Here is a 65,200-nt window from a genome sequence, read left to right as displayed (position 1 = left end):
CTACGATGTATACTTACGTGTGGCCGTAGGCAATCACCCTATCTAATCCAATCTCGTGGAGATTGGGAGATTCGAGCTTTAGCATCTCATAAATACCTTCGCGGTTGATCTTGTTATGAGTTAGCGACAGTAATTTTCATGACTGAGATCGAGGAACGGCATACGATATCCGCAGCCATGCGAACGTCTCTCGGAGATCCTTCTATACGTCCGAAATGAGTGCCAATCAACTGCTCACAGAATTTATCGAGCAGGTCAAAGACTTCTAAATGCGCGCACGACGAGATCTTGATCAGCTCTGCGAAACCATTGCGAACCTGGGAAACAGGGAGTGTCTGCAAGAAGCCGAAGTCGAGGAAGGTGTGTAAGGGAGCGTGATAAGCTCCTAAGCGATTCTTGTAGCGACCGTAGTTCACGGCCACCTTGATGCTCACGCTCGCGTCAATGAGACCTATCACCGTCGTAGGCACCCTGATGAAGTTCGTGTTACGGCGGTATGCGGCGCATGCGAATCTAGGAGTTGTGGTTAGCTCGGATGACAAACTCGAAAAGCCGCAATGATTACCCAGCAACATCGGTGACGAGACCCCCTCCGACGACCAAAACTGGTTCCTATTATTGATGTAAGCACGTAGATATGCTAGATGAGGCTATGAATAAATCACATGCCTTTCGAATGATGCCGAAATCCGTCATCGAATCGCAAATACTAAGGAACGTGTCAATAGTCTTCGCTTTCTCCCCAATGGAAGTCTGATGGACTTTAAAATCTAGATTGAAGTGTTTAAAGTATTCTTCCATCTTTTGGCCGTAGAGGGCGTAGACATTCTTGTCTGTCACGGCAAGAACTCTGCCCCATTTGCGATAGCAGTTGGCCAGCTGAGGATTGGCGATGTCAAAAACGCCATCAACGAAGGTGAAATCATACTCGATCTTCTCATAGCCCTCGACATGGAAGCCGGCGTCGGTTTCACGAACGGTTGCTTTGAGGTCTGACATGATTATGGCGTGAGGGTCTATACGAAGCACAAGTCAACCAAAAGAGCAGCCTGAGAGCATTAAATAAAGTACTTTAGGAGTGGTCAAGACATATTGAAAATGACTTTGAACTTCCGAAGCCGGCCCAGAGGCATGTCGTCTTGGTCGGCGATCATAGGAAGAAACAAATCTACGGGATGCATGATGCCGTCATGACTACCGGTAGTTCATTAACATCACATAGGCTTTTGGGATGGGATAAGTGAAAAGTCCATCGGGAAGACGATGGTGGCTTGTCTCAAACTCAATTCTCATGCATGGGATCGGGTAGGCATCTGATCGGAAGCTGTTCCGGGCCAATTGACATGAAGTTCAAGCGCGATCTCTAACATTTTCAGACGCGATCTGGAGATAAAGACCTTTCTGATACGGGCCTAGCCGCGCCAATGAAGTGATCATAGACCTTTCTAGCACGTGAAGGTGCCCGACCCGTAGGGCTTCGCTGAGACCTGATGGCTAACGAGTTCTCCATTTCCTGCATCGCACTAACAAAGAACATCGATGCTAGTAAGCAATTTAAGGCGATCGATGACACTGGTAATGACAGTGTGATTCTTCCTCACAGATCACATTCGCGATATAGAGAGCACCAAGACCTGAACGACATAAACGCCACCCAAGCACACTGCAACAGGCGATCACTCTTGTTTCTTCGATCCACAAAGGCAATCTTCGCTGGTCGACCAAGTAACCCAAGCTCAAACGCCTAGCCCCATTGTATTGACTTCTTTACTATGGAGGGTGGACAGACACAGTCGTTTCAGGGCGTGGCGTACCAGCCGCAAGAAGATGTGTATGTCAGTATAACCAGACCTACCACCAATACTCATTGTATCATTGACAACGAAGCCTCATAGTTTGATGATGGGCGAGAGCATGAGCTCCTACAGTTCGTACTCAACCATCCCAAAGTGGAACAACTCAAGAGAAACCCACAAAAGGTCTTAGATGTGATTGACGAGTTCGGTCGTACTAAAAAGTACTTGATGAATATTGGAGAGTATAAGTCCAAGACTGTAGTTGAGCTCATCAAAGATCGAAAGCCCCAAGTGATGGTCGAGCTTGGTGGGTATGTTGGCTACTCTGCTATCGCCTTTGCTGCAGCACTGCGGGAATGCGGAGGCAGTGTGTATTACAGCTTGGAAAAGAGCCCAGAATTCGGAAAAGTTATCATGAACCTCGCCGATCTCGCAGGATTAGGCGAAGTGATCAGGGTCGTCGTTGGCCCAAGTTCCGACTCGCTAAGACGCTTGCATGCAGATGGGTCTTTGACACAAATTGATCTTCTGTTCCTTGATCATTACAAGCCACTCTACACACAAGACTTGAAGATATGCGAAGAGCTTGGCTTGGTAAAGGTCGGCACTGTGCTCGCGGCAGATAATGGTGAGTCGTGTACAGTCCTTCTTGCTTCATCCGCTCACCGCACCCCTGTAGTCATCAAGCCAGGAAACCCTCCCTATCTCGAATACGTTAGGAGTTCCGTAGAGAAAAAGAACGAAGACCTCACAAAAATAACAGAGTCGGACTTGAAAGGTAACCCGAATCTGATATACGAAAGTCGGCTTGTGGAGGGTTGGGAGCCGAGTGGCGTACCTGTAAGTGACATCTCTTTGATTCTCAACTTTTGACTAACCACGAGCAGGATGCTGTTGAGGTGACAAAATGCGTGGGTGTTCACTCGTAAATTAGAAGATGTTCAAAGAAAGATTCACAATTATCTAAAACCTCGCTTAGAACAAGGTTGGAAACGAGATGGGCCCAGATCATTGATGTACGCTCGACGTGGCGGGACATTGCAACGAGTTTAATGGAGGACAGGCGCACAGCCGTGCTAGCTGAATTGATGACAATAGTTGACCGATTTTTCACCGTAATGTTCTCCGGGGGGTACCTATAATGGCGAATTAGACTGAAATTGGATTGTAACGCGTTGCCGACTTCTCTAACTAAGGCATCCCTATCTTTCCCGTATGATTGTCCAATCTGGAGAGCCGAAAATTACCTACCTAGCAGTGACGATAGACTTCGCAATGCAGCCACCATTCTGCCAAGACGTGTCACCCCGTAACAAGTCGTGACGACGTGTCAGATTTAGTTGAGAAGGAGTCGGTACCGCTGTGCCGACGCGAAGTGTTCTGCGGCCTTGATTGGCCAATCATGGACAGAGCTCTTGTCCTTAGCTGAGTGGCTAGGCATGTTCAATGCAAGAGGAATGTGAACTTCCCATGTTCCATGACGCCTAGATTTATGCACTAAGACGTAGCAACCTACCTATGATAGATTACAGAGGCAGCACGCCGGGCGTAACAAGAAGATATGAGCCGAGGGGCGAACTGCGACGATTCTGACGAGCATAGCAGTGGTCGTGGATAGGAGACACATTAGATTTCTCCGATCTTCGTGGAATCAAAGGCGTCAAGTCAATAGTTGCACATAGAACACAATCAGTATTTCCATAGACTGGCTTCCTGACTTCTGGGCACACTCGGTGATATCCACCATGACCGTGGGAAAGAATTCATCCCCCATTTGCTCGTCAAATTCTTCAGCTCGTCTTTCTTTCCAGGTACAACGTTGACGAATATTCGATCACCACCGTTCATACAAGGCTCCGAGTGAACGGCACCATTTTCTTGTCCAATGCGAAAAAATGCTGCAGTACTTCATATTTAGTCATCATGATTTGTAGGTGTTACTGGGGCTCGAGCGCCCTTTCAGTGCTTACCGCATTCGCCTGATGCAGCCTGCATGACACCCATATTCCTGAGGTCGATAGAAAGCTGCTCTCTGACGGCATCAGATGTAGCAGCGCAAGCTATACAGCGGATTGAAGCACAATCATGATCTGTCGCTAAGGCTTTCCTCGTAGATCGCTGCGTCTTACGCGCCTTAGCTTGGTGTTCAGCTGGAATAAACATCGTCGAAGGTCCCAGCAAAGTGGTACAAAGCTTCCAGTCTGTCTGCAAGTCCAAGGTCTTCTTGCCGTCATCCTCGCGTGGTACCGCTCTAAGGCCTCCTCCACGAGCGCTAAAGAACATATCGTCTGTGTGCCATCGCGGCTGGTCGAATTCACTTGTCGCTTTTGTGGCGCGAATCGTCAGCCAGTAATGGTCAAGTTTATGGTCCCTCAAGACTTCGTTGACAAACCGCAAAAACGGCATCAGTCGCGGAAGCAAGGAGCCTGACAGCGCTGCACGTGTCCATTCCTGGAAATTTGGCGGCAAATCTGTGCTCTCCTTCAGTATTGGGCCACAGTAGCTCCAGAAAGCATTGTGTGTGACTTGCAGGTCACAATCTGTCGAAGGTGAAGTATTCTTCTGAGATCGGTATTCGAGGAACTCGAAACAGGAGTTTATTGGAACTCGTTCTTCCTTCATGGCTTTATAAATTGGCCACGTCGCCGGTCCGTGACACTGACGGTAGCACTGGCAACCACTAAGAAGTTCCGGCTGTTGGGTGTATCAAGTCCACTCTTCACTCTGTAAAGGCGCGAGTTTGTAGCCCAGGTTCACGAGAGGGGTCACTGCTGCCTGATAACATATCGATGAGGGCAAGTTTCGTCACCTGATGATCTTCAAGAATGGGTAGAGTATCGGTCATGTTTCTCTAGGCCCTTGGCATGTGACCCCGTATTTTTGTAGACCATGGATTTAGTGTAAGTAGTGACAATGTCGAGGCCAGCGCGCTCCGGTTTCCAACGATCCCTGGTCGATGAGTTCAATAGTGAGCTGGAGTGCCGCGACTAAACACCAATAGGCCTAAGCCAATGCTAAAAATAGATACCAATGGAGAAACCAAGTACAAAAAAGTACTGAATCCTTAACTCCAACTTCCGATAATAAACTTGGGACGGAGGAGCTGAGTCGTGAATTTTGCTCGTTAAATCTATGGAACGCCTCATTCCAACTCTGAACTATATTCGATTGTAGGGAAAATAAGAAGATGTCTCGGTCACCAAAAACCTATTAAACAGACCAACACCCGCAACGTTCTGTGCAGCATCGAGGTTGGGGTAGTGGCAGGATTCAACTGTGAAGATCTGCACATTTTGCTGCTTTTTGTTCTAGGAGGGAAGGGGTGGTGAGGAATAAATGAATCGGTCGTGGTTTTAATGTAAGAATGTCTAAGAGGAGGGCCGTATTCTCAAGATTTCCGAGCATCTTGATCCTGTGTAGACCACCATAAAACACTTAGAAAGACCAAATGACATCAGGCAGATGAGGTGTAAGATCCCACTTACAAACTTAACTGAGCGTGTTTCGGCTTCGAAGCTACAGAGTGCAATAGAACAGACCTGGTCGCTGAATGGGACTTATATCAGAGTATAGTAAAAGGACTAACTTGACGTCCCAAAAGTCTCATTGTTTCATGTACGTGAAGTGCAATCTCTAGGCTCGTAGCAGATGCTATACTACTCCAATGTACCAGGTCGGAGTATTGTACGAGAAATTTCTCCTCAGATGCAGATGAACAATAGGTTGATTTCAAGCTATGGAAGCATAACGAGTACTCCATGGGGAAAATGTGAGTGATCAGAAAAAGGCTTACTCTGGCGAATTAGTGATGCTGTTCCAGAAACAACTTGCATCCAACGTAGGGTAAAACGAATGCTCGAAGTCCTTGATCTAAAGAGCGACTTATTAACGATCTGCTTATAGACCTGTGTAAACTGAAAGATAAGGGCTTTAATTATTTCATTGTGGCTGAGATTGATGATAGAATGATACTATTTCCAGGGTAATTACCGTTGTAGCGACCGCTACTACCGGAGAAAAATACACCAAATCGACGACCTCAATGCACTCCATCACGACAGCGACATTCTTACTACTAGAGCAATTACTACGCGGTTATAATCATTATGCAGAAAATGTTGTACTTGTGGTATGAACGGTGGATCTCCTAGTAGTCTCACTCAAATCAAACCCAGTACATTGGAATGTGTTCACCTCTTATCGTGTGTTTGTAAATGTCGATTTTACACCCGCTAGCCGAAACGGGGCCTCGGGTTGTGATACCCAAAAAGCAAATAGGCGAAAACAGAGGAAATGAGCAGAATTTAGCAAACAGGCCGAATGCTGGAAGAGCTGTTCTAATTCACCACAGCCGCGGGTAGCTGCTGAAGTGTCTTAAAAGCTAGCATTGGTTGCTCTGGCTTTTGACTGCACTATTGAGTCCTAATTCTACCCTGGATTCCCGTTGCTCATTTCCGGATGCGTTGGTTCATGACATAGGTGCTCTTCAGTCTCGTCTCTGGGCCGGTCGTCACTAAAGTCCTCGCGTGTGCATCACTCTAATGAGTCTTCTTGACTTCCACACGTATGGAGTGACCCATCTTCGCCTAGATAATCTTGCCGCCGCACGTCGCCTATACTTCCGATTTACGGAGAAGTCGAAGGAATTGCATGCAAGGAAATGTATCCAGCAGGGGCGCACGAAGTGCCCAGATGGGCAAACAAGAGAACCAATACAGACAACTCATGTCACAATGCACTACTCGATGGCGAATCTCGTCCAATAATCGCCCCAAGGAACCGAAAGCTACCACAATCCACCGATACAGGAGCCACTGCATATGATTCTCGGCTCAAACAAGAGACGCGGCCTATGTATACAGCGAAGCCTCGCAGTAAAAGAAAAACGATGGTGGTATTCCTGTCTAGAGCGATAAAGAATCTGCGAGGGGCTTTCTTGAACTATCTATCACCCGCGCGCGAAGGGACAACATTCCTTGAGAACGAACAACAGCGTAGGGAAATTGCGGATATATTGTACGACGAACCGGGTCCGTGGCATGAGTACGGGAAGTTGGACTCTGATATCGAAGACGACAAGCATAACTCACATTTTTCCAAAAAGAAGAGTCTGAGGAAGTGGTTCAAGACTCGTAGTGAGCGCATCAACACCGAGCACGAGATGCCCTGTGCTGTAGAGAGATGATGTAATGGTCACTCCATCACAGGCGGGTATGACACGGGAAACGGAAACCAAGGCTTTACGTATCCCTCGCAAGGGCAAGCTCGAGAAGATATCTAGTGAGTCAAATTTCATTGTCCATATGAGAGATCAGCTTGGTACACGCCTGGCTAACCATCACATTAGCTTGACATGAGGTTTGCAACGTCGATGAAACAAGGAGGGTGCCCCTTATTTCACACATACACTCTCTCTCTGTATATACCATTCTGCTTTCACACCTTCTCAGTCGATACATTGCTGTCAGGAAGGGATAATATCAAGCGTGTCAATGTTAGCAAGCGAGACCCAATCTCGGTCTTCATAGTAATGTAATAGAACAAAGTCCCATCAAGGTTCAAAAATGTTCAATCCTCGGGTGTTCCAAATGGAAGGTAGCCTCAGTTTTGCGTCGTCGTAGTTAAAAGTTACTGCGATAGAATAGAAAAGCCCCCAAATGGAGTCGTGGGCAGATCGCTAGCACAGGACAATACAGCAGTAATCGAAGAGTACTCGCAAATAGACTTAGTCCATGCCTGACTAAGGCTGAACAAAAAACCTGGTGTTACTTGTTACTTCACAGCTACATACAAGAACTGCAGCGTGTTACGATCTAGATTGAACGCGCTACATATATGGCCTAGATACGAAACTAGGTTAATTTTAGGCGAGAAGAAAGACTGGAATGGGAGAAGGTTTTAGATTCTCTGCCGTTTGTGGTCCACAAACTTGATTTTCCTGTAATACGGGGATCTCGCCTAAGTTTCCCTACTATCTCGCATAAGTATACCGTAGACTAACAATGAGCCATGGTTATCTGACTAGTATTCAAATGCACTGATTGATAAGCTGCTGGACACATGATTATACTCAATTACGCGAAATATATCGCAATGGTGAGAACTCTGCGACGTTAAGATATATTCTCTTTACTGATGATGGCTAAATCATATCGCATATCATATCAAAACATGTATGAAGGAGCTAATGTAGTGCCCAATAGAATATCTCGCGATAGCCTCGAACCGATCTTCTCTCAAAGCAACTAATACCTATAACTGTTCACCCATCCCACTGATATTATGTCACATTGCCTTTAGACAAAGTGCCCCATCGTAATCCTCCCTTGTCTGAGCCTTCACGCCTTAGAACCGGACGAAGACTCCGTGTTCTCATAGACAAGATGCCACTGAGGAAGCATCTCGATATCACCCTCGCCCCCATGCCCCTCCGCTACCACAGGCGGGCTCTTGACTTTCCGTACCGGAATGGGTGGTAGTGGCCGATTAGGTGGCGGCGATGCAGGTGGAGGGAAAGGCGCCGGTCGAGGACGGGTGAAGGTAGAGCTGCTCCCTGAGCCCTGTCGTGACAGGATTCCCATCGCCGTAGTTGTTGTAGTTGTCCTAGTTGTCGGCGCTGATTTCGTGTCATCTTGGATATCGTGGAGTGGCCTGAGAGCACCCATCTCCATTGATGATATCTGATTGTTTCCTCGCTGCTGCTGTTGTTGCTGGTACTTCTTCTGTTGTCGGATTTTCCTTCTGGCGAAGAAGATGAAAAATACCCCTATCAGGAAGGTGACGACTAGAACTGGCACGATGATCTCTGCGTAGAGACTTTTGGGTGGATGGTGCAAGGGCTTCTTTTTATGCTTGTGTGGATGAGTTGTGTTTCGTTTGGACAGATCATTATATTTATGATCAACCGTTGAGTTTGCTCCTAAGAATGAGGATATCTCAGTAGATGCTCCCCCATTCAGATGATTGTCCAACGGCACTCCGGTTGCGATATCCTTTCTCGGATATCCCTTAGATGTAGTGTACGGGTTGATTCCGCAATAGCCGAGAGCATATGAGTGGCTAAGGCCACACTGCACAATCACATTGTCGCTGTCACACTGCTGCAGTGTGACAAGCTCCTCGTCCCCAGTTCTGTACGAAGCCGCCTCTAATGACATGACATTGTATTTTTCATCTCCATCTGCGCAAGGACAGGAGGCATAACCAGCATCTCCCTCTACGGAGACACACTACAATATTTGGGGTCAGTAGTCGTAAAAGGACCAAGTATTCATTTAAGGTAGGAGGTAATAAAGGTCCGTATCCCATACATCTCCTCATTTTGAGCATAGCTTTCATCTTTGACATGACTTTAGAAGGAATATTATTTCAATAAACACTTACCAACGGCAGCTCCGAAGCTGGAGCCATTGTATCTCATAGAGGTCGTGACCTAGGCTTACACCTTCTCTCAAAGAGATGCACATAGAAAAGATCACAGAGAAAGAGTTTGGTTTGTCTTGTATGTCAGGAAGTATGTTCTGATAGAGTTTTCTACAATTATTCTTCCGGGTACTAAGGACTAGATCTCAACTTATGGAATGCCATTCACTGAACGACCCAAACCTTATCAACACAGGGTCAATTTTCCACATTACTTATTTCTTGGTATGTCCAACGTTTCTATGTGGCTGGTCCACTCTTGTTCTTGTTCGGACATGTGGTAATCGCAATTAATGCCTAGCATTTGCAGCGATTATTCGGTCAGTGAACATAACTCCGAATAAACAAGAAGACAGTGACCTTCTCTATCAACTAGCTCTTTCTGGAGCTGTGAATTATGGCACGATAAAAGGCCAATCCATTCTCTTACAGTGCCATCTACTGCTTGAAACCATTAGCTTTTCATAAAACCAATGTAAAATGGATCGTGCTGTGTAGCTAGCAGAACAGTGTCAGTCATTGTCCTATAACATAACAGCATACAAATGAAGCATCGAGATATCACAAGTGAATCTAACTAAAGCCATACACACATCTATACTTATGATGGTCTCTTGATATGCACTTTACCTGTCTTGATCTGATGGTACACGCGCCATAATGTGGGGAGACTGTTGAAAGAGATGAAGGTGAGGAAGAAGAAGAAGAAGGATGTTGGTCAATGCGCAGAGGCTCACATAAAACGTCATTGAATGCCTATAATAAGACCCTGCACCCATGAAAGAAGGAATCTTGCTACTTATCATAACATACCATTGAAGCTAACAGCAACGAGGCAGAATTTCAGGCAGTCAGTCACAAGCGCCCCAAGACCAGGGCACGGGATCGATGATAATAAGCCGTAGCCTACAGGAGAGAATATCCAATCAGCATCACAGGAAGCCCAGGAGCTAAGCATCCACTTACGCCGCCCTGTTCACCACTGAAAACATGCAATCCAACAACTTTCCAGCGCCCGCGTAATCCTGGTATCTCTACTTCCGCCTTTGACTTTTCATCCGAGGCCTCAGACAGGTAATTCGACAGCGTAACGCAGCACGAAAGGATCAAGACAACAATGACGCAAGCACAAACCAACTATTCCTCCCAACTGTACCAACACGCCGTAGGATACCTATGTACATACCTACTTCTTGTAGATGGCTTACTAGTAGGGATCTTTAATGCATGCCATCTGCTGACGTACCTAGAGGTCGCCGTGATCATCCGCAGGCCGTCAGATGTCGCAGCAGCCAATGGCCTACTTAAGTCCCGTCTCTTTCCGAAGCGCCCGCTGGCGCATGCATGCGAGTTCACTACGAGGCTGCTAGAGCCTGCTTGTAAGCAATGCGGCGACGCGCAACATGTTCGCCCCAGTTGGCCGCCACTTTGTAGGGGGAGGAAGATGTGTGAGATATGGGGGCCGGGGTACCGGCATGCTGTAAATAGGTAGGATCTTACCTATGCGACGCTGACTCTACTGGGAAAGGAGCCGCCGTTGCGACCTCTTCGCCTGGGGACGAATCGGGGCTCTTCCTGGGCTGAGAGGTAGCACACAAGGCTTGCGAGACAATGGGCGTCCTCATGTGTGAGGGTGAGGGTGAGGGCGAGAGTTGATTGAGGAGGGTTCATATAAGATCGGGGCCGAGTCTTGCCTCTTCTGCGAGACATTACTTTTCCCCCTCCACCTACATCCTCTTGTGTGATACTGGTACTACATCCCCGGAATTTAGTCTGCGTATGCATACATACATACATACATACCTATCAATTCCCATCAGACATCTATTTTTTTTCTTACTGTGCACGTGCACGTCTACTGCGACATTGATAAATCGTCATTATGGCACAGCTGAAACCACAGCGCAGGCCTTCGGCAGAGGTCTCATCACCAAGCAGATGTCATATTCCATCGCAAAAACATTCACAATCCACGGCACTCATCTCATCACCATCACCATCACATTTCGGGGCATCATCGGCGCATGATGTCAAGAGACAAAGTGGTCGTGGCTACGGTGCCCGAAATGATTCCCAGCTGCACAAGATGAGCTCCCAAGAGAAGTCCAACCCGCCAAAGAGGGAGCGCATCGCCCGGACATCGTTGACAGACACACACGCACCATCTCACTCTCAGAGACCAGTGCCGGGCAACCAGAAACGAGCCTTCCCGGCACTGAGAACAAGAGACATTCTCAGAAGTCCCCGACTACAGCAAGTTACAGGAATACTGCCGAGGAAGGCCGATCTCTGGGCCGACAGAGAGCTACCTCCTGACGAGCTTTACCGACTCGCATGGGCCATGAGATTACCTGAGCCGTTCCCCGCAAAGCGGCCACGAGGCGAAACCCAAACCCCAATTACATCTCAACTCAGGAAGATGTAATAGCCATAAGCAAGAAACCGAAAATGCAAAAGAAAAGTCTCAACTCAGAGACCTATTGGCTATAACAAGATGGTCAAAGAAAGAAAAAAAATCCCCTCCAGGAAGGAATTTTGAATCCAATTATTCTATCTCATGACACAAAACGTCGTTTCTCTCATCAACTATAATCCCCCGTACGCCAGAATAACGATGCTACATGATATCATACGCCTAACCGAATGAGACGAGGTGGTAATGGGAAAAGGCAGAAAGGGTCGCTATATACAAGAAAACGGGACTGGTTTTCCCCCAAGGATGAAAATGACTTTTTAGGATGATACGGCCATAGGGATGAGAGAGGCTAGTGAACCATCGATTTGCCGATCTCGCTCGCCCAGTCTTTCGCTCGCTCAAACCCGTTCGTCTGGAACTGATAGTCGAACAGGGCTTGGCGCACCTCCTCCGGTGTGTTCAGTACGAATGGACCGTACTGCACAACCTTTTGGTCAAGGATCTGTCCGGCGATAAGCACGAAACGTGCGTTCTCAGTTGCGTTTTCGGGCACTTCGATATTCACGACGTCTCCCTCAGCCTCAAATACGCAGTTGTGGTACTGCTGGACTGTGTGCTTGGCATCGCCAGAGCCGAAGATGGCGGACCCCTCAAGCTGATAGGAGAACGCATTCCAGCCCACAGGCACGGGCTGGGCGAGCTTTCCACCGGGCTTGATCTCGATGTCTAGAATCCAGACTGGCGTGTAAGCGAGGTCCTTGACGCTGTCGACGCCTCCCGACTGTCCCGAAATGACCTTGACGTGGACCTTGTCGTTGATGTCGACCTGCGGGATTTCTTTGGCCCGCAGATCTCGGTATCGCGGCTCGCACTTCTTGAGATCAGTGGGGAGATCGACCCACAACTGCAAACCCACATTGGCGCTGCCGTCAGGGTTCTGTCGCGGCATCTCAGCATGCATAATGCCTCGTCCAGCTGTCATGAATTGCAAATCGCCAGCCTCAATTGTGCCGGCATTTCCAGCGAAGTCTTCATGGTCAACAGCACCAGTTAGCAAGTAGGTGATGCTATTATTCGCCGAGTGTTAGTACACTGTGTGTTATATCCGAAACTGCGAATTTGTTACTGAAAACTTACGTCTCTTGTCCGCGGTGGGGGTGGTCAGGGAAGCCGGCACCCGGCTTGATGCTGAAGTGATCGAGCATCAAAAAGGGCGAGAAGTTGCGCAGCTGTGGTGTCCCGATAGACCGACGAACACGAGCGCCGGCGCCCTCGGATTGCTCGACGGCAAGGAAAACCTTGCGAATGGCACGTGGAACAGACATCTCTGTTGCGACGAGTTGTTCAGATGGGTTGTAGTATGGAGAGCTGGGTGTGGCCGTGGTAGTAGTAGAAGACGACGCTATATCACCAGTACCAAAGTTCAACGCGACGATGTCTTTCAGAGCGTTCAATTGCTTCGTGATTCTGTCAATGCTAGCTGTTGCTAAGTCGATTACTTGGTCTCGGTAGATGACAACTGACACGACAGCAACGAGAATGGAGATGAGGAGCGAAAGGAAGCGCATCGGGAAAACGAGGATGGGTGCGACGGGAGGTTTATATGCAAAGGGGGGATGGACGATGGATGGATGGTGGCCAGGCTTGCAGGAACAATGCAATAGCAGATCTACAGATAGGACAGGACAGGACAGGACAAGACAATGCAGGTAACCAGGCTATGAACGACGGGAGAGGAATAATGGTCTTCTTTGCTTAGGAATGTATGAATGTATGTAGGTAAGTAATTGTCAAAACCAGCTACCCGGATTCGCGAAGTGCACTAAGCCGGTGGATCGTCATGGCCGTTCCTAGCGCGGCGCATGTGTAATAGCCATGCATAGTGTAGAATGTAGCGGTTCGATGGTAATTCGATGGTAAGGACTGCATGAGTAGGTAACTCGCAACGCGAATGGCGGCGAAGATTCTCGAGGTGACTGTTGATTTGATTTGACCCCGACGAGATGATGCTTCGCTCGGCTGAAGTTTGACATGTCGGATTTGCGATCAAGGACAAATCAGCCGGCGCCTCTGTAATCGCCCCCACCACCCCACCTCTAGCGGCCCCCACCACCCGTTGGACTGCAGCTTTGGCGGGTACGTACCGAGCCTTACCAACCCCTTACATCAGCAGGCTACTCACGAAAAGCGACAAACGCGACTTACAGACTTACAGCATAGCAGAGCGTGCTGTAAGCCGAGGGCGCTGTAATAGGTTCAGATAGGTATCTCTCGGTATCTGTAATATCGCCTTTATTAGTGGCCAAATCGCCGTGCGGCTTTGGGCTTAGCGTCTTGCTGAAGTCAGTGCTGACTGATTACCTACTTATGTACCTATGTACTTACCTAGCTACATGTAGGTAGGTACCTGAAGAGGTATCTGAAGTGGTATTCCAGGGTAGTAGTACTTACCTAGGTAGGTATGCGGCACTTCGCCCGCACCAGGAGCTTTTTGCCTTGCTTTAGCCGGGCGAACATGTCTAAGGCCCCTCAACTTCAAAGTTGGTCGAAATGTTCGCCTCGAGTCATTCATTGATGAGGCAATACCTAACACCTACACATAAGTGCCGACTTCTATATTGCGAGACAGCCACTACACATACATGCACATACATGTATGGCTTTTCCCGTGATGAGGCTCTGCCGCCCATCATACCGAGGATCATTGATTTCCCTTTGTATGGATTGTATCCGGGCATCTCCAACGACCTCTATGCAGGCTGTCAACACACCTACCTACCATGTATGGCTACATCCCGAGGGCGGCGACAACGCAACGACGCCTCCTTCAAAGACAAACCGATCGGTACTTACCTGTAAGCAAGTTGGCCTTCGCCGATAACTTGATTCGCTAGCCTCTCCACCATCCCATCCCCAATTCTCAAGATTTAATCAACCATTCCATTTACAATAGCACCTATCAATCGACAATCGTACCTTCATTCCTCAATACCACGGAGAGGATGTAACCTGCAGGTACACTAGGTCTAGGCTATTCTCCCAGTCTGTCTACTACCTCATGGAAGAACAGCCCCAGATCTCGTGTGAGTACGCTGGCAGCTTCCCGACAGAGCCATGGTCGGGTTATAACAGCCAAGAGTATCCTCTTGATTCCGCCGCGTAGTCCAGTGTCGTATGAAGATAGAGATTCATTCCCAGGCTATCCACAACCTTTTGCTTCTAAAATAACTCCAGTACGGATTATATGGTTTCTTGGCCCTTGAGGCTTGATAACAGCATTCTGTAGACATTGATGCTATATTTTCGAGCATGTCTGCATTATGGACGGGTCGTGAAACGAATATCTGACAGGACTTTCTTGCGAGTAGAGATGGTGCATGCTGCAATAGGTCTCGATAGGCACTTCATCACGTACTACTAAACAAAACGGTGTTATGGCGGCTCCGGTAGCTTTGGTTCCTTCAAGTTCCGTTATCAAAGAAGCCGAATACTGCGTATCAGTAGTAAATTTGTGAGAATACTCAAGTGGCATAAGTGTTATGATGATGGTTATCACGCGTACCGACAAAGTAGAGTGCGAAGACACTGGCGGTGTCTGCACTCTAAATGAGCAGATGAGCTCAATGGCGAAGTTCGGCGCTGACGGAATACAACAAAAGAAAAGCTACACTGGACACCACAGTAGTTGCCGTGATAGTTGGGGCGTGCGCGCTGTTAACCGATATACAACCGAGGACCTTCTGTCTTCAACCGTTCTACAACATGCGGTATATACTAAATGAACTGCGATAAACGCCGAGTGTTAGGTTCTCACCTACGAGACGCTCACTATGTAGACATCTGTGTGACATTGGGTTTGAGAGTCTAGTACTAATACCGTATAGACAACGCTCAGTCTTAGATATCCACTACCTATTAAGAGAAAGCCATTCAGATCCTAGCGACTGTAGTTGAAAGGCTGATCTTCCGTCCTCATAGGTCCAGTTCATCAAAGCTATTTCAAGCCTTAGCTTAACTAAGGGTGAGTGAAGCTGTCCCACTGGGCCCGTTCGCGCCGTTGGTGTAGCCCTCCGTTGCTAAGATCACTATAGGTAAAAGTCAGTCCATAATGCTAATAATAAACTGCTCGAAAGAAAAGATAATGGCTGTTCTGGCTTACTGTAGTTGTGGTTGCCCATGTTCATGCCGAATGACCTCCAAGCGTTGAAGTGTTGTTGGGTGGAGATTGTTCCGCCCACTCTGGTCTCATTACGGACAGACTATATTAGAATGAAAATTAGAATCAACCCAGCAACGCTATACTAAAGTGCACTTCTCGTACCCAGTATTGCTGGAAAGTGGCTGTGCCGACGATCGATGGTTTGTTGACTCGAGTACTGGTGTACACTTGGTAAGTTCCTTCTCCTGCTATCGTAAAGTTGCCCTTGGCGGTCCATGGCTCGTTAGGTGCAAGGTCTCCATGAGAATCCATGATATAATACTCGATCAGAGGATTCGTAGTCCAGCCGTAAATAGCGAGATAGCCGGGCCCCTTTGGAACGTAAGTGCCACTGTACTTCACGGTCCTGTGCCACCACGTCAGCATCGATCCCAAAGCATAACTGAGTTATCCTATCGTCGAACTAACCGGGCACCACCTGGGCTCCATCCCTTGCCGCAGACGAACCCTCCGTTGTTGCCCGACCAGGTCGCTGTGTAAGAGCCCCCATTGCCGTTCCTGCAGTTCCAGTTGCCACTTCCTTCAGACCAGAATGACCAATAGTAGCCCTGTCTAGCCTCTAGAGTTGCGTTTGAGTCTTCCCCATGAAGGACATCCCCAAATTGTGGAAGAGACAAAGCTCCTGGGAGCAAGGCAACAGCTGCGAGGAGGAATGATGGTAGCATGATGAACAGGTTGTTGACGAATGAACCGCTATCCTTTCGCATCAGAGGGAAACCGGTACATTATTATAAACCCACCCCAAAGTATTGCAATACCATCAAAATATTTGACCACCACGGATCATCACACCTTTTAGGCTAAAAGCCTCGTGATGTTTTGAGGGCTAGTCTCACCAAGGAGTATATGAGCTTGATTAGATGCTACGACCCTCATCAGCAGTGGCCAATGATGTATGAATTATATATGCTTGCTATCTTGTTTAGGCACTTTCTTCAAATTGGGAGCGCCAAGCTTAATATGCATCACATGTAGCCGTCTGGGGTTAATTGCTGGCTCGCAACCGGACAGTGGGAAAGAATCCGGGGTGCATCTCTCCCAGTCAGCCGAAGCTTTCAATCCCAATGGTCTACATTAACGAACTCGTGAATAGTAGTCGGACAAGAATACTCGGGAGTGGGTTCGGGATATCCCAGCTGTGGTGAACACCAACTCAGGCTGATCGGCATTGGACACAAACAGGTTCATACTTATTTTTACGACGCTTGATACTACCATATGAGTCTTATGTAACCCATTGGGCTCTAATCGTCTGCAGACAGGTACTGTGACCATTGATTTAAGTTCCGTCATGGCGGGAGATTATGACCCGAAGGTTGTTTAGGGTCATTGCCACTCGCGAAGCACGCTGATTCGCCTGGCTATTCCAACAAGTTAAATAATGCAAGACGATATTCTGCGAAAAATAATACCTTATATGATAAATATATTATGAGTAAGGCTAACACTGATGAGGGCAAAGCACTTTGTAGTGGAGGCGTAGAACCAACACGATCACAATGAAATAGGGGTCGCTCAAAATGCACTGTAGCTTTTTGACTGGCTAATTAGCACGCGACGCCACGGTACAACGACATTGTAATGGCTTTTAGTGATAACTTATCCTGAGCAAAAGTGCACCGGGTTCAGTTCTATCTAGGCAATTACATATTTTTCAATACCCAACTAAACAATGTTCGCCCGTAACCTGGTAACACAATATATATACACTAGCCAATGGACTTGGCTTCTAGCCAGAACGTAACAAACTAACATGCGATCCCAAATGCAACGACAAGGTGTATATGAATCTTCTAGTTCGAACGAAAGACCAAACACTTGCGTATACTACTATACCTCTCCCAGGGTCTTCGATGGTAGCTCAGTACTTCCAATTCTGTACTGATCCTCGCATGTTGTCTTATATTGATCAAGCCTTTGATTTCGCTCAGTCCTTCTCCGTCTAAATGATCAGGATGCCTTGATTATGACACTTATCACACTGCAAGTGTATCCAATAACAGTTATGCTGAATTTTTGCACTTCGTATCAAACTGACGTCGAAGACCCAGGAACAAGTGTACACACCGTATGCTTAGATTCCGAGAACTCACCATCGAGGATATCGTAAGGATAGTATTGGGTATATAATCCGTGAAACCAAACTTCGGCCTAGATAATGAGGAAACATTCGATGTCTCGGCCTTGATTAGCCCTGGTCTTACAGTGACACATACTCAGCCTCGACGACTTCCGGGTGGCTGGTAATCGACCGGACGTATCACAGCATTTGAATTCCATTTCCGAAAGCTTCCAAGAGGCCGTAAACCAATAGGCAGCCTGAGAAATTCCCCTCTCCACTCCAGTCCCAGCCTTGGATCGTCAAGAATGGCGGGAACCAATAAGAACTGGTGTTACTTGTTTCGGTAAACATATCTGGTAGAAATAAGACCGGGCGACGACACGTTCTTGTGTAGCCGTATCTTGGAGAACTTCGGCGAATGATGTTCTATTCTCAGTGAGCATGACGCCGAGCCTCCTTACACATACGTGCTTAGGGCGAAAATACATGTTGAGAACTAGTCACCAGTCTCAGCTCAGCATGGAGCCGCACTAAAAAGCAGTTATGATTAGCACCCTCCTTAACACATGCAGTACCGATTTATCATATGTTCCACAATGGAACGAACTCATCAATAATAGTATCCCGTGGAATAGTCAGTGCTATACGTGACTGATGCGTAGGTAATGCGCATAGTAGCTCTTCGGTCCAAGTACCTACCGTTGTAGTACCTATTTACCGTTTTCCCGAGCCCTACGTAATCTCATAATATCATCATATGCGCTTTTCCGTTATGCTCCCATAAGCCGCCAATTTCTTACATACCCCCCCCTTCTTAATGCCCTATGTGACTCATTAATTCTTTAGGTGAGAAAGCCGCTAGGTTTAATGCAATATCACCTGCTCTCAGAGAAATTGGACTAAATCTAGCCAGGCCGCAGAACTACTTGCAGTTAACATGTTGGGACATAAAGAGCTTCACAGAAACGGAGGGCAAATAAACGATTCGAGAAAATTAAGGAGAGTTTTTATTTTTGAGCCTATATGTTCTATGCCATACCGTGTCCTGCCTAGAAGGAATGAATAGATGAAGTGATGCTGAGTTCAAGGAGTGTCCCGCTACACCAGTTCCCAAAACAATTTCCTAGATCCCCAATGTCGAACCATTAATCTAAAGCTGATGCAAATATATACCAGAAGAAGAATCTCTGACGTGATGCTGGATGGACGAGAGAAAGTCCTAGATTTACCACCAGCGAACGCTGAGTCCGTGAGGCACGTGGACGCCATCGTAAGCAAAGTCCTGTGGGACGTTGTTGATGTCGAAGTCGCCGACGGCGGCGGCCTCCCAGTGGAGGACCTTGCCGGCAGGGCAGGGGAAGGCTTCGACGGTGGGAGTTACGTCGCTGCGCACGAAGTCGTAGTTGCCGGTGGCAGGGTTGAACTTGTTGCGAGAGATACCCTGGTCGCGGCGGTTGCCCGAGGTCAACGAGTTCAGATCCGTGAAAAGATTCTTGAAGAAATCGATAGAACGAGTGCCCTGGAGATCATCCGCGGCCGTTGCGGTGAACACGAGCCCGCAGGTGCGCCCAGCAGCCGCGGCGGGAATGGGGATGTCGTAAAGAGTAGATGTCTCTTGGTTGCCATTGCGGACTGTGCTAGTGAAAGTGCTAGGCTTGTTCAAGTTGGTCTTGATATCATGGATCTTAAGGACACTGGGGACAGCGTAGCCAGAGGTAGCGGCCGGGGCAGCAACGGTGAGAGTTGCGGGGAGAAGGGCGAGAGCAGCAGTGGTGAACTTCATTTTGACTAAGGAGGTGGAAGAGGTTAAAGAAGTGATCGAGTGATAATGATCTGGAAGATAGGAATTGGTTTGTCTGTGGTGTTCGAGTTGGGTGAAGCTGTTGTTCTGTTGTTATCCGTGGTGATGCTGGAAAAGAATCACCTCCAGACCTCCAGGAGGCACCCCTTTATATACACATTCGAACTCATGCTGACTCTCATCATTTTGCCTCCATTTTGGTGACCTCCTAAGACGTAAGACAGATCAAATCTAATTTCGCCGTGACTTGGTCATCACGTTGTTAGCTTGTGAGATGCACTGCCGACCTGAGCTGCAAACATTGCCCGTGAATAATAGATTTCTGCTATTGGCTAAGTTTTGGTGGTGAGTGCTTACCCCGAATGTTCACCGGCATAGCGCCAACAGCTACATAGTAGAGCTGTGCCACCACGGCCAGCTGTCTTTCGATCTCGCTATAGTCGAACTACTTCGATATTAGGTAACAACGTGTTGTCAAGCGACGATGAGCTGACCCAGAAATCTTCTCTCTCTATCACGCCTTCGCCAATACCTCGTATATCGCGAAGCCGCCCAAGCCGCCTACCGCCATTCTTGGTCATCGAGTACGTAGTACGTGCGTGCTAGCCTTTAATCTACTCAGCTGCAGTGATACCTTTACACGATCCAAATCTCGGTGAGCACAGAACACAGCAGGTCCAGCCGGCCGCCGACAATATAGATGTGCAAGACATTGGCTGAGTAATGACCGCTTTTTACATAGACTCTAGGACTGTCCCGAAGGTTGCTGGTGTATCATGTGTATTAAGGGATTCATTGGTGACGTACATGGTATGAGTTAGACCGAAACCGCTCCATGAAGCCGGTATGCGTGTTTTCTGCGTATTTGGTAAGCACTCAGAACAATACGGTGAACAGTTACTCCGTATTGACCACTCAAAATGTCGATGGTGCGAACACCTATAATTCATGCCTTATCAAGCGTACCATACACGTAAGAATAAGAGTGGCTTATAATAGAAGCTTAGGACAAAGTGAAGCAAACAGCTAAGGCTCCCGCCGCTCCGGGTTTCCAGCTCTCACGTACCCGGCGCACCTTTGAATCCGGGTAGTAAGACAAGCGCGGACACGTGCTCAGCCGCCAAGACCCGTATTAACATACCTCCGTAACCAACAGGACAAACTTGGAGTCCTAGAATAGACTCTCGTAAGGCTGAGCATGGAATAAGCCGTCGCTCACTCTAGACTACAGTCTACCTATATCATCTTTGCCCCACGAAGGACTCGAGCCATCTTAGCGTGACCCAACCAAAGGCAGAAACGTTACATGCTCGCCGAGCACCAGAATCCTACCCTCAGCTCATGGCGCACGCAGCGAGCTAGCAGTATTATAATGTAAATGGATTTGCGGGGGAGAACTCTGCAAAGAGGCCCTTGTTTGCTAGTTAGATGCTTAAGCGTCTATTTTTGGCTGGAGTATGCTAGTGTACAAACTACGATAGCCAGCTCAGAAGCATGAACGCCTCGACAAACGCCTCCATCGACAATCTCGCGTTATTACGTCATCAGCAACATCTTCACCAATCACTTACGAGACCTGTGGCTTTCGAGCACACCCTTTGGATCGGAGCCGTCCGAATCAATCTAGTTGTGCATTGTGATAGCCTTCAGCTAGAACTATGCACTTGGGTAAAAGTAATGATTAAGGCTATGCTGTGTCAGCTCAGAATCAGGGCAGGCCAATGTAGTCTCATGACCTGTCAGCAACTGACGAGAGCTTCTTCCGAGCGGCCTCCTGCATTCTTTGCATACGGTAATGTCAGCCTGCTACTCAATGCCGGCAATCTACCAAGATGACGAATTCCTGTACAATACCCTGTATGAACGCCCAAAGCCTTATGTATTGAAACCGAGAAACTCCCGAACGCCTTGCTCTTATGTATATCACCGCCCTTTAAGAGATGTTGGTTGATGAATGACTTATGTCAGATGTACACTGGCACCAATGCCTTTCCCGTGATACCAAAATGACTCCTTCCAATTGCCTAGCCGAGCATCAACAGTAGCGCGGGCATCTAGTTGCAATTTACCACCGACTGCCTTACGGACGGCATCGTACCCGACTGAGTCTAGTGACCACACAACGGGTAGCCGAGGAGTCTGTGAAATTCCAGGAGGAGCTGCGAATGGGAGGTCGTAAAGAATACGGCCTATTGGTTCAGTATGGTTGTATAAGGCAGTAGCGTTAACAAAGTCTAGATATATTGTATCATATTTTAAAGGAGATACGAGTGTAAACGTAGCGGTTGACGATAAGAAGTGGAAAGTCGCATCTCTGATAAAATGAGAGCTTTCGCCGGGTGAGTCGCCGGGGAGCCTCAGCCGAGGAACGGCAAATGTCGCATTGAAATGTGAAAGTGCTTTGCAGAGAATGGGTTGGCCTGGTATGGTATTCAGGTGTGGTTTCACAGTGATGCTCGTGTTGAACCCTGAGAGATACTGAGAGACTAGGTCTCGCCCAACTCCCCGGCTATGTGGGCCGTCTTTCGCTGGGCTCCAAGTGGCAGTGACGACTATATTGGTGTTCATACCCGATTGAATATGGGCGTTCCTAATTGTGCCATCTCCTAATACTGTACCGTTGGCAACTAGATGGACATTGATAAATGGAATGTAAGCTGTATATACAGAAGGATTGGTCACGTTAACCAAAGCTTGCAGAGTAAGGGAATCTGCAGAACTGTCGACCACTTTCAATGAGCTGATCTTGGGGTTGACGTCGTCAATCGCTCCTTTGGGAAGGGCTGTTGGCCAGTCAGCACGCCTACACGTAAACGGGGTTTAGAGGGGCAGACAAAAAAGAGTGGCCTGCCGAGGTTGAATATCTCGGAAACGACCCATCAAGAGGAGACTAACTGGATCAAAGCAGCGAGGACGAACGTTTTACTGGCACTTTTCCCTCGGCAGGGACCTCCTTTAAAATGAGTTCTCCTAGTGAGGTGTCCACTTTAACATCAACAAGAGCTTGAATATCAAGCGAAATAGGCTTGTTTCCAAATAGGAGCGCTTGCACAACATCGGAGAAAACGTCGGCATCAGTTATGTTGAGAGGGGCTTCGATTATGCGAGATTCGATCTTCAGACTTGGCCCGTCTTTCCCTTTGCCATCAACCCTTGTCGAGTTAGCATGTTGCCACTTCCGCAGATTGAGCTCGCCCATTTTCTTGGATTTATATATAACATCAGCAGTAGCCCGTACATTGGTGACATTGATGGCAAGGTTCATGTCAGATGGAATGCTGGCAGTAACCAAGATATTTCCTGAAACCTTGGGGCTCGCGTCAGGATCATCTGGATCAGCGAAAGGGTCAGGCAAAGTAAAGTGGACATCAGTTAAAGAGAAATCCCTGATCATGCCGTCTAGTGTCCTTCCGGGGAAGGGAACTGGGACGGTTACGCTGGCTAAGATGTCGGCAATCCATTTGGGAGTGTCACCGTCCGGGCGACTACTGCCACGAACGAATAACGTGGCGGGCTCTCCGTGCATGTACTGTTTCAAGAACATATCCAAAGGTGACGAGGAGGAATCCGGACAGACGCGTGTTAAAGAATCTGGGAGCTCGTGGATCACCCCGTAAACACTCGCAAATACCTCTGACACTGGCTCTATATGGAGCTTTCCGGTAGAAGCCTCCGCTACAATAATAAAGGGGTCCGTGTCTGCACACCCAGGAACCATGATTTCAAATGCGAGCTCCGGAATGTCAAGCTCAATCGGGTACTCATTGAATGTTGAAAGAGACATATCAACAAGAATGGAACCCTCTATGGGACCATCTTCAACGTTGAAACGTGTTATGTTGTATTTTGGGATGACAGGAATTTTATTTGCTATTCGAACATTAGTCTATGTTTATTACAAACACATAGCCACGAAATGCTTCGTTTCAGGGCTAGAAGAACACCTTCTCTCCAAAATAAAGGGCGGAAAAGGAACGATAGAGTGATTGACCTTCAAAAATCAGAGTTTCGGAGACTGTGTGTGTTCCGAGAGGAATAAAGCCTGACTTAAGGCTTAGATCAGTCTTGCCGTTTAGACGCAGGTTGTCGAGTTTTCCATCCAGCCAATCATTTGCAATCGTACGCAACCCCTCGACATTCCCAGGGTGTATATCTGCAATGAAATCAAATTGCGTCATAATTCCATCTCTGAGACTGACGACTAGCGGTGGTATAGTAGCAGAACCAAGCAGGATATTGTCATAATCAGGCACATAGACATCGATCTTGGCCGCGTCGCTCCCAAGCTGATTAGCAACCCAAGTAGAAGCTTTGCCAATCCTGCGCACATTGTCGTTTTTAACCCTTGAGCCATCAAGCTGAAAATTCGCCTGTATACGGGCGCGAACTCCGTCGGTGGTAATAGAGTCGATCGACAAGCTCGTGGGCTCGATAACAGCAGCTTGCTGGGCGTATTCTTGCACCGCATCGGGTACGATGAAGGCAAGCACAATGATTGCGATAACAAAACAACCTAATATTCCCATAGCCACGAACGAAGGCCATCTTCGTAGCTTCTTCTTGGTACTATGGGTTGAGGACGGGTGGCTCTGGCGGGATCGTATCGAGGCATTATCATCCTCTCGCTCGGCGCTGTCGCCATCGTACCCCACTGTCGCAGAGCTGCTGGAGAGTAAAGGCGTCGACTCAGCCGACTCTTGGGGGCCGAGGTCAGTGTTTTTGCCTTTCTTTGCCGAGGACAGCAAAGGAGAGGCTTCGTCGTGTGACATGGTGGATGCTAGGTAATGCAAACAGCAGGACCAGTAAGTTATAGTCGCGCGACCATGATTTGGGACGGAGAATCTTATGGGCTGCTGTTCGTACGTAGCACAGCTCACGCCAACCTTGGGACAGCACCAAGGTAGTGTTAAGAGTTCAGAGTTAAAAGAGACGTTCGAATTGATGATGAGATGTCGATGATAGTATGGAAGAGGTTGAGTTAGATATAGGATCTGGGCTTTGATGGGAATCAGAATGTGTTGATCAATGGAAGGGGGATCTTAGCAACAGCTCCATGGAATGGCCACTTACTGTACCTAAGTGTACCTATCATTAGAGATGCACGTCGTCATCCAGTTTCAAGAGTAGGAAGTACTGATAAGTATCTTCTAGTAATTGATATCGCGACGAGATACCATATCGGTACTTAAACCTCAACCAGGCCTCGCCAGGCTGCTCGAGTCATAGCCAAGCTCGAGACCTTGCCGCATTTGAGCTAGCGTGACCCGGGGACGAGGCCCAGGCGGAGCCCCAGGTACACACAAATAAGCCCGACGATATGCAGCTGTGGGCGGTTGGCGATAAGTTGCTTCGCCGATGTTCGCAGCACCACCTGCAGTAGTATGTTGGTGTATCGTGAATTATCACTGACTGATGAAATAATACATATTTGCTTGAAACCCATGAGTCACTTACTCTGTAGTTACCAGAGATATCTGTCATGAGAGTCATATCGGATTCTTCTCATACAGTATAAAGCCAATTGATATTGTTCAAATCTATTCATGCAGTTTACACCATCCGCCGATTAACTTGCTTAGCATCCACAACACTCATTAGACCCTCATTCACCCGAGCTCTGCAGCTAATAATCTATCGCCATCGACACGGGTTTTCTGACAAACAATCGCTTCAATATGCGTTCTTCAATTCACCGACTCACTCGAAATGCAGCTAAGCATACTTCAGCAAGGAGCTATTCCACCGAAGTCTACAAACCTCGACATCTTATGACCATTGGCGACCTAAGCCCATCTGAGTTCTCCCAATTGGTTCTCAATGCCGCCTCTCATAAAAAAGCCGTCAAAGGCGGTCAAATTCCCGAGGCAATCAAAAACAAATTGCTTGGTCAGACTGTCGCTATGATGTTTAGCAAGCGAAGCACTCGTACTCGTGTGTCGACTGAGGCAGCCGTGGCCTTGATGGGAGGTCACCCCATGTTTCTAGGGAAGGATGACATTCAGTTGGGCGTAAGTTAATAAAATAATTAATATCTATCACCCAAGGCTAACCGCTTAGGTGAACGAATCTCTCTATGACACATCCAAGATCATCTCGTCAATGACATCTTGCATGGTAGCCCGCGTTGGTCCTCACAGCGATGTTGCGGGCTTAGCGGAACACTCCAGTGTCCCTGTTATCAACGCACTTTCAAACGACTTCCACCCTCTCCAGACTATTGCCGACTTTTTAACCATTCACGAAGTTTTCTCTCAGCAGGGTGTGAATTCCTCCGGCGTCGTACCTGACCGCTTGAAAGTAGCTTGGGTTGGAGATGCCAACAACGTTCTCTTCGACTTAGCAATCGGGTGCATTAAGCTCGGTGTAGATATATCTGTGGCAACCCCCCCGGACTACCGCATCCCTGAAAATATGATGGCCTTTATCAAGGAGCAAGCCAAGACAGCCCAGTCTCCAGGCACGATTAGTGAATATTTCGTTCCTGAGGAGGCCGTCAAGGATGCAAACGTCATTGTGACCGACACTTGGGTGTCTATGGGCCAGGAGGAAGAGACGCAAAACCGATTAAAGGCTTTTGCTGGGTTTCGAGTCACGGATGAGCTAGCCAAAAGGGGCGGGGCTAAGGCCGATTGGAAGTTCATGCACTGCCTCCCTCGTCACCCTGAGGAAGTAAGCGACGAGGTTATGTATGGTCCACGATCACTGGTATTCCAGGAAGGAGAAAATCGCTTGTGGGCAGCTATCGGTACGTATTGGTCCCTCATTTTGCTCTAATTTCTGTTACTAATATGTACATAGCGGCTCTGGAAGGATTTGTCGCCAACAAAGGCAATTTGGTTTGAAAAAAAGAAACTTAAAAAATTTGGAGCATCAATGCAGTCGTAATCAAGTCTAAAAGAACTACGAATGTGCCCCTTAATTACTGTGCTATTGGGCTTGGAGTATGTATTTCGGTTGATTACAGATACCAAAACAAAAGGTGCGGCGGGACTAGTCGAATTCAGCAAGGAGCGCAATAGGGGAGTCTATGGCTACGGCCAGATATCAAAATGTTGAAATGAGAGCTCGTGAATTCCAACCTCTACCCAAGATTGACATACATAGGTCTTTTTTTTCTCAAGTTTGCACCACATGATCTCTAATTCTTCGGTGATATGTAAATGAAAGAAGTTAATCAAGCCTTTGAAAAAACGCCATCATACCCATTATTCCTGGCCAAATATCCATTAACCAGGAGGCAGCTGGCTAGCATCAACAACCTCATCTGCCTCCTTTTGGACAGCCTCCTCATCCGGTCCAAACAAAGGTGAGCGGGGCAAGGCCATGAGACCAGTACGTGTAGATTCGAGGATACCAAATGGCGCTACCAGCTTCATAAACGAATCAATTCGAACGGGTTTCGCGGAACTGGCATTACGTTAGCTTTCGGAGACACAATACGAAAACTAGCCAACACTTACACTTCAACAATACAGCTGGTGGTACTAATGTCCAGAACCTTGCCACCAAATTGGTGCGCGAAATATGTAATCGACTTCAAGTGCTCGTGCTTGTGTCGTAGGGCTTGACTGGCAACCATTTTGCTGGGGTGAAAGTCCTGTGAAATCTCCCCTAAGGTCTTCTCGCTGGTTTCGGCATCAACTTCGGCCGTCATCTCGCGGTGGTGAGCCAGGAGCTCTTCGAAGTACTCTGGGCCTAGAATGTTGATCTTCGCAAGCAGTAGCTCACGCTGGACGAGGGGTGCGTTTGTGTAATCCAAGACGGCCCACACAGGGACCAAATCCTCCAATTGACGACGGGCTTGTTCGACTACGCCATCTTGGCCGGTCAGAACGATGGTCATACGAGAGAGGTCCTCCACCTCTGTGTTACAGACCACCAACGAGTCGATGTTAAAGCCACGGGCGGCCAAAATACCAGAGACTCGAGACAGCACACCGGGCTCGTTTTGAACGAGGCAGTTGAGCACATGCCGCTTTGGCGGGGTCATGGAGGGGGTGGGCATCTCGTAGAGGATGTTAGATACGGCTGCCTGTGCTGACCACGCCGACGGCGTATCACTTGTAGGAAGCGGAGCTTGACGACGGCGAAGGGCTTTGTAGGCAATGGCCGAGGTCGAGCTGGTGCTAGAACTCCATCGAGCGGTTTGCGGACCAGCGCGCAGAGCGGCCGTTGCAGCTCGAAAGCAATTGGCCTGGATGAGGGCGCGAGACGCCATCTTCCTGATCATCAATTGGGACTAAAAGGTCCCTGATCAGAATTTGGCGGTTCTCGAGAACTGTGGTCCGTTTGGTGATGTTCAATGTTGGCTTGACTCACGATAGAAGGAGAAAAAGTTGGCGGCTAACAAGCTCCCACTATGAAGCTCGGCTGGGGCCGCTGCGAATATCGGAGGCCTATTTGAATGTCAGCAAGGATGTACATACTGTAGTAAGTACCTACATGTAGCTAGAAAGCTCGCTAACCGGGATAGGTTAGACGTAAATGTTTAACTGCTCGAGGTCGAGGTCCACAGGTGTTTTACCTAGGTAGACCATTAGGCACGCTTTATTGCATGTTATCTTTCAGTCGCGTACAATGTATAAAATGAGGGGTGCTCCACACCTGAGGTCGGGCTTGGAATTTCCGCTAAGCTTAATTTGTGGAAGCCCCATTCATGCCAAGAATACATTTTTCTAAGGGAACATCAATCGCACTGGCTGCCATCTTCATCTTCGCAGCATTGTCTCCAACATTGACCAGCATTTTATTGCTATTAGCCCAAGCTAAATGCACCCCAGCTTTCTTCAGAGACCTGATTCCTCTATAGTATTAATACAGACATCAACGCCCTATACCCGACCAGCCTAGCATTGTCACCGTAGGTATGGGCGACACGGAACGACGGGCCGCGAAGCGATCGCGTTTTGACCAGACGGAGCCTGAGCCTCGTCGTTCGAGGTTTGACCGAAGGTCTCGTTCCCCGGCCGCTCGTAAATCAGACGGTGCGCGCGATCGCAGTCCTCTCAACAGAGGCACTGACAGCGCAACGCCAGAGACCAAGAAGAGTCCTGTAGATGCTGCTGCAGCTGCCGGTTCGTCCAATCCGTCTGTCCTTTACCCTCAAACTTAAAAGGCTAATCGAGAAACACACAGCTGCGGCGGCCGCGAAGATCAACGCACAACTGCAGGCAAGGAAGGGTATTCAGCATGTCGACGTTCCTCCCATCAAATCTTCTGACTCGACCGGTGCGGACGATGCAAATGCTGGGAAATCGGGGAGTCTCAACCGTGAAGTCTATGTTTCCGATGGAGACTACATCAAGGATATCGAAGTCAACGATTTGAGGAACCGATACCTACTGACAAAAGGATCTACGCAAAAGATGGTAAATAATGCCCTTGGTCAATTTCTACTGATCCATTTCAGAAAGCTTGCCCGTTGACCGGGCCCTTCCTTCCTCCAGTTTTAGTCCTAGTCGTGTTCGGACAGTGTCGCTTACATCGAAGCATACTAGCTCGCACACGACACCCCTCTGTGGCATCTGCTGACCTCCACCGTGATCTAGATTAAGGAAGAAACCGGAGCTGGTACGAGAAACCTCCTAGATTTTCTGTTGATTTATTGATAGCACCATGGTTGACTTTGAAAGATGTCACAACTCGCGGCAATTATTATCCCGACAAAAGCATGGCCACTTCAGCTGTAAGCATTTGACTATAACTATTTCGAGGAAGAGAGTTAACTTGTTACCAGGCGCCGCCTCTATACCTTCACGTTACAAGCACGTCGAAAGCTGGCCTGGATGCAGCAGTTAAGAAGATTGAAGAAATGATGAAGCAAGAATTGCCAAATCTCGTTGATGAACGGCGTTTCCGTCGTCGTGATCAAGAACAGGTCGAACGGGACGAATTTGGACGTGTAAGTTGCATTATCAAAGCATCGTCTGATCCCTTAGCATACCCAGATGCTGATCCGAGTCCAGCGTAAATGGCCCGAAGCCAAGATACCTATCAGCCTCGAACCTGTTCAAGGCTTTAACCTACGTGCGCAGATTGTTGGTCATGGAGGTACGTACGTGAAGCATATCCAGCAAGAGACAGGTTGCCGTGTCCAGATTAAAGGGCGTGGATCAGGCTATCTTGAGGCATCAACAAATCGCGAGAGCGACGACGACATGTATCTTCATGTAGCGTAAGTGGAGTTTCTCGTTTCCTATTAGACTCTACTGTGTTTGGGGATCTAATGTCAAAATAGGGGCCCCGATCCTAAGATGGTAGATAAGGCCAAGGAGCTATGCGAAGATCTTGTCAGCAACGTCAAGGATCAGTATGAAGAATTCAAGACACGTCCTCCGAGACAACATTATGGTGGCCACGGTGGTGGAGGTGGCGGTGGCTACGGTGATCGCCATGGTGACCGATATGGCGGTGATAGATATGACAAATCCGGAAATCGTTCTGGTTCATATGGTGGGCACGGGGGTTACAGCAACTCGTCTGCTCCTGCTGGGAACGTGGCTTCGCCCACGTCTGGCGGTGCGAGCAATTCCCCTGGGGCAAATAACGACTATGCTGCCCAGTATGCTGCTCAATACTATGGTGGTGGCCAGGACCCCTATGCCGCATATGGTGGTTATGCAAAGTATGTCTTATTACCTAGTCCCTAAAGTCTTTTCCTTGCTAATATCCAGCGATTTAGCTACATGCAATGGTATTCGCAATACTACGCAGCTGCTCAGGCAGCTCAGCAAGGATCACCCGCACCTCCTGGAGCAGCAGCTTCACCTCCGCCTCCACCTCCCACAGAGGCTCCTCCACCACCTCCGCCAGGAGGAGCAGCTCCGCCGCCACCACCTCCTCCACCAGGCCCTCCTTCTTACGGTGCTGTATGTTTTTACTACACTCCTGGGTTGATGTACTTCGCTAATTGTGATGCTAGGTTCCACCTCCACCCGGTCTCTAGGTTAGTTCTGCTTCGGTCGTTGATCCCGAGGCACCAAATTCTGTTCGCTAGACAGAGATCCGCTCTGTGCGGAATTTCTCGCGAGAGATGTAAGACCGGATGATGCTCAATGGCTGGGAAATTTTATTCATAGTTGAGAAGAGTATCCTTATATTGATGCTTGGGGCCCTTTGCTGTTACTTAGTTATAGGTGCGATGCTTACAAAAGGTCCCCCTAGGCGGCCTGTGCAACTGCTACACGCAAAAGCCTAGATAGTTAGTCTGTAAGTACAGAAATGTTAAGAAAGACAACATTCTGTAGAGATGATAGGTATGTGTTAGAAAGGACTTGGAGCATTTCGGAAAGTTATTTATTTGCATGTCTAATCACTAGGTCCCTACCCACCTACTCGAGTTAGGCAAGTAACATTGCAGTAAAAGCTTGTGGAGAGCTCCCTCTCCTCCATGGGCAAAATAAAAGGTCCCTTGGCAATCTATTTAACTGGAGTAAGGTCTGGTGTGTTTTTAACAAAACTTACAATAGGAAAATACTGAATGAATGTTGAATAGAAGTTGTGTGCAATTGTAACATTGAAATGAGCAATCGTTGATTTGAAACTACGTTCAACCCAATTTAAATGTTAGGAAAGAATGGGAGTTGGCTTGGTGGCTAGTGAGCCGGACAAGGCGTGGTGGCAACTCCGAAGCACCGGGACTAAACATGTCCTCTGCTTCCTGCTCATTACTACTACATCGCACCACATATTGTCTCGCGGCCATGCAATAGTTCATAAGTGTTTCGATCCGAGACGGCAACGTTGAATCTTTTAATAGTGCTTAGATTCTCGCCAGCCTTGCGCCATGAGTCACCAGCGATACCCTTCCGTTGATCCCAAAGAGCCACATTCCGTCTCGCTTAAGGTCTTACGGTAATCGAACCGGTTTCTCTATCCTCCGCACCTAGGCAGTAGGCAGATCAATTCTGATTCATTTTGCCAACAGGTTGTCACGGCCATCGCTTGTCGTACAGCAAACTCTCTCTACGCCGCTGTCTAGCCCGTCCGGCGATGCCCCTCCCATCTCGGCCTCTCTCGCCTATGCCGCGAACAGCAGCACGAACCCCGAGCCATTTCTCCTAACGCCGATTCTGAACCTACCTCCTTCATTTGGAACTGCATACGTTGGCGAGACTTTTAGTTGTACATTATGCGCCAACCATGACATACCGCCGAATCCAACCGAAATAGAGCCAGGCATACCTACAACATCAGGCAGCAACCCCCTACAGCAGGTCAAGAAGAAGTTTATCCGCGACGTGCGCATCGAGGCAGAGATGAAAACGCCCAGCGTGACTACACCACAGAGAATAGTCTTGCAGCCAACGGACTCGTCAGCTACGGACAAAGAAGGCGACAACGAGAGACAAGGCAGTGGTACAGATCTGGAATCCGGCCAATCACTACAAAAGATTGTTAACTACGATCTTCATGAGGAAGGAAATCATGTGTTGGTAGTCACGGTCAGCTACTACGAGGCAACTGAGACAAGTGGACGCGTTCGTACATTCCGCAAGCTATATCAATTTATCTGCAAGGGGTCATTGATAGTGCGGACGAAAGTCGGGCCACTCCCGCCTCCGCTGGTTTCTAGTGGCTCTGAGCGCCTTGGCCGACGTTGGGTCATGGAGGCCCAGCTTGAGAATTGCAGTGAGGATCTCATGCAGCTACAGAGCGTACGGCTACAACTTGAGCCGGGACTTCGGTATCAGGACTGTAACTGGGAGGTCAGCGGCGGGGGTAAGCCTGTGCTGCACCCTGGCGAGGTCGAACAGTGCTGTTTCGTTGTCGAGGAAGAACAACGGGATGCAGTCACGGAGGATCGTGATAAGAGAATCATCTTCGGTGTTCTAGATATAGGCTGGCGAAATGAAATGGGTAGCAAGGGCTTCCTGTCTACGGGCAAGCTTGGAACACGCGTCGCTGCTCGATAGAATCTCTGGGCGCTAGTACCAACCACAAACAAGACTCGGCCGTAAATGGCGAGGTAAGTAAAATTTATCCGAACTAATGCTCCAGCCTTGATATCCTCGTACATCAAACTGTTCCTTAGTAAGACGATCCTATACATTTTCAATCTTCTCGTTACGTTCGACAGTTGTTCTAATTACCTTAGCCCAAGGAATGCTTCAGCGCATCCTGATGAAGCATTTAGAAAGACATATTGCGTTAGACTCTTCGACGTAATCTATTTCAGGTAAATGGCGATCTCGCAAACGTGGATCGTCTGATTTGAGGTCAAAATGGCACCCATCTGACGAGTCATACTTCCTATTATGAGTAGCCTGGTCTGTTCCAGCAATTGACGCTCTTGCAAACATTCACGATATATAGACTTATATAATGCGATACATAAACCTTAGGAGCGACTCGCATCATGAGAATAGTGGCTGACTTCTCCAAGATCCGCATTGCCTCTGTGCGTGGGTGGGGTTGATTATCACATGCCATTAATACCCGAAGAATTACTGGGTAAGGCATCAACAAAATCTCAGTCATGGACATACTCAACTTCGATCCCGACACCCGCTGTCGGAGGTGACCGACTCTCACCCCACATTTGAGATCAACAACTGAGAACATGATATATCCTAATAAGGAAAGAATAAGAAGCCATGCAAATTGTGGCAAGAACTCTCCATAAAGTGATGTCGCCTAGGATCCCGGGTACACATGCGCAACGCTGCTGCTCGGGTCATCCGCACGTTCAAAGCGCATCAGCCCTAGGGGAAATAAATCATAACACGTACCTGGCTTATGCAGGAAAGAGTCTCAAGTAAACAACCGCATCTCGATCCCGGCAGTTAGACGTAAGGGGGGGGGCTTTGTTGGGAAGGGGGAGAAAAAAAATATTGAGAGGGTCCGGTCATCGCCGGCCCGGATGAATACCGCAGGGACAAGGTCCGTAACGGAACGGGGCTTCATATGTAAGGAGGAGGAGAAAGAAGACTTTTTTTTTTTTTTTTTAAAAAAAAAATCGGTTCCCTGCGGCGAAGGTGAAAATTGTTACAATTCAAACTGTATATAGGCATACACCACTGCGCGCACCCATGTAGGTCAGAAATGAAGCAACTGCGTGGGTAATCGAGTGGTTGGTGAGTTGTCGAATGAATGAATGAAACAGGTCTAGGTTTAAACAGATCTCAGATGTTTTTTTTTTCTCTTCCGCACTGACGTTGATGCAATAGCAGGTGCATTAATTACTGTTTCAATATACCTACCTACCTTCTGCGTGATACAATAACATACTAGATATACCCTACGTCATCTATATCCGTTCAGAAGGAAATAAGTAAGCCACCGAGTCTGCTACTTATTCCCAATTATGCATTGATCACTTTGACGGATATCGAGTCCAGCTTGCAACGGGACGGACGCGGTTTGCGCAGATAGCCTTCCGTATACCGGCGTCCGAGGTCGGGGAGCACCGTTTGACGTGACAGGTAGGTAGGTATATGGAGAATGGGGAGTGTATTGACGTGACACGATTCTTCGTTTTACGGGTGGACCGTTGGGGCTTGGCAGACGGTGCAGCCGTTGTAATGTAGTGTAATATAATATATGAATTACCTAAGGTAACCCTGGGGTTGTATTCTAGGCAAATGTACATTAAATGCAAGTCAGCTCTGCAGGATACACAGACGAGACAGCAATTTGTCCGTTTTGCCCTTTTATAGTAGCCAAAGTTGGACAATTACTTTCCGTCTTTGCTGCAAGGTACCTAACCCTGCTCAAACGATGAGACGCATCTAAGGCTTGGATGGGATATGCTACTGCTACCCCTGAATAAATAAGCCCTTTCCTGATGCGAGCTTAGCATACGAGAGTCGTCCTACACATTGTGATAGAAAGCAGTGAGAAATTTTTAGCTTGTCTGAATACGAGGCTGAGAATTCCCAGATGGACAGGGGGCTTGGATCTATTTTTTGAAGGATTCGAAGAGTGTACCTATCTTATGATGGCGGGTCTACGGGCATAGCAAATATCACTGTTTCACCCCAGAGGAACAAAGGAAGGGCAGGGTATGGGAGGGTTAGCAAGAATTTTTCCGGACGTAGATGGCATGTTTACGGTTGAAAATATCCGATACATAGTAAATAGATCTCGTGGTCTGCTTGACGCAAGGGGCCGTCATCGACTAGCTATAGTAAGGCTGGTGCTATTTGGTAAGGCGGGAAAAGAACTAGCTTGGCATGGGGGCGTGCAAGTTGGGTACTTACATAGAGCGGATACATAGCGTAGCACTCTAAATGTAGTCCGTGATGCATCTACTTTTGAAATGGGCAATTTTCTCCTTTCCATTGGACGCGCTTTGTTTGTGATTTGGGTGTGTCCGTATGGTACTCAGACGCGGTAGGGAAGTAATGGTTTCGAGTCTAGACCCAGTGTGCTTTACTAACGGCCCAACGGGACGGATAGCACGATTCATGATAGGGCCCGGGCAATTTCATGTCCCCAGAGCTACCTATATCGTCATTGGTGAGAACGCGCTCTTACGCATGAAGGGCCGTTCATATTCCCGTTGCCGTTGATTCCGCAATATTGCTCCGTTGCATAGCTTGGGTTCTTGTTTTGGCCGGGCTTCCCTGTCTAGATGAGAGAGAGCTGAAGTAGAACGCGTCTCGTTCGGAATCCAGGAACGAGGCTCCAAATTGGGAGTATTGAAGTAGTGTAATATGGGGCCTCTGGCCTCAAAATGTAGCAATAGCTGGCCGAAGAATGTCAAGCATCTATGCATGGTGAAACTCATCTGACCCATCAGATCTCAATTCATCAGCGCAGAGCAGAAGAACGGAAATTAGCTTGGGGTGATCATGAGGATATATCGTCTTTGTATGTCCCCAGGGGTGGTATTGACCCTACTAAGGAATGTGTATGCCTTTGCGCAGAATACGCTTGATCGTACAAAATCGTCATTCTGCAAGGTAGGATTGTGAAGACGCGGCCCAGCGGGGGTTCTTGGTGACTTGTCTGTTTGCAAACTAGAAACCTAAACCTTCACCTGGACTGACCTTGGTACTAAATACATGGACAACGAGTATTAACCATTATTCTGAGATGTCCGTTTGCATCTCAATTTGCGTTGATGAAATGACGTCGTAGTGTGTTACCTAATTGTAAATCTAGGCGATCTATATAGATAGAGGGGGTCGCTGCCTCCCAATTGGTGTATATTTAGGCAGGATCTACAACCCCAACTGTGTAGCTTAATCCATATACCTATGTAGTTAATGAGGGCAAGCTAAGTGCACATATACTGTATATGAGTCAGGAAGTTGGGAGTGTGCAGTATGGGGAAGTGTTATTTGTAGTAGTCAGAGGTGATTTTGGTGAGAATTTGATGGCCTGTAGTAGGTAGTTGGATTCTGCAACCCTTCCGTCTCCGAGAGGGGCCGGCTCGTCGAGCCACGCGGGGCCCGAAAGCAGGTAGGTAGCATGGTCAACGTCTTTGAGTACAATCATGTTTATAATATAGTACTGACGCTTGCGACATGCGTTGGTTATTGTTACAGCTTACTGATAAGTGATAAGAATTTACCGCTTTGGTGACATTTGTCTATGAAAGCAAGGCGTGAACGAGCCGCATCTTCGTACTACTGGGCCGCTCTTCATGTGGTTTGGTAACCCGGCGACGCACATGTAGAGAGGGTGATAAGCGACCTAACTAAAAATATAGATGCCCTCTTGGATACAATCTCAAGTATCTAGTAGCTTGCTGTTAGCTGGAGGAAGTTGATGTGTTTCATAGTTTACTGAGGTCCCTCGGGATCCTTCTTGGGTAATGCGCAACGAGCAGGGCAAGGCACCTGTAGAGTTGATATTGCTGATTCTCGCTGGGTATCTGCAGAAGTAAAGCTGTATGTTCCGTGTGAATAGCGGGTATTGTCGAATCCGTCTTCGTTGGGTAGAACCGCCGACGGTCGGTTCAGGTACGGGGGATATCGCATGCCTACATACATCGTACATATATCCATGTCATGATATAGACCATACAGATTGCGTGGCCAGAGTCTCCAAGACAAGTTGTTGGCCACACCCTTGTTTCCTATGGGAGTTATTGGTAGATATGGCTTTAGTAACGTGATAACAAGCCGCAGCAGGAATGGCTGCTGGCAACAACCCTCGGGTGAAATAGTAAGTAGTTTGCGTTCCTTGACTGCAGGTGTTGTTTCGGTGACCTGGGTGCCCACAAGTATTGCGGTGTGTGTACTGGATCACCTATATGCGCATATAAGATACTGCAAAAACTGTGGTAACAAACTCGTAGTACAGCGTATTGTCAGTCTGTATGCAGGTGTACATAGACAGAATCGGTCGCGTTCGGAAAGCTTTGCACAATTGAGCATTCCCTCGCATTGCGAATCGGTATTCGCGAGGCGATCCACGACCCGGGATCCGGGCGGGCTGACCAGCTTGTCTTGATTTTGTCTAGATTTTAGCCCATTTGTGCGCTTCACCGCCAACAGCGCCAACAAGCCCCCCGTCGACTGTGGGACGTGCTGGATGTGCAAGCCTGCACGATACTACATTGGCGTCCAAGGTGGCTCCAATACGAACCAACGTCGCCCACCAGGAGACGGACGATGGATCGACGACCCATGAATAGCACAGGCACACACTTACTTAAGTGGTGTTGGTGGGCGGGTTGCCCCTGGCTTAAGAGTACTAGGTAGAAGGAATCACACACTAGCCGAGAGAATGGATAAGTGGTGGAAGAAGCGCCTGCACCTCTCCACTTCGGACTCTGATAACATACCGGTATGGAAAGCTGTGAGGTGAAGCCAATCACGAAGTCAGCTGTCGTTGGGGCATTGCACGCTTCGCAATTCTGATACGGAGCCGTCCCCTCCTGGTCCGCCGTCCTCTTGCTCCTTTTTCGAATGCTGGCAGATAATCTGTCGGTATCATCTGAGACCAGAGGCTTGGTAGCTAGAGACGATTGAACAGTGGCCGGCGTTTCAGTCGGCTACTTACCAGAAGACAATTAGGTAGGTAGGATACTTAGCATGCTATCGTGGTGTACTGTACTACGTACTACGTCGTGCTGTGCTGCGTACACGTAGTCCACTAGGTTAGGTAGTCTCGACATGGATGATGAGTGCCCTGGCGAACCCGCCCATGAAGTGGAGAGAGTGTGGGTGGTGTTTGTTTGCATCCTTGCGTTTCATACAACGAACCGTAGCCGTGGAGGTGAACATAGGTACCGTATGTTGGAAGCAAGTCGGTACAGTACTATGTATGTACCTAGCCCGATTGCTTGTGGATGAAGCCCCGCTTTACTCATGATGGGATACTTGATCTGTATACTATGTAGTGCATCATAAGGATGGTTGGCGGTCTACTCTTTGGGCCCAGATGTCTATAGACGAACGGGCATTCAGCCGCGCCTCATGGTAGTAGGGACGATGTGTAGGCATGTGTCTCAAACTGAAAGAGGGAATTGTCAAGTATATGTAAGTCGTCACGCGAAAGGGTATATCCCGATGTCGATGTGCGCCCTGATATAGCACCTGAAAGGGGTGGATGGCGGGGAGAGAAGGGATCCAAAAGGTTAGCTTGGCAGCTAAGTACTTGGAAGCTTGGTCTAGGGCCAAAGATCTGCAGGAGTACGGGCATTAGTACATACAGTAGTATTTCTGTACTAGAGCTGTACATGCCCAGGTAGGCAAAGATTTCCTTGGAGGGAGTGTGCCATCTGCTTGGACAGTTGTTAAGTGAGGGGCAGTGAGGGCATTTCTGAAATCCTCTCTTTATCCTCTCCCCATCCTCTCACAAATCCTGCAGTTGGAAGTTCACTAAGGTACTTAAGAAGTATGATAGGTACCTAACTTATGTACAATGTAGGGATGTACCTGACAAAAGTTTAATACCTACACGTGTACAGGCAGGTAGGAATATCCAAACCGGTATCGATGGTTCTGGTTTACAGTTAGCATATCACCACCAACATGAACTTACCACTGTTAGTTTTAAGCTTCAGTTAGACTTAACGCTTCCTTTCCTTTTGACTTACCTACATACTTAGGTAAGTATAGATCTGTCTGTAGGTACCTATGTAGGTAGGTAGGTAAGGCACCTACATAGGTATACATAGGTAGTACTGTAAGTATGTAGGTACTTGGGCTTCTGGGTAGGGCCTGCTTCCTGTTTCCTGTTAGGTCGCTAGCTGCCTGTTAGTTAGGTACAGTACTGGCTCTAATTCCAGGGGTGTGATCCTATTATGCATGCATGAACCCCTCCCCCCCAGTCCCTCCAAAAATCCTCACTGCTGTACACCACACTATCTTCTTAGTAGGTATCTCTCGATCTCTACCCCCATCGTCTTTGCATTGGTCTTGGTCTGGAAGACCCGTCTTGTTGTTTTTTCCTCTCTTCTGTGTTGCTGGCATTCTGCTTGTTTCCCCCTATTTCCTTCCCCGGATTGCGAGAACAAATGATGAGGAATACTTAGTCGGACTCGGGAGGCGAATTGGCTGTTTATTAGTCCAAGATTTGTTCATTGTCTGAATTTGACCCAACAACCCACTCTCTACTCACCCCCGTGCCCCGTTCCACCTCGTCCCATCTCGAGCGGCCGCCGCGGTGGCAGCGATAAGTGCTATCATCGCGTGTTGTCGTCTTCGTTCCGTACCCCCATCCGATCGAATAAAACGGCCGCAGAACGCCCTGCAGGTGCGACCGGCGCACTGCATGTTTACAGGTATCTAGGTCGCAGCAGACCGTACTGCCGTGCATACAGGTGTCTCGCAACATTGAAACACGAATATACTCATACAATCGAAGAATAGCCAGACTAGGCTTGGAAAACAAAACGGCCGGTAGAATTTGAGGGCAATGGTCATACATTAACACCATTTCGGCTCGCCCATCCACATAGTCATTTTTATCTAGTGGGAAGGTAGAGGGGCAAAGAGACAGCATAATCACCAAACAAATTCCACCCTTGTCCCCGGTTGCCATTTGCCCCAAGAACGAAGCATATCTGCCTGCATACTGACAATCAATTACACCTGGGATAGTCAACTCGGTGCATAGCAATTCCTCCAACTGAACTTGCGAAATCCGAGTTAGGCCAAACCGACTTTCCCTCAGCTCAAATACACGGTTCACCTCGAGGTGTCGAATTATTGATATTGCCGTGTGCGAGAGGACACCGAGTTCTGGTCAGTTGTGCAGAAGTCTTAGCAGGAAGATTGGCAAATTTGGGCTCGCTCATTAGCGCCAGTATATTGTATACACACCTTCGGCGATCTCGACAAATCACAAAATTGGAAAACGCGATTCAAATCAACATTGCCGATCTGACCAGTTATACAAAAGCTTATACGGCCGTCCCTTGTAATGCACACCTACGGCTTGCGAAGGTGAAGGGGTACCAACCTGCGGGTACATCTGGAGTATTTCTCTTTCAACGACCTTTCTTAAACTTTCCCGGTCTGCGCTTTACTCTATCCCCTATCTAGGAAACTAGCTGTCAAAGACTGCCACGGGGCTGCAATGCCATGGAGAGCTCCTCGGCGCCGCTAGCGGACTATTTTTGGATCGCAGGCATTGAGTCTGTGTCTTATAACGATCCCCTTGTCCCTTCGACTCCTAATCAACTGGATACCGCAATTGCCGAGGATGGCGAACCTGATGACCAGTCCGATTCTCAAGTGCCGCCTCTTGGTCACAGGCGTAGCGCTCGCCATTCACGCCAGAATTCGAGCAACCGGCTTTCCAGGGCCTCCATCTCCAACTCAATCCATACCCTAGAAGAACTTGATGGCAATACTAGAAGTAATCGCAGTAGTGCTACTATTAGACCTAACCCTCCACCTGGAGGGTTTGAGAATTCGGATGGGCCCTTTTTAGATTTTGATTTCGACAAAGCTCTCGTTAAGTTTGCTGCGGAGCGAGAGAATTTCTTAGAAGATCTCAGCTTCTCTGCGGGCGCGAAGACGCAGACTAGGCCACCGATGGTGAATCCACGGGCTGAACGAATTAAAGCAGATGAAAATGCTAATGGCAGACTAAGCCCTCTAAAAAGTATCAGGGGCAGTATCCGCGGCAGCATACGGCGCAAGATTAGCTTCAGAGACATGAACAGCTCAAGAAAACAACCGACTACTCCCAGACCTGGTATGGACCCATCCAAGCATCGTGTAGTAGGGCATCCCACGATGCTCCTCGGCCACGACTGCAAACAACAGCCTGCGTTCTGTACTGACGTATACGAATTAGCTTCGGTCCGGACAGCGAGACGACTTAGTAACTACAACTCGGTCATTCCACCACCCCAACCCCTCAACCTTGACCCCGATATGCATCCTCTGAAACGTCGCTTCGAGCCCAAACTACTCGATAGGTATCCGCCTCGCGATGCCAAAGAAGATCCTGGTAGGAGAGGGAGATTTCCAGATTATGTACCCATGTTCGCATTTCCCAACGACATTCAAATAGTATCTTCAGATGAACGTCCGCGGTCAACATGGCACGGATTTACCATGACCTCGGATGATAATTCTAAAATCTATGGCGTAACAATCATTGTATGGATGGCGCTTACGACAGATGTGGCTGAGGAAATTGAGAAGAGGTGCGAGCGCTGGAGGCAAAGTCACATGAGTGAGGAAGAGCGGGAACTGGCTGGCAGTTTGGGAGCAAGATTGGCCGCTGAGCGTGCACATTTGTCACAACTGCTGGCCAAGCTTCCAACCATACCCTCCGGGTCATCGGCTCGCGAGTCACTCGATGAGCAAATCAGTGCTGTTGAAGAAAAGATCAGTCTGATGGCGGAAATGCTACGGCCCCTTAGGCATGGGGCCGCGTCGAAAATTGATGGGCTTACCGCGGGGGAAAGCGGACTGTGGACCCCTCGCGCGTTTGGCATTCTTGGACGTGATGCTACCAGAGTAGGATTCTGGAAAGACTGGCTTCGAGCTGTTATTGTGCCGATGACTGACGGCGGCGTTCTGCGGGTCCCTGCAAGTTCCCCCAGAGTTGGACGATGGCAGCCTTTGGAGCGCTATGTGGTCAATTTGTGTACCGAAGCGTTCAGCCCTCTCAGTTCCAAGACGCAAGTTGAAATTGGTGTCCGAGAACTTCGGCTCTATGCTCGGACTGAAGCAGTTAATGAACTTCCGGGTTCCCGTAATACGGACCTGTACGCACTTTTCAGGTCTTTATCACTCGAAAATATCGTTACCCTTTTCGAGTACGCAATGTCTGAATCTCGAATCATCTTGCTTTCTTCTCACACCTCCATGCTTCATTTGGCGTCGCATGCCCTGGCCAGTCTTCTATACCCGCTGACTTGGGCTAGCATCTTTATCCCAATTTTACCTGCTAGGTTATTATCAGCTCTAGATGCCCCATGCCCCTATATTGTTGGCATTGAGCGACGTTACGATAACATAGAACTTCCAGACGACGACTATGTCCTTGTTGACCTCGATAAAGACACTATTGATTCGACATCACAACCAATCCGTCTTCCCAAGCAAATTCGACGCAAGCTGCTTTCATTATTACAACTTGCTGCCCCGCACGCCATTCGATGCGGTGTCACCACCGGGCCTCCACCATATGCCATTGAATCCTTCCCGTATGACGCCTTCTCCGCCGAGAACGGCTCGCTGTTCCACGAAAAAGCCCAACCGAGTACTTTTGCCAAATGGGTTGCTCAGAGCTCGACTTCATTTGGTGATCCTGAGCCAAAAGAAACGCTAAGGGTTCCTGTTTTCAATGCCTTTGCTAATGCAAAGCCAGGAGCTGCCGATCGTCCGACAACTAGTAGATCAAACAAGACTAGCCCGCCGTCATCTGTTTCCCCTGTCTCTATCAACTTCCCACCCATGCCTTCGACACCAATATCGAAAAGTGATTCAGGATTTGCCCTTTCCGCAACATTACGCGAGAAGAGATCCGGGCACTTCGATGAAAGGGGTCGTCGTAGCTCTTCATTTGGACAAACACCATATCATCGGCCTCACGCCCCCTTTCTAAACGGACACCAGGCTAACTTGTCAATTTCGGCCATTTCCATTGATTCTCAGTCGTCTTATGGCGGATTTGGTGGCTATGCTCCGTCGACCTATGCACAGTCCACCCTTGCTGCATCTACCATTATGCCAAATATGCTTGTACAACCAGTACGTAATACTGAGACAACAGTATGGGTCGAGGGACATTGCTTCAATTTGAGTACGAATGATGTTAGTTTCACTTGTACCATATGTGACGAACGTTCTGAAGGAGAGGGATGTTACAAATGTTCGGGGTGCGGTGCCATTTCACATGGTCGCTGTCTCGGCTGTGTCAGCTTGGTGTGCCCAACAGCATTTAATACCGACAAGATACGGGCCGCTTTCGTGCGCTGCCACGCCAGCCTGCTCTACACATATAGAAAACATTTAGGTCGGCCATCCAAAGAACAGAAGAATAACGGCCAGTTGTATGCATTTGATATGAGTGGATTCATCAGGAGCTTGCCTTACGATCAGCAAGATTATGCGACCATGATGAAGGATACTCAAGGTATGCAGCTTGTTCTCACTCTTCATTTTTATGGATGCTAATTGGTTTCTTCTTAGCCTTTAACGAATTCATTCACTCACGAGAGACACAACCGCCGACCAATTCAGACATTCGTCTGTTTGATGAGATTATCCTAGCTAAGAAGGCCCGTGGCAAACCTGGCCTTACCTCAGGATTGTCTCGCCTTTCTACAATTCGTGCATCTCACGGAGTTGGTAGTAGTATGCCGTCCAAAACGAATAAGCTGTCACCTTATCTCACGGATAACTCGGATCACCTCTGGCGCACTGCTTCTGTACCTATGCCAAATGCCAAATTCCCGGGTGACTACCGAGCCGTTATAACGAGGATTCCAGCCAAGTTAGACCCTGCTTTGATGAAGGAACCTCGTGCCATACAAGGCGTGCCGCGCCCCGAGCAGCGCAAAAAAGGAGTGTTACGGAAGCAAGTTCCGAGTATGATGGGCATACCAACCCTTTCTCTCCCTGTCCCTCCCAACCAAGACTCATGACGTGGAGTCAAATTATAAAATGCAATAACAAAAGGACGAGAAAGGAAGAGGCAGGAACCGATTGTGGCGTTTTTGGCCGCCTGCGCGCGAGAATAAGACGAAACCCAAAGTTGCCGGAACTTCCTACGTACAAGTGCTTTCACCAACGCCGAATGTGTATTATATAATCAAACTTGAAAGTTTGGAGAAAGATTACGAAACAGCTGATCAAAAGATGAATTTCCGTTAAAGCTGGGTTTCGCACAAGTGATTAACAAGATTGCGCCTCTATCATCGCTACGTCCTGAATTTAGGAGAGACCATGAGAGGCTATTAGCGCTACCAGGTCCAACCTTATAGGACAAGCGCATAGGCCGAGCCAACATTGGCTCACCAGAGGCAGCAGGGGAAGGCGAAAATGAAGGCAAGGCCGGATAGTTTGAATATGTCGAAGCGGAAAAAAAAAACGTGTGTAGTACATCTCGGTGAGGGCATGGAATGGCACAACGGTTCAAAAGGGTGCAATCACGGTATCTGCATTTGCATGGCATGGCATGGCATGGCATTACATCGAAACGGCATTACTTAGCGTGTGGCTTTTGCGCAACATACGGGCGCATTCGTCGGATTAATGTTTTGACTCTTCAAGAATCTTAATACGCTATTTTTTACTTTTACTCTTCCTTGTACTCTGCGTGGGTGAAGTTAACGTGTGATTGTAAATGCCTCATGGGAAATTCCCGCAAGTTTTGGGAGAGAGCCTTGTCTTTTGAGTTTTGGTATTCTAGGTAGGTAGCCTGCTTCGCGTCGATGGTTGCTATTGGTAATATCTGCTCACATGGACGGATTTGTTCAATGATGGGTGGCGAGGGTGGGTATGGGCCTGTAGACCGGCTTTGGTGTTAGGTAGATCAAATTGTAACAAAGTACAATGTAAGATGTTGCTTGGCTTGTATTTCGTACATCCTAGGTACTGTCTCGCTCATCCCGGGTTGATCTCGATAAACCCAACTACGCACGTACCTTGTCTACAGACCTTCTCCCTTCGCTATCTTCACTCTCCTCGCGCCCCTGTTCTATCTCTAAAGCACTACTATATTCACTAAAGGGGGGCAAATGTGGAAAACAAAACTTTGGTCTGCGGAGGGTTTTAACTACATGATATGGTAGTCTCACTACTCATACACATGAACTTTCGAGTCTCAACCACCCACATAAACCGGTTGGCCGTTGTGAGAAAGACTTCTGGCTGATCAAGAGCGAGATCTAGGTACCTAATGAGATATGTCTTAGATTGCCCGAGACAAAACTGGGCTCGACAATTGTCTGGACTTAGGTTTACGTCCCCCGTTCTTGTCAAACGCGTGGTTTGAAACAATGTTTCTGGAATGAAACTCTGTGCAGTGCCACGAAGTGATAGTCTTGATTGCTAGATTGCAAAGATGGGGGTTGCACTCGTTGATCATAATGGTGCTGAGGGCACGCCCTGCCAAGGTAGGCGCACACCTTTTTATGTCATGGCTGATCATATACAGCGCTTTAGAATATTTATGCATGCCTCGTAACGGAGCCAGCGGTCTCAGTGGTTTAATAGACAATGTCCATTTGACTGGGGTTTTAGCGTACTTCAATTGGCTGTCGCTCGAGTAATAACGGTATATGCACTATTGTGAGAACGGCCAAGCGTTGGTCGCTCTTCTTAGTCTTTGTCAGGAACGCCGTGTGCAAAGGGAGGTAGGTAGGTAGTAGGGAGATGAAGAGCTAGGCTATCCAAATAAGACTCTTTCTAAAGCCTGCTCTTCTAAATAGCGGTGTGCAAGTTGCGGTCACCGTAACAAATCTAGTGGTATTGGTTTCGATGGGGAATTCAACGCTTCATAAAACGCGATTCGAACTCTGACCGGAGCCAGACGGTCCACCGCTTCCATCATCCTGTCGCTTCGGCCGTGGTTGCTTCTCGTATGCATTAGGGCTCGGCCGGCGAGCGTGCTTTCGTTTGCAATCTCGCGCGCCTCTGCCGTTGTGTTCTGAATGAGTGTGATCGTGTCCATGCGCATCATCTGGTGCGTGTCGGTCCTGCCTCTCTCGCTGCTGCCTCGCCCGGCGCTGCGCAATCGCCCGCTCTCGCGCGTCGTACGGGTCGCCAGAATCCGAATCCGAGTCCGCACCCGAGGAGGACGAGGAATCAGACGAGGACTCGTCAGAAGACTCGCCTACGGTTTTCGGGGCATGGTAGATGCAGCATACTAGGGTGCCGGGATTTTAGCGAGGGGCCGAGACCGAGGATTTGTGTGGATGGCCACGAACCTTTTGAGCTTTTGCGTCCTAGCCCCTCGTTATCGACGACATTGTCGGCCCATTGGACGTGGTTTGTAGAAGGCGCATGGGCACCTGTTAAACGTAGGATTGCCGGTGCTGGCTGTGTCGCTGAACTTGAGGATGCCTCGGCGTGGGGTAACACCTGGGTCTGCGAGCCGACATTGCCCCCTTGTTGTCGTTGGTTCGGGCCCCGTGAGTTCCGGGACATGGCGATCTCTGCGGTTGCGCACGCGCGCGCAGATATGCGGGTGTATTGTTGTATTACTGTGCTGCTGTTGTTCTGGGTGTCGCGTGCACCGGGCCCGGCGTGGGGGGAGGCCGGGATAGAGGATGTCTACTACTAGTTCCGGCCCACTAATGTCTCGCCTTGGTTCAGCAACAGCTGCAACAGCTGGAATTGTAGAGGTCGGGCGCTTTTGGGCGTGCCGAAAAACAGTAGTAGATGATGGCGTTACGGGGAGTTATTCGGTGTCTCTAAGGTCTGGTGGGTAGATGGTTGAAGGTTGAAGGTAGAAGGAAGTAAACGGTCGTGGTGATGAGGGGCATTGAGGAATGTTTGTTTCAGTTGTCTTTTTGATAGGGTCGCCGCTCGTTGGCCACTGGCCGGAGACTTCGTTGCTACCTCCCTACCACTAGCCGGATGACATAATCGTGTCACAGAACGAACCCGTACAGAGGGACAAAGCTGATGATTTTCGGACACGGCGTCGTCCGTGTCCACCTTATTATAGCTCTCCTGCAATAAGCTCCAGCAATCCATCCTGCTTATTATGCCCGTAAATTATTCCCTTGCCCCTCGCAGTGCCCTCGCTTTATCGAACCTTATCAGCCCATATCCCAGTCGGATATTGCCGACTCCAGCCCAGGTATCCAGGCACTGGGTTCGCTCCCGCGTCCACGTGGTGGCGTAGGCAATCAGAAAGTAAATTGCAACCTTTAACCTTTTGACATTCATAAGTCGGGCTTCCTAGGTACTAGTAGCATACACAGGTAACACTACCACCTGATTTATGCAGGGTTCTTTTTTTTTTTTTTTACTTTTTATAGTGTTTATACATACATGATCATGTACAGATTCTACTTGGTGGGTGAGTAGGTTTTGTATCAGAATCAGGTACTCCATCGACATCAGTTTAAGCTTCTCGCTCGCGCCGGAGTTTCTTCTCGAGTTTCTTTGCACCTTTCATGCTCTTCTTAGGTCTAGACCTGCGTGATGCAGCCATGACTCGCGGCTTGTTCAACATCCAACCGTTCATTGGTTTACGGCAGGAAATGAACTTCCCTTCTGGGCTGTAGACATCCACGATGGGCCAGCTCGGCTCGCCCTCCTTCTCCTGGTCCGTGGGAGGGGGCCGTGACAGCTTCTGCTTTTCTGCGTCCTCTGCTATAGATTCAAGCCGCTCCATACCTGACAACTCATCGCTAGGCTCGGTATTCACAATTGGTTGTTCGGAATCTGACCGGGCTTTGGGCGCAAATAAGTCCTTTGTGCGAACTTGAGCAACTATCTCCACCCATCCGACCCCCTCAATCAGAATGTCGGTTGACAGTACACGGTAGGGTAGACGTTCCACATCTAGGCCAACAGCACTCTTCCTTGTTAAAGGTCCCGTTCGCTGCTTGGTCACATCCCACTTGAGCTCATAAGAGCCAGCAAGCTTGGTATTGTCTCCAGTTTCAAGCAGAGCAATGTTCTCAACGTTGAACTCACCTGCCTGGTTTTGTATACTGATGGCTTTATCTGTTCTGCACACATGGGGTGTGATAGGTGTAAAAGCGTATGTCAACATGATGGGGGCAGGTTCGCGAGGAGTTATACGAATGAATCCTCCGAGGAGCAATGATTGACCCGGCTTCAGTGTCATCTGTTCCGGGACAATGCGAGATTGCATCAGTAATGATAGGCGGTGCTCTTTTCTAACATGCTGCTCTAGGCCAGTTCTCTCCAGGCCAGGCAAATCGATTAATTCGCCCCGACCATTACCAAAGGGGACTCGTATAGGCGACGCTGTAGTACCCGGGAGGTCCGAAACTAGAGGCATCTCGGGGTATTGAATTTCCTTAGGCGCCGGGGGCAACAGGGAGTATTCATCCAAAAGGTCATCTTGAGCTAGTTCATCGTTTTGTGACAGTGTGTCGGCTTCACTGTCCTCCTCTTCAGCTTTCGCTTCCATATCGACCGTGATTTGGTGTTTCGAAGGGTCCCAGTCCATCCTTCCCTTGGGAAATACAGCCTCGAAGAGTTGACTTTTTCCTACGTTGGCCTTACCCAACATCCAGCTTCCTCCGCCTCTTTTCCAAATGTCTTCTTTCAACTCTTTTGTCCACCAACTCCTCTTTGCGCTAACCGCTCTCAGGTTACCTAACCGGACATTGTCTCCAGCACGTCCTAGAGCATCTCGTAGCACCTCTCGTAAATATGCGAAGAGGGTGTCTACCTGGGGCTTAGTAGGTGCTAGTAGATCTATTCGAGTAACAATGAAGCTCATTTCCGTCTTTTGGCCATGATAGAACCGCCCAGCTCTTGACCGCCGATTCTTTGAGCGCAATGGCATAGTATCAAGAAATTGCGATATCTTGGGCAACAAGGACATTGGGAAATCCGCAGCATCGAGGACATGGTAGACGTGGTTGTATTTATACGGCGACTCAAGCAGTGTGTCGCGAATGGAGTCAATGTTTGGATGGTAGATAGACTCTCCGGTGTGGTTATGTAGGAGGTAGTGACACCTATCACATAATGGCTTCTTTGGCGGAGCCTGCGGCGTTGCGTCGGTAGGAGGGAGGCTGAGAGCTAGCGATCGTATATCAACACCCTGCTTTTCTAGTTCCTTTGCGTCTAGCTGCCTCAGCGCATCTTCGAAAACTCTGTCTTCGAGCTGCGAGCGATGAGAAGATCCATCAGTGCCAATATATTTCTTGACGGCATTGCGACTCAAGTCAAAGTAGCCCGGCTGGTTGGGGTGAGAGGCTTGTGACAAGGCGCCACATCCTCTGCATTGTTTCGGGAGTGACCTGGTCGGGATGGATAGAGCGGCTGGATGGTTGGATATAGGAGAACTTGTTGTGGACGGGTCAGCCTGTATATGCAAGCAACGCCTTGATGTTGTCGACGGCGCACGTTGCAGTGGTGACAAGACTTGCGCACTTGATCTTGGGAGATAAGGACTCGTCAGTCGAACAGAAGGGCAGAGAAAGACGGGCAGTTCTAGTTTTGTAGATTTCTCCGAGATATTGAGGGCATTATTGAGCCATCTTGAAGTACGGACTCGGTGCATCGTCCTTCTACAAGGGGAAAAAAGAAGTGCGTTCCGGTTGAAGACCAAATGGATGGTGAGCATCCAAAAATTTGGAGAAATACAGCGCAAAACTGCGGCGCGGTGACGTTTCCCGTTAAAACCCCTGTAATTATGGAGAGCTTTAGTGCTCCCAACACAGCTAGTGAAGACCCTAGGTGTTCTTCATTGCGGGGCTGTCGGCACTAAGCGCCCCTAGAGCCTCCCCGTATGTGCCTAATCGATAACGCCTTACAAGCCTTACTGTACGTGTACAAGCCCTCCCACATCATTGACGTGTGCTGTAACTCACCACGTGGGCTTTCATCATTCACATTTGTCTGACATTGGAATCCCCCGATCCAATGACCTGCCCAAGTGCTCCTAAGTAATCTTTAATACCGTAAGCGAACGACAAAATCCAACAAATAACAACTATTTCCTTTGTAACCTGAATACCACCCGACCTACGCTTCGCAGACTGCTGCGACCTTCCTCTCACCTAGCTAGTTAGCTGAGTGACAATGACTGAGGGTGTGTCGTCTGAAGACGCTGCCGCAGCTCGCGCGGCCGAGCAAGTTCGCCTGCGCAAACAACGCCGGGAAGCCAAGATCAAGGCTGGCGGAGCTTCGAGGCTAGACCGAATTACAGGCTTGGGTGGTGGTGTTCCAAAGGGTTCGTATATACCAGTCTCGATTTCTTTCCCTGTGATTCTGGCCTAATCATTATCGCCAGCAGAGTCTCCCTCCCAATCACCAGCAAGTGCCGAACCCACGCCCGCAAGACCTGCCGCCACAGCTGCAGCCGCCGCTGCCTCTGAGACTCATGCCGATCCCGAAGAGGTCGATATCTCTCAACACTACTACTCGCCACAAACCACGCCTCGTCCGCCCCAAAGCGACCCCTCCCAAATGTCCGAAGCACAGCTCCGCCAGATGATGCTTGGCTTCGATGGGCCATCAACCGCAAGCTCTGGTACTTCGTCACCTCGAGCTGGTAATCCCTTCTTTGGCCGCGCCTCGCCCATGCCTGGAACGGAGGGTATGGATGGTGCGGCAGGCGCGGATCAAGATCCCATGATGGAAATGCTTCAAAAGATGATGGCAGGCGGTATGCCCGGCGGAGCTGACGGCAGCAACCCGCTAGCAGGGATGGGACTAGAATCGCTGTTGGCCGGCGCGGGCAGACCCAATCCGATGCAACAAGGCCAGCAAACCGAGCAGAACAAGAGTGCAAATCTCTGGCGCATCCTACATGCCATTTTCGCCTTGGGGCTGGGCATCTATGTGGCGTTTTCCACCACATTTACCGGATCCAAGGTTGAACGAGACACAGATAACCTGCAAAGCACTGGTATACTAGGCGCACAAAACCTTGAGCAGGCGCGGGCGTGGTTCTTCTACGTTTTTACCAGTGTCGAGACAGTGCTGCTGACATCCCGATTTATGATGGAACGGAGTGCTGGTTTCACTCCATCGGGCTGGACGTGGACTATCACTGGCATGCTCTCGGATCCAATGAGAGGCTATGCACGCCACGCGCTCCGGTACGCACAGATCTTTACAACGGTACGGAATGATGCCCTTTTCTGTGTTTTTGTAATGGGCGTATGCTGTTTATTACGAGGGTGATAAACCATGGAGTGAAAATGATGCTGTACGTTGATACGGAATAATGTATTGGCAATGAATATAGATTTTCACGATTAGATTTACATTCGAGGACCTAGTTTTCTCCGGCTAGTTTATCCCTTGCTTCCCTTGAGTACGCACTTTAACTTCCTAAATACGCCTTTTCTTTACACTTCGGCCAGCCAGCTGGCTAAAATTATCCATGATACCATATGACCCCCAGAAACCCAAATCTTTCTACATCGACCATTATATTCTACATTTTCGCTCAATACTTTGACAAAACCCATTCTATGTGGCATTGATCATATTCCTCCAATATCTTATGCCGGGCTTAGGATCATCCCATCCTTGAGAGCCTCAAGCTCCTTCTTGCTAAACGGATCTTTCCCAGTAAACGAGGCAGCCTTCCGCTCAGAAGACGGTATGGTCGTAACGTCGTAACGGTCACCACCGATTTTGGGTCTACTTCCGACGATAATATAGCGTGGAACCCCCCGGTCTTTGGTGTACGCCTTAAGCGCTACCTTCCAACCCCAGGGGTCTTTATTGCCCTTCTTGGGCAATTCAATGTCACCCTTGGCCGCGGCCATCAACTCTTCAATCTCTTCGGGTCCTCGCAGTGTGACACCGCGCCTGTTGACGTATGCCATGACCCCGTCCTCGAAGTAATCCGGTTGGAATTTGAGCTTACTAGTGTATCTCTTGCGAGGCTCGTCTTTTAGGACATTCAGCCTCCGCATATTAGAGGCGAGGAGCATGTACATAGCCATGGTGCAACCCAAGCTCTTCACGGCTGTCGCATCGCCCACGAGACCTGCCTCGTCTAGCTGCGCTAACATGGCGAGAAACATGCGGCCGACGAGACGCGAGGCCTCTTGTACTCTTTCGCCGTCGTCGGCCCTTTACATATATGTCAGCCATCAATGAAAAGGGAGCAAGGTATATATGAACGAAAAGGAGGGAGGAATCGTCTCCTACGCACATGCAAAAAGCTTGGCCGGTGTGATGCAAGAGCCAATGGACAGTGCCTTCACAGATGGCCCATTGCTCGCGCCACCCGCCGCGCTGCTTTTTCTCAGCTTCCTCGAAGTCGAGGTACAGATTCTCCAAGATCTCCAACGAGCCATATGCCGCCCAGTCGTTGAAGATGTACATGGAAAACAGGTCGGGGACCCGAACGAAGTTGTGCAGGAATTGGTTCATGAATTTGCTATAGCCTGCGTCACTGATGACCCAGGGGTGATCGGGGTTTGCAGTGAGCGGCTTGAAGCATACGCAATTTATCCCGCATCGGGGTTGTTTTGTGCCCTCGCCATCTTCTCCTTCTCCTTCTATAATGACAGCCTCGTCATCAGAGGTCTCTGCGTTCTCGGAGCCTCCATTGTCGGCATCACCTTTGTCATTTTCTTCGTCTTCGTCCTCCTCCTCAGCATAAGAAGGCGAGCAGAGTGTCATGTACGAATATGCCTTCTCCTCGTCTTTCCAACACATGCGGTAGTCCTTCTCTGCGTTCGCGGACGCAGAGACGGCTGACCAACGGTTGCTGCGAGGTGGCTCATATTTGGGCTCGGCTGGTGGCGTTGCAGCCTTGGTCTTTTTGTTGGTTTGGCTGTTGGAGCCGGTGGACTTGCGTTTGGGCGGCATATTTATTTAGTAATAGTGCTACCGGTACGTTTCAAGAGCTGGAATGCAGTATGAGATTATTATACCGAGACAAGATGACAACGCAGACTTTATCTCTGCGCGGATTTATTGATAGCTACCATACGTAATGTACAGTGTCGAATGTTTCACACCCTTAGACGACGCGACTTTCCACCCATGACGAATCAATGGTACTGAGCGCCCTTGAATATAATTCAAGATAATATCAATATCTAACCAGTACCAGCGATGGTCGCGACATGGCGCGACTAAACGCGTCGTGTGAGGTGAGGCTGACGTCATATCACCCTTGTGATCACAGTGTGTATTTTAGAGAGGCGCGGCCACCTCTGAAGATGTGGTGCAGATCTCAGCTGACAACAACATGATGATAGTCTCAATTGTTCGTAGATACGTACCAAACTATCACCAGTGGTGTTGAAATTGGAAAGGCTACGGGCACATCGTCTTCACAAAAAGGTTGCAGTTATTACCTAATGTAAGTAGGCCTCATAGCTCGGTAATAATCACCTAGGGAAGACCCTGAAAAGGCTAAAACCTGGGGAGCAATCTACTTGTACTTAGTTTAGGTGCCTTAGTGCCAAAAAGAGCTCCTTTTTGAAATGATCATCTCAACACAGAACAAAACATTCCGAGACATTGACGCCTTTGAACACCGCACTTCGTCACCCAGATCTTCCGGTTCAACCCTCATCGTTGATGAATAATAGTATCCATCTCCTCACCGCCTAAACATTCGAAACACGCGCCCGCAACGATGCCGCGAATGCCTAAATTCTCACCTTATGGCGCAAGACCGAGACGATCTGCGCAACTCGTCTTTGGATGGATCCTCGTCCTTGTCCTAATACTAGCCTTGACCTTCTATCTCACATCGCGCGACGGCGAGCCATCCAAAGTCGATGCGAAAGTTGTGATGGACAATCTCAGAGGCCGCAGGGGAGGGTCATTGCGCGAGAAGACGTCTCGAGTCGTCGATTAAGAAAAACCATGTGTATATACATATATACATACATGCAATCTAAATGCTATCTATACCCTGAGGGTGATAGGGGAGGGAAAGAGATAGTAAAAATCTTGTCGAATTGGGTGTGCTGAGCAAACAACGTGCTCGAACATAATTGTGACCATGTCTGGTCAACAGTAACAATATAGGGGAAGGCTTCGAAAATTCAGAGTATATATTATGGCGTCCAGGCAACAATTGGGTGTATATGACTAGGACTGTGATTATTGGTCACTCTACAAGAATCTAATGTGTAGTTCCAATACTGCTTCCGGAGCGGCGTTGTTCAACTAAGTGCAAGTCTCTTGGATCGTGGCTAGCCAATCTAAGACAACATGGTTGGCTTCTCAGCATCTCAACTTACCACACATCGTGATCTAGACCCTCGTTACCAGCCAACCCCTTACGGTGCCAATGACCTCGCGACCACCAAGCTAGATTCTCGTACAGGTATCGCGGATTTCGGAATTTTTTTTTACAAAATTAGAACTCTTATTGGTAGCCTATACCGGCATAATGCAGGGGAAATGTTACATAAAACTAAACGGGAAGTGCTTCAATGTCGACGACTGTTCCTTTACCGCGTAATGCATCTTGCTTCTGCGGTGCCGAGTCATGCGTTCGGCACAGCTGGTCGAACAAGCCTTTTCCGAAACGTTCAAACGCCTTCTTGATCCCCCCGACTTGAATGAGCTGTTTCTCCATCACACTGAGCTCGAAGTGGAACTCAAGTCCTCCACATCGGATGATAGAAGTGGTAATATCAACCTCGATCTCCGACCCCATCTGTGCGATATCGTATAGACTTTGCCCATCACTTTTCCGTGGCACCTGAATTCCCAGCAGGCCCAGATTTGGCTGGTTCCTAGCATAGATGAAAGCGAATGACTCGGCAATGACACACTTGACGCCGCACCCTTTCAGAGCGTTGACTGCTACGTCGCGAGATGACCCGACTCCGAAACCTTTCCCCGCAACGACGATGTTGTGGCCTTGGTTTTGAACGAGGTCTCTAAATTCAGGCATGAAGTATTCCATGCAGTGCGATCCCCATTCTTCATCCGTTTCGCAGAGATGCAGAAAGCTGGTGGGAATGATCTGATTTATTGCTCAGCCTCATACTCCAATGACGGCTCGTGATGAAGAGAGTATAGGTCTACTTACGGCATCAGTATCAATGAAATCACCCAATCTCATAACCTTTCCTTTGATTATTTCAGCCCCTTTTAGGTCGGGTTTGATAGAGAATTGGTCTTGCATCAGAGACGGAGTAGTATCTGGCAGTGAAATCAAACCGGTTTCTAAGGGAGATCTATTCTCCTCGGTATCGGTACCATAGGGTTCGTAATATGAGATATCGCTCACTTTTTCGGCGGCTGTCCCCGGCTCCCGCTCATCTTCAAGGTGGAACTTCTCTAATACAGCTGGATCGTCTTTGATTGTATTGTACGCTAGATACTTAGTCAACTCATCTAGATTGAGTTGGTCGAGGAGCGGTTGGGGATCTGTAATTCTCATGGCGAATGACGACGCTGCCACTGTCGCCGCCGATGCGATGTTCCCAATAGAGCCTATGTAAGGGAAATGTATAAGCATATTTCACACTGTTTCTACGGCGGTAGGCTCGACCCAAGAAAAACTACGAGATTAGCAAGGGGGAAATCAAGTTCAGCTTACCAGGCCCCATTCTGTTCTTGAAGTTGCGGTTTTGAGAACTAAGCCATCTCTCCCCTGAGTGGGCTTGATCAGTTCCTTGGCCAATACACATCGAGCAGCCGGGGACGCCGATGCTAAACCCAGCACGACGGTAAAAATCGAGCAGTCCAAGGTCCTCTAATTTGCGGCGAATGGGACGTGAGCCCGGCACGGCGACTCGCCGGCCCTTACTGACTGGCTCGAGCCCTGCGTTGAGTCCCGCCTGCAGTATCAATGCGCCGATGATTACTTCATTCGTTGCGATTAGTAGTGTTCTTGAGGAGACAGACAAGGGCCGTCGATGCTATAACATAGGTTGCTGTGCAGGTTGAAATATCGCTCTTGATATTACTCATGATCATGAAGGGTAGTTTAACTATTACTTACGATCCTCCTCAGCAGTGGTGCAAGCACCAATGAAACAGCCGTCTAATTCATAATCTTGTAGCTCAGTTACTGGAACCACGTTGTCTGGCGAAGGGTGAAGAGCGACGAATGAAGTCACCTGGGATAAATCGATGACATGTTGTCCCGCGTATTCAGCGTCGGGGTCGGCTCGGAAGTAGGCGGCGCCGGAGCGGTACTTGCGTCGAAGCCTTCTTGAGATATACTCGAGTGTTCTCTCGTCGGACTCAAAGATCCCGGTTACGGCGCCAAACTCCTATTTCAAAGGCCGTTAACGAATAGCCAGTGCGATAGGAAAGGTTACTCCAATACACCTTTTGCAATACCACGGTGACTGCTAGTAGAATGGGTCCTTACAGTGCACATGTTCGCTATCGCGAATCGAGCGTCGCCTGAGAGGTACTTGATCCCAGGTCCACTGAACTCGACAACTCTATCCGCAGCGATTGTGTTTCGTTTGAATTCTTTCAGGATATATAGAATTGTATCCTTTCCACCAATTCCCATGGGAGGACGGCCGATGAAGCGGATAGAGACCGTCTCGGGCACGGAAAACCATGTCTGGCCTGTTATAAGTGGCATTACCACATCGGCAACGCCCATCCCTATCGAGAGGCAAGACACCGCCCCTGCAGAGCAGGAATGGGAGTCAGCGCCAATAATAAGTTGGCCAGGCAAAGCTCGCTCGCGAACGAACTCGGTGTGCATAATGGTATACTGCATCGAAGGCATCCAGTTAGAAATTCGCCAATATAGTAGGGAAGATCTGAATTACATTGAATCCTTGGAATTCCGTCATCTTAAACTCATGGTGGGCAAGCCGGCTTGCGTCCATAAGCCTTTTGACGTCGGGGAGATCATACAAAGCCGGCTCAACACGATGGTCGCCCGCGAGCCAGAACCGATCATTGCGAAAGATGCCTGGTCGTCCAACCGAGTCATACATTCTTTGCATGCTCTGTACATAATAGTGATTGACATGTTAGCATATGAAGCGACAGGAAGATGACAGCACGACTCACACCCCAAGACAGCTCTGAAGCTAAAATCCAATCGACATCGACTTGGATTACTTCGCCTGGTCTAACCCAGCCTTTCCGTGAAACATCGTGTGCTGCGAAGATCTTCTCTGACATAGTCATTGGTCTTCGCCCCTGAGGTCTTTCTTTGAGAGATTTGGGCGCATGGTGTGCCCGCTCAGCAGATTTGACTGCCTCTACGTACGTGGACAGAAGGAACAGAACCTGAGCTTCAATTTCCATGGAGAGAATCGTCGATGTTGTTAATTCCATGCCACCGAAATCACTGGGGAGCAAACAAGACTGGATCGCGCTGCGAACAGCAGCACAGAGCTCCCGAAGCTCGTCGTGTGGATCTATGCAGGACTCAATAAGTTTGAGGAAACCAACGAGATTGGTATCTGATTTATTAGGTTCTCCTCCATCCGAGGCTTCAAAGTTGAATTTGATAGATTTGGCAGCCCTTAATGTGGACAGACAATCCCGTTCGGCAATTGTTAGGCTGGTGGCCTGGCGAGGGATTCGGACTGCGATGTCATTATGGTCCATGATGATTTTCTTGACTTTCAGATATTAGATGGGTATGTCTTTGACTGCTAATGATGTTGATTTATCTGTGGTATAAGAGAAGAGCTGAGGTAATGTAGACAGTAATAGCTCTCCGCCTGGGTAGCCAGGAGGGGTAAATATCTCCAACTTCTTTCAGCTTTATATTCTGCATGGGCTACCAAAATCTTACCTCATTTCTTCATTCCACGCTTTGATTCATAAAGAATGAGAGGTGTCGGCTGTAATAGGGTTGCCGGATACTGGTCGGAACCGAAGCGCTTACGGTGCGCTCTGGCAACCACATAGTGGAGCTTCAAAGCATCAATAGTATCCGAAGAATAATGAGCGTGATCAGTAAAGGCTGCAGATCGGCTTGGAGTAAAACCTATATTGTAGCTAATTATGACGTTTTCACGGCCCGTGGTAACCGAGTTGGTGGTGATGTTGATGAGTGTTAGGCAGGTCGTAGACAATTGTTTGGGCTTGGAGCAAAATGAGATATTAGTCTGGATAATGCAGTCACTCTACAACAGTGAACGATTCTAAAATAACAACGCACGCCTTTCGCGATTACGCAGATGGTACGTTAGGTAGAATAGTATCTTACGTAGTTCAGTTGAGGGTTTGCCGGTTGACGGGTTGCCGATCGACGTGGTAGTGTCGGTCCGTGTTCGGCTTGACTACGCTGTTATGAGGTATGTTATGTAGACCCGAGTCCATCATTCCTTTTCTTCGTCGCCCCCATCATATTCAACATACTCAACGTGGAATCGCACTTCTCGGTTAGCGCGTTAATCGCCGTATTGAAAGTATGTCTCTTCAAGAGCAAAGTCTCTCTCCAGGCAGCCGACTTCGCCAGCTTCTTGCTACCGGCAAAACACTAGTCTGTCCCGGGGTATACGATGGCTTTTCAGCTCGTATGGCCCTCGCTGCAGGGTTTGAATGTCTCTATATGACAGGCGCCGGCGTGTCCATGTCTCGGATTGGGATGGCAGACCTCGGTCTCGCCACGCAAACCGAGATGGTCGATACAGCCGGCATGATTGCCAATATCGACCCGAAGATACCCCTAATCGCAGATGCGGAGTAACTTCCCCCCTTTTTTAGCCTTTTGAGGGGCCGTTGCCCCTCCATTTACCCAAACTTTGCTGAAAAAATAGTCATATACGATAATTTAGGTAGCTAACTGTTAATCTCACGCAGTACTGGGTATGGTACAGCAACCAACGTCTTTCGAACTGTGGAGCGTTACATCACAGCTGGAGTGGCCGGTTTTCATTTAGAGGATCAAGTTGTTACCAAGAAATGCGGTCACTTGAAGGGGAAGGAGTGTGTCAGCTTGAGCGAATATTTGACACGAATCAAGGCGGCCGTGGACGCACGCAAGAGGAGAGGAAGCGATATAGTGATTATTGCTCGTACCGACTCGCTGGCCACTCACGACCTCGATGAAGCGCTTCGCCGGCTCAAGGCGGCGGTTGAAGTAGGAGCTGACGCAGTCTTTCTTGAGGCAATATCCACGAAAGACCAACTCGAGGCTTACTGCAATGCATTTCGTGGTTCTAAAGTGGCTACTCTTCATAATATGGTACAAGGTTCACCACAAGCTTATAAGATCACACCGAAAGAAGCGGAACAGTATGGCCTCGGGATTATGCTGTACCCAGCTGTATGCTTATTGCCAGCTTACCTTGGTATTACTAGCGCTCTTCGAGCGCTCAAAGGAGGTTTGGTAGAAGATGACTCTCAGGGAATCACGCCAGCACAAATCTTTCAGGTTTGCGGGATGAACGAGATACAAGAAACGGATAAAGAAGTGAGTGAGTGGGTTCAGAGATTTGAGGCTGAAAGTAAGCAGGAATAATGGGTATAGCTATATTCATCGTTACAACTATACTTAAGAATTATGTCTTCGAAAATACGAAATTGCGCTTTGCAGCACCTCTGCTTGAATAAGAGGTGCTCAAGACACCAAAGGCTAGTGGTAGATCTAGCCCACAGTCTCTAGTCTTATCAAAGGCTGTAAGTGGTGTCTGTTGAACAGCTCTAGCTTGGTATTCTTGAGCATTGCGTTTGTTTGTAATTATCCTCTTTGTTCAACAACTGTGATTGTGAAAAATTTTATTATTAAGTCCGCAAAAATTTTTTCGATGATATTCTTTAATCCATTGTCATCTACCCACATAATTGCGAATAGGGCAGGTAACACACCAATTGATAATACCTTTGAAAACGGCTAATCGCACCAAAAGCCAGCATTCACCCATCTCAGTTTCACAATGGACCAGACTCATACCCCTAACTCATCAGCCCCGGCACCTACTGATTCTGGCAAACAATGGAAATGCTGTGCTTGTTTTAAGCACACAGGCCTCTCAGAGTCTTCTTGCAGACATTGCAGTCATAGTCGATGTCAAGGCTGTGCCGTTAAGTCTATTGAGTCGGCTGTTCGACCTCCAGGCGGCCCTGAAAGTCATTTCGTTAGTATGACAGCGGATTCAGGAGTACGGCTATTGTGACAAGGGCTCTTATAGAGGGCTTGGAACTTAGTCATATTTATTAATAATCTACTAGGGGTCTTTAGGGCCTTAATCTTTCTCTTTTTCCTATTCTGGAACGGAAGATTCTTTAGCTATTTATACTTATTCAGGCCTTATACAATTTGTGACTCCCTTTTATCTATTAAGCATTTATGCCTTAACTATTAGTCTTTTTGTAGCTAACGGATTATTCTTATTTAATTACTTATAGCTTTACTTTTCCTTTAGGGGTAGCATTAGTTATTTTTAGTTTTAGAATTTTAGCTATATAATACTATCTCCCTCCTTTTTAATATTTAACTTTAAGTATAACTTAACTCCTTAAGTGGATTATAAGTTTAAGGTTATAATAGTTTAAGGGTCCATTAATTTACCTAAGTTCTATTAATAGAATTGTTTAATAAAAGCTTTTATATTAATGCTGTTTATATATTTATATAGCTTTTAAATTTAATACTTTTTAATTAGCTAACCTTTTTATATAATTAGGTACTTTATATTTCTTTAGGTTTTTAAAAAGTTTTTAAATTCTTTTATTTAATAGTTTTCGGATTTTATTAAAGGCATTTCTTATAGGATTTAGTTAAGGTTAAGTAATGCCTAATTATTAATATAGTAAAGCTTAATAAATAAAATATAAAATAAATTATAAATTTTCCAACCCTTAGGTAATAAAAGTTTAATAGTAGTAGGTAAGATTATTTTATAAATCTTAAAGGGGTTAAGTATCTTTTTGTTTAACTTTTTAATAGATCTTTTTATTTTAATATTTTTTATATTTAATATTATTAATTAATCTTTAATATATTAGGGTAGGGTTCTTTACCTTTTATTTATTTATTCCTTTATATATTATTAAGCCTTTTCCAATTGTTCCTTAGCTTCCTTATATATCTACGTTATTTAATAGGTATATAGCTTATTAAATAGGTTATAGGGTTATGCTATAGAAGGGTTATATATAGTTAAATAGTAGCTATAGTTTATATAAAAGGGGGATATATATGTTAAGGCTAATATAGTATTATTATATATAAATTTAATAATTAATAGAAAGTTTTCCTAATTGGACATTTTATAATTAATAAACGTTTAGAGGTAGATTTAAAAATTTAGTTAAGTTATTTTATCTATTTATTAATTTAAGAGTAGAAGGCTATATTTATATAAGGTTTAATATTAATAAGCTTTAGGAAATTCTTTTATAAATAGCTTATAAACTTAAAGTTTTTATTAAAAATTATATTAAAGGGTATATTATATAATTTTTAATAATGCTTAATGAAAATTTTAATAAAATCTTTAGTTTTTTTTCCTTAACCTTTAGGGGTATAAAGTATTCCATCTTTATAAAGAGGTTTACCATTATTTAAATAGAGTTATATTTATTAAATAAAGGTAGGTTAATAATAAAGTTTATTATAACCAATTATTATAAAGTATAGTATAACTTTATAAGTTAAAGTAGTTTATAAAGGGTATATTATAGGGCCTTATTTTATTAATAAGTATAGTAGCCTTATATAAAGTCCTTTATGGTTGCCTTAATATTGGGCTATTAAAAGTTTTTTATAATAAGTTTTAACATTTTATCCATTCCTATATATTTAACTATTTATATATTATATTCTATTTTTATTATTTTTTATTATATAGTTATAAATATTTATAGGTATCCCTTTTTATATAATAGGTTATTTATAAGTTTTATATTTTTAAAAGGCTTATTCTTTTATAAGTAATATTTTAAATTATTCCTTATTACTTCTTTAATAAGCTTAATAAACTTTAATAATTACTTAAATATAAAAAGGTTATAAAGTTATTTAGAGGTTAATAATATAAACGTTATTAAGTTAAACATTAATTCTTTAAAATATAAAAAATGTTTATTTTATAAAATTAATTTAACGGGTTAATCTTTATTTCCCTCTTTTTTAAAGCAATATTAAGCTAATTTTAATATAATATTAACCTTTTCGTTTAATTTACCAGGTTAATAATTTATTATAAACCAATATATTAATAATTATTATACTTAATAAGCTTATTATTTATTTAGCACTTTAATTATTATAAAGTATAATAGGTTTTAATAGTTAAAGTAGATTTTAATTTAATATTATATACCTTTTAAGTATTAGTATTATTAATTAAATCCATTTATTATTATAAGTAGTTCTTTATTATATATTTTATAGTTTATTTTTATTAATATTAACTTCCGGAAATAAAAGGCAATAGGGTAAAGTTTACCATTATTATCCTTTTATAATAATATAGTTCTAAAGGCGAAGTTAAAGGTATTAGTTTTAATATAAGCTACTTTAAAGGGGTTAAAATGGATAAATATAGGGGCTATAATAAACCAGTATTTAAATTTAAGGAAAGTTTTATTTATAACTTCCGTTTACTTTTATTACCGTTAATTTATTTTATTTACGTTTATTAATAGCTTTATAATTAATAAGAACTTTTTAATAAATTTTTAATAAAAGTTTATAAACCTAATAAATTATTATAATTTATATAAAATAATTAATACTTCCTATTTAATAATATAATTAATCTTATTTTAAACTATTAAAATACTATTAATATTAATAATATATTTAAAAATTTCAACTTTATATATATACTACTTATATTTCTAAAGTACTACTATTAAATCATACTTATTAAAGCGTTATAATATTTCTTTAACTATTTTATTATATTCCTTTTTTATTTTTACGTAAATTAGGAAATTATTAAGGTATATAAATAGCTTTATATTAATAAAATCTTAAAAAATATAATTTATTATAAATTAAAATATTATAAAAGTATTAATAAGTTTTATAAGTATTATTATATATTTAAAAAGTTTATATTTATAATAGAATACTATTTTTTATTTATAACCTTCTTTAATTTTAATTAAGTAAAATCTAAACTTTAAGTCAATTTTAGTAAACTATTTAACCTTTTAAAATTTAACTTAAAGTTTTACAATAAGGGGAATAAAATACCTTATTAATATTATAATAGTATTAAAGCTTTAATAATTTATAATAAGGTATAATAGGTTATTTAAATCCTCTTTTTCTATAAATATAAGGGGTGCCTTATATAATATAATAAATTTATAAATATAATTAATTTTAAGCATTTTATTTAATTAAGGTTTAAGTATATTTAACTTATAATTACTTATAATATAAAGGGGTTTTTAAAGTAAAGCTTTCCTATTTATAAGATTAATTATATAATCCTAAGGTTAATAATTAAATAACCGTTATATTGCTATTTTAATTATAATAAAAAGGAATTCCTTAAATTCTTTAAGGATTTATTTTATTATTACTTTAATTATTGCTTAAAATATAGTTATTATTACCTTAACGGTCCCTAGTTTAAGGATAGTTTAGCTAATATAATTTTTATAATAATATTTAAAGGTAAATATAATCTTCCCTATATTTTTAAAGAAATAAATAAGCTAATGCTTTTTTATTTATTATTAAGGTAAAATAATATTATAATCCCTATTAAGGGTGTTTAATTTAAAGCTAAGCTTTATAAAGTAATCTTCTTAATATTGGAGAATAATTTATTTTATATAATACCGTCCTGCCTTTTATATATATATTATATTAAAGGTTAATATAGGTTTAGGATATACTCTTTTAATAAGAGGTAGCTTTTATTATTTAACCTTTAAAAGGGATATTATAGGAATAGTGTCATTTATATTTAAAAGTACTTTAATTTAATATTCCTATTTATTATATAATAGGGTTATAGGGATGATAGGCTTATAATTTATTTTGGGCTTTAAATTGGCCTTCTTTTAGGTTAGTTTAGGAAGCTTATTTTTTGTTTGTTTAGTTATATTAATATAGGAGAAGTTACCTTTTTAAGGGCTTGGATTCCTATATAGTATTTTATATTACGATTAGGGGTTTAAAGTATAGCTGTATTAATACTATAGATAAAGATTTTAAGTTAAAGAAGAAAGAAAGGAAAGATAAAACTAGAATATAAATATATATAAAGATATATACGTGCTAATGGCTATTATGGGTTATATAACCTTATTAATATATATTTTATATATTTTTATAGTATCCTTTTATAATATATATAATATTTTAATATAATATATATTTAATATATTTGTTATACTTCCCTTTATTAAAATTGAAATATAGGTGTAGAATAGGTTAAGGAATTATTTATAGCATTTAGTTTTAATTACGCTGCTATTTTATATAATAACATTGTTATTAGAGTAATTAATAGTAAATTTATTAATTGCTATAGCTTTTATCTATTTATTTAACTATTTAGGCGGTCTTAATATATTAGGTTATTTTTTATAAAACTTTTATATTTTAATTAATAAATTTTTAAAATTTTTTATTAAGTATTAAATATTATTAGGGTTATAACCTTTTTAAGCAACTTAATATTATAGCGTTTTATTACGCCTTATTATTTATAACTTAAGCAATTATTTAACTTCTTATTTTAGTTTTCCTTTAATATCTTTAGGTTTTAATAACAGTTAGGTTTATTAGGATAATAGGTTTTTATTTACTTTATATAGTTAATTTATATAAAAGAGGTTGGTTATTTTTATTAACTTTAAAAGGTTTAATATATAGTTATATCCCCTTTCTTTAAGTATTTTAAAGGGTTTAACCTATTAAAAGTTTAATTTAATAATTAAGCTATTAATTGTAAAGCTTTTCTTCTTTAGGAAGACTTTATTTCTTATATAGAAGTTTATTAGGTATTACTTTTTATTTATTTATATTTTTTACCTTTTTTATATAGCCTTTATTACTTTATAAGTTACTTTTTATACCTTATAGGTTTATTATAACAACTATTAAGCTAGCTTTTTAAATGTTATTTTTTTAATAGTATTTAATAAGGGTAATAATAAAGGGTTCCTTATATTAATTCTTATTAAAACCTTTAATAGTATTATATTAATAATTAAATACTAAGAAATATTATATATAAAATTTAATATAAATAAATAGGAGCTTTAATTATTTTAATATTTATTAATATAAAAGTATAATTATTAATTTAGCTTTTAATTTATAAACTTTATAACTTTTTACATTTAAGGGTAAAGGGTACTCCTATATTAATATTTGGTATAGGTTAATTTATTAATCTTTATTAAAAAGTATAAAATAAAGGGTTTTACGTTATTTAAAATCTATACCTTTAAAAAACCTAAAAAACGGTAGGTATATTTATAGTATTAATATATTACATTTTCCATTATATCGTTTTTTTTATTAGGTATTATAATTAATAAGCAGTTAAATTTATTAATAAATGCTTATATATAATTATAGCTATATTTATTTAAAGGTATATCCTTCC

General features: G+C 46.0%; 20 protein-coding genes across 20 annotated transcripts in view; 8 read left to right on the top strand and 12 right to left on the bottom strand.

The window, feature by feature from the left end:
- The window catches only part of F5B22DRAFT_114861 (Dehydroquinate synthase-like protein), a 1,941-nt gene extending 697 nt beyond the window's left edge, over positions 1-1,244 (bottom strand). The window contains exons 1-4 of the mRNA XM_047968814.1: positions 670-1,244; positions 566-612; positions 165-513; positions 18-109 (exon numbers count right to left, since the gene is read on the bottom strand). Of these exons, the coding sequence (XP_047831348.1) occupies positions 18-109; positions 165-513; positions 566-612; positions 670-999 (818 nt within the window). The 5' untranslated portion in view covers positions 1,000-1,244. The remainder of the gene's footprint in view (positions 1-17; positions 110-164; positions 514-565; positions 613-669) is intronic.
- A 528-nt stretch (positions 1,245-1,772) lies between these two features.
- Positions 1,773-2,725, top strand: F5B22DRAFT_645876 (S-adenosyl-L-methionine-dependent methyltransferase; the record flags this gene model as incomplete). Its single annotated transcript, XM_047978654.1, has 4 exons — positions 1,773-1,835; positions 1,896-2,424; positions 2,476-2,636; positions 2,684-2,725. 4 exons carry the CDS (start codon positions 1,773-1,775, stop codon positions 2,723-2,725), a joined length of 795 nt encoding a protein of 264 aa, XP_047831347.1.
- A 339-nt stretch (positions 2,726-3,064) lies between these two features.
- Positions 3,065-4,516, bottom strand: F5B22DRAFT_114871 (uncharacterized protein). The gene is made up of 2 exons (XM_047968815.1): positions 3,767-4,516; positions 3,065-3,694 (listed from the first exon to the last, which is right to left on the bottom strand). The coding sequence occupies exons 1-2, from the start codon at positions 4,416-4,418 to the stop codon at positions 3,486-3,488; spliced, it is 861 nt and encodes a 286-aa protein (XP_047831346.1). The 5' UTR covers positions 4,419-4,516; the 3' UTR covers positions 3,065-3,485.
- Positions 4,517-6,456: 1,940 nt separating this feature from the next.
- F5B22DRAFT_645874 (uncharacterized protein) lies at positions 6,457-6,981 on the top strand (the record flags this gene model as incomplete). Its single annotated transcript, XM_047978653.1, has 1 exon — positions 6,457-6,981. The coding sequence occupies one exon, from the start codon at positions 6,457-6,459 to the stop codon at positions 6,979-6,981; it is 525 nt and encodes a 174-aa protein (XP_047831345.1).
- Positions 6,982-8,134: 1,153 nt separating this feature from the next.
- On the bottom strand, positions 8,135-9,206 carry F5B22DRAFT_654898 (uncharacterized protein; the record flags this gene model as incomplete). The annotated part of the gene is made up of 2 exons (XM_047979849.1): positions 8,135-9,025; positions 9,180-9,206. 2 exons carry the CDS (start codon positions 9,204-9,206, stop codon positions 8,135-8,137), a joined length of 918 nt encoding a protein of 305 aa, XP_047831344.1.
- Positions 9,207-10,598: 1,392 nt separating this feature from the next.
- F5B22DRAFT_114815 (uncharacterized protein) lies at positions 10,599-11,813 on the top strand. The gene has a single exon (XM_047968813.1). It carries the CDS (start codon positions 11,101-11,103, stop codon positions 11,641-11,643), a length of 543 nt encoding a protein of 180 aa, XP_047831343.1. The 5' UTR covers positions 10,599-11,100; the 3' UTR covers positions 11,644-11,813.
- F5B22DRAFT_654896 (RmlC-like cupin domain-containing protein) lies at positions 11,814-13,401 on the bottom strand. The gene is made up of 2 exons (XM_047979848.1): positions 12,772-13,401; positions 11,814-12,701 (listed from the first exon to the last, which is right to left on the bottom strand). The coding sequence occupies exons 1-2, from the start codon at positions 13,200-13,202 to the stop codon at positions 11,984-11,986; spliced, it is 1,149 nt and encodes a 382-aa protein (XP_047831342.1). The 5' UTR covers positions 13,203-13,401; the 3' UTR covers positions 11,814-11,983.
- A 2,244-nt stretch (positions 13,402-15,645) lies between these two features.
- Positions 15,646-16,518, bottom strand: F5B22DRAFT_635877 (xyn11C; the record flags this gene model as incomplete). The annotated part of the gene is made up of 4 exons (XM_047977209.1): positions 15,646-15,719; positions 15,794-15,893; positions 15,956-16,199; positions 16,262-16,518. 4 exons carry the CDS (start codon positions 16,516-16,518, stop codon positions 15,646-15,648), a joined length of 675 nt encoding a protein of 224 aa, XP_047831341.1.
- A 2,622-nt stretch (positions 16,519-19,140) lies between these two features.
- F5B22DRAFT_645869 (uncharacterized protein) lies at positions 19,141-19,698 on the bottom strand (the record flags this gene model as incomplete). The annotated part of the gene is made up of 1 exon (XM_047978652.1): positions 19,141-19,698. The coding sequence occupies one exon, from the start codon at positions 19,696-19,698 to the stop codon at positions 19,141-19,143; it is 558 nt and encodes a 185-aa protein (XP_047831340.1).
- Positions 19,699-21,675: 1,977 nt separating this feature from the next.
- On the bottom strand, positions 21,676-24,485 carry F5B22DRAFT_635875 (uncharacterized protein; the record flags this gene model as incomplete). Its single annotated transcript, XM_047977208.1, has 3 exons — positions 21,676-22,499; positions 22,636-23,586; positions 23,708-24,485. The coding sequence occupies 3 exons, from the start codon at positions 24,483-24,485 to the stop codon at positions 21,676-21,678; spliced, it is 2,553 nt and encodes an 850-aa protein (XP_047831339.1).
- Positions 24,486-25,299: 814 nt separating this feature from the next.
- F5B22DRAFT_114595 (putative ornithine carbamoyl transferase) lies at positions 25,300-26,865 on the top strand. The gene is made up of 3 exons (XM_047968812.1): positions 25,300-25,724; positions 25,774-26,461; positions 26,515-26,865. Exons 1-3 carry the CDS (start codon positions 25,392-25,394, stop codon positions 26,556-26,558), a joined length of 1,065 nt encoding a protein of 354 aa, XP_047831338.1. The 5' UTR covers positions 25,300-25,391; the 3' UTR covers positions 26,559-26,865.
- On the bottom strand, positions 26,777-28,059 carry F5B22DRAFT_114591 (uncharacterized protein). Its single transcript, XM_047968811.1, has 3 exons — positions 28,036-28,059; positions 27,177-27,955; positions 26,777-27,123 (listed from the first exon to the last, which is right to left on the bottom strand). Exons 2-3 carry the CDS (start codon positions 27,944-27,946, stop codon positions 26,943-26,945), a joined length of 951 nt encoding a protein of 316 aa, XP_047831337.1. The 5' UTR covers positions 27,947-27,955; positions 28,036-28,059; the 3' UTR covers positions 26,777-26,942.
- Positions 28,060-28,582: 523 nt separating this feature from the next.
- On the top strand, positions 28,583-32,630 carry F5B22DRAFT_635872 (uncharacterized protein; the record flags this gene model as incomplete). The annotated part of the gene is made up of 9 exons (XM_047977207.1): positions 28,583-28,790; positions 28,852-29,100; positions 29,349-29,401; positions 29,453-29,617; positions 29,682-29,890; positions 29,954-30,344; positions 30,390-30,584; positions 31,493-31,569; positions 31,643-32,630. The coding sequence occupies 9 exons, from the start codon at positions 28,583-28,585 to the stop codon at positions 32,628-32,630; spliced, it is 2,535 nt and encodes an 844-aa protein (XP_047831336.1).
- A 7,569-nt stretch (positions 32,631-40,199) lies between these two features.
- F5B22DRAFT_645863 (dDENN domain-containing protein) lies at positions 40,200-43,726 on the top strand (the record flags this gene model as incomplete). The annotated part of the gene is made up of 2 exons (XM_047978651.1): positions 40,200-43,215; positions 43,272-43,726. 2 exons carry the CDS (start codon positions 40,200-40,202, stop codon positions 43,724-43,726), a joined length of 3,471 nt encoding a protein of 1,156 aa, XP_047831335.1.
- A 1,694-nt stretch (positions 43,727-45,420) lies between these two features.
- On the bottom strand, positions 45,421-46,353 carry F5B22DRAFT_114187 (phosphatase inhibitor-domain-containing protein). The gene is made up of 2 exons (XM_047968807.1): positions 46,013-46,353; positions 45,421-45,951 (listed from the first exon to the last, which is right to left on the bottom strand). Exons 1-2 carry the CDS (start codon positions 46,230-46,232, stop codon positions 45,581-45,583), a joined length of 591 nt encoding a protein of 196 aa, XP_047831334.1. The 5' UTR covers positions 46,233-46,353; the 3' UTR covers positions 45,421-45,580.
- A 381-nt stretch (positions 46,354-46,734) lies between these two features.
- Positions 46,735-49,427, bottom strand: F5B22DRAFT_603791 (uncharacterized protein). Its single transcript, XM_047974769.1, has one exon. It carries the CDS (start codon positions 49,363-49,365, stop codon positions 47,158-47,160), a length of 2,208 nt encoding a protein of 735 aa, XP_047831333.1. The 5' UTR covers positions 49,366-49,427; the 3' UTR covers positions 46,735-47,157.
- A 167-nt stretch (positions 49,428-49,594) lies between these two features.
- On the top strand, positions 49,595-51,302 carry F5B22DRAFT_114213 (uncharacterized protein). Its single transcript, XM_047968808.1, has 2 exons — positions 49,595-49,974; positions 50,038-51,302. The coding sequence occupies exons 1-2, from the start codon at positions 49,824-49,826 to the stop codon at positions 50,928-50,930; spliced, it is 1,044 nt and encodes a 347-aa protein (XP_047831332.1). The 5' UTR covers positions 49,595-49,823; the 3' UTR covers positions 50,931-51,302.
- Positions 51,092-53,000, bottom strand: F5B22DRAFT_114280 (uncharacterized protein). Its single transcript, XM_047968809.1, has 2 exons — positions 51,916-53,000; positions 51,092-51,833 (listed from the first exon to the last, which is right to left on the bottom strand). Exons 1-2 carry the CDS (start codon positions 52,575-52,577, stop codon positions 51,254-51,256), a joined length of 1,242 nt encoding a protein of 413 aa, XP_047831331.1. The 5' UTR covers positions 52,578-53,000; the 3' UTR covers positions 51,092-51,253.
- Positions 53,001-54,072: 1,072 nt separating this feature from the next.
- On the bottom strand, positions 54,073-57,902 carry F5B22DRAFT_603781 (uncharacterized protein). Its single transcript, XM_047974768.1, has 7 exons — positions 56,727-57,902; positions 56,480-56,662; positions 56,062-56,421; positions 55,687-55,960; positions 55,282-55,548; positions 54,769-55,175; positions 54,073-54,702 (listed from the first exon to the last, which is right to left on the bottom strand). Exons 1-7 carry the CDS (start codon positions 57,270-57,272, stop codon positions 54,145-54,147), a joined length of 2,595 nt encoding a protein of 864 aa, XP_047831330.1. The 5' UTR covers positions 57,273-57,902; the 3' UTR covers positions 54,073-54,144.
- On the top strand, positions 57,880-59,358 carry F5B22DRAFT_114112 (methylisocitrate lyase). The gene is made up of 2 exons (XM_047968806.1): positions 57,880-58,358; positions 58,476-59,358. The coding sequence occupies exons 1-2, from the start codon at positions 58,084-58,086 to the stop codon at positions 59,134-59,136; spliced, it is 936 nt and encodes a 311-aa protein (XP_047831329.1). The 5' UTR covers positions 57,880-58,083; the 3' UTR covers positions 59,137-59,358.
- Positions 59,359-65,200: the final 5,842 nt, after the last annotated feature.

Source organism: Xylaria bambusicola (assembly GCF_022495145.1).
Source record: "Xylaria bambusicola strain CBS 139988 unplaced genomic scaffold F5B22scaffold_17, whole genome shotgun sequence".
NCBI classification, from domain to species: Eukaryota; Fungi; Ascomycota; class Sordariomycetes; order Xylariales; family Xylariaceae; genus Xylaria; species Xylaria bambusicola.
This window is presented reverse-complemented; position numbering and strand designations above follow the sequence as displayed.

Excerpts from the sequence above, each read along its gene's own strand:
- F5B22DRAFT_114871 (XM_047968815.1), bottom strand. The coding sequence starts at position 4,418 with ATGAAGGAAGAACGAGTTCCAATAAACTCCTGTTTCGAGTTCCTCGAA. Across the intron at positions 3,695-3,766 it reads GGCTGCATCAGGCGAATGCG|CATTTTTTCGCATTGGACAA; the intron begins GTAAGCACTGAA and ends GAAGTACTGCAG.
- F5B22DRAFT_114815 (XM_047968813.1), top strand. The coding sequence starts at position 11,101 with ATGGCACAGCTGAAACCACAGCGCAGGCCTTCGGCAGAGGTCTCATCA.
- F5B22DRAFT_654896 (XM_047979848.1), bottom strand. The coding sequence starts at position 13,202 with ATGCGCTTCCTTTCGCTCCTCATCTCCATTCTCGTTGCTGTCGTGTCA. Across the intron at positions 12,702-12,771 it reads CCCCACCGCGGACAAGAGAC|CATCACCTACTTGCTAACTG; the intron begins GTAAGTTTTCAG and ends GGCGAATAATAG.
- F5B22DRAFT_114595 (XM_047968812.1), top strand. The coding sequence starts at position 25,392 with ATGCGTTCTTCAATTCACCGACTCACTCGAAATGCAGCTAAGCATACT. Across the intron at positions 25,725-25,773 it reads AGGATGACATTCAGTTGGGC|GTGAACGAATCTCTCTATGA; the intron begins GTAAGTTAATAA and ends CTAACCGCTTAG. Across the intron at positions 26,462-26,514 it reads TCGCTTGTGGGCAGCTATCG|CGGCTCTGGAAGGATTTGTC; the intron begins GTACGTATTGGT and ends ATATGTACATAG.
- F5B22DRAFT_114591 (XM_047968811.1), bottom strand. The coding sequence starts at position 27,946 with ATGATCAGGAAGATGGCGTCTCGCGCCCTCATCCAGGCCAATTGCTTT. Across the intron at positions 27,124-27,176 it reads ACCAGCTGTATTGTTGAAGT|TTCCGCGAAACCCGTTCGAA; the intron begins GTAAGTGTTGGC and ends ACGTAATGCCAG.
- F5B22DRAFT_114187 (XM_047968807.1), bottom strand. The coding sequence starts at position 46,232 with ATGTCCCGGAACTCACGGGGCCCGAACCAACGACAACAAGGGGGCAAT. Across the intron at positions 45,952-46,012 it reads AGGACGCAAAAGCTCAAAAG|TATGCTGCATCTACCATGCC; the intron begins GTTCGTGGCCAT and ends CCGGCACCCTAG.
- F5B22DRAFT_603791 (XM_047974769.1), bottom strand. The coding sequence starts at position 49,365 with ATGCTCACCATCCATTTGGTCTTCAACCGGAACGCACTTCTTTTTTCC.
- F5B22DRAFT_114213 (XM_047968808.1), top strand. The coding sequence starts at position 49,824 with ATGACTGAGGGTGTGTCGTCTGAAGACGCTGCCGCAGCTCGCGCGGCC. Across the intron at positions 49,975-50,037 it reads GGGTGGTGGTGTTCCAAAGG|AGTCTCCCTCCCAATCACCA; the intron begins GTTCGTATATAC and ends TATCGCCAGCAG.
- F5B22DRAFT_114280 (XM_047968809.1), bottom strand. The coding sequence starts at position 52,577 with ATGCCGCCCAAACGCAAGTCCACCGGCTCCAACAGCCAAACCAACAAA. Across the intron at positions 51,834-51,915 it reads ACCGGCCAAGCTTTTTGCAT|GGCCGACGACGGCGAAAGAG; the intron begins GTGCGTAGGAGA and ends ATATATGTAAAG.
- F5B22DRAFT_603781 (XM_047974768.1), bottom strand. The coding sequence starts at position 57,272 with ATGGACCATAATGACATCGCAGTCCGAATCCCTCGCCAGGCCACCAGC. Across the intron at positions 56,422-56,479 it reads CGGAATTCCAAGGATTCAAT|TATACCATTATGCACACCGA; the intron begins GTAATTCAGATC and ends CCTTCGATGCAG. Across the intron at positions 54,703-54,768 it reads ATTTCATTGATACTGATGCC|ATCATTCCCACCAGCTTTCT; the intron begins GTAAGTAGACCT and ends GCAATAAATCAG.
- F5B22DRAFT_114112 (XM_047968806.1), top strand. The coding sequence starts at position 58,084 with ATGTCTCTTCAAGAGCAAAGTCTCTCTCCAGGCAGCCGACTTCGCCAG. Across the intron at positions 58,359-58,475 it reads CCCCTAATCGCAGATGCGGA|TACTGGGTATGGTACAGCAA; the intron begins GTAACTTCCCCC and ends AATCTCACGCAG.